At 42.8% G+C, this 70,690-nt stretch overlaps 1 protein-coding gene, 15 non-coding genes and 3 gene segments (V, D, J or C); 2 read left to right on the forward strand and 17 right to left on the reverse strand.

Moving 5' to 3' along the window:
- Window positions 1-5,697: 5,697 nt before the first annotated feature.
- On the reverse strand, window positions 5,698-6,893 carry LOC129192566 (T cell receptor alpha variable 4-like). The segment is given in 2 exon segments: window positions 5,698-6,689; window positions 6,757-6,893. Coding segments are annotated over 2 exon segments (387 nt in total).
- A 2,820-nt stretch (window positions 6,894-9,713) lies between these two features.
- Window positions 9,714-10,618, forward strand: LOC129192673 (T cell receptor alpha variable 19-like). The segment is given in 2 exon segments: window positions 9,714-9,847; window positions 9,915-10,618. Coding segments are annotated over 2 exon segments (396 nt in total).
- A 6,677-nt stretch (window positions 10,619-17,295) lies between these two features.
- On the reverse strand, window positions 17,296-26,579 carry LOC129193065 (T cell receptor alpha chain MC.7.G5-like). The gene is made up of 6 exons (XM_054797673.1): window positions 26,547-26,579; window positions 26,178-26,474; window positions 20,312-20,368; window positions 17,692-17,904; window positions 17,558-17,599; window positions 17,296-17,491 (listed from the first exon to the last, which is right to left on the reverse strand). The coding sequence occupies exons 1-6, from the start codon at window positions 26,563-26,565 to the stop codon at window positions 17,376-17,378; spliced, it is 744 nt and encodes a 247-aa protein (XP_054653648.1). The 5' UTR covers window positions 26,566-26,579; the 3' UTR covers window positions 17,296-17,375.
- A 1,531-nt stretch (window positions 26,580-28,110) lies between these two features.
- LOC129193064 (T cell receptor alpha variable 38-1-like) lies at window positions 28,111-29,464 on the reverse strand. The segment is given in 2 exon segments: window positions 28,111-29,196; window positions 29,269-29,464. Coding segments are annotated over 2 exon segments (444 nt in total).
- Window positions 29,465-59,517: 30,053 nt separating this feature from the next.
- Window positions 59,518-59,590, reverse strand: trnak-uuu (transfer RNA lysine (anticodon UUU)). Its single transcript has one exon. It is a non-coding gene; the product is annotated as a tRNA-Lys (tRNA).
- Window positions 59,591-60,537: 947 nt separating this feature from the next.
- On the reverse strand, window positions 60,538-60,609 carry trnap-cgg (transfer RNA proline (anticodon CGG)). The gene has a single exon. It is a non-coding gene; the product is annotated as a tRNA-Pro (tRNA).
- Window positions 60,610-61,769: 1,160 nt separating this feature from the next.
- trnak-uuu (transfer RNA lysine (anticodon UUU)) lies at window positions 61,770-61,842 on the reverse strand. The gene has a single exon. It is a non-coding gene; the product is annotated as a tRNA-Lys (tRNA).
- Window positions 61,843-62,568: 726 nt separating this feature from the next.
- On the reverse strand, window positions 62,569-62,640 carry trnaq-cug (transfer RNA glutamine (anticodon CUG)). The gene has a single exon. It is a non-coding gene; the product is annotated as a tRNA-Gln (tRNA).
- A 149-nt stretch (window positions 62,641-62,789) lies between these two features.
- Window positions 62,790-62,861, reverse strand: trnap-cgg (transfer RNA proline (anticodon CGG)). Its single transcript has one exon. It is a non-coding gene; the product is annotated as a tRNA-Pro (tRNA).
- A 1,160-nt stretch (window positions 62,862-64,021) lies between these two features.
- trnak-uuu (transfer RNA lysine (anticodon UUU)) lies at window positions 64,022-64,094 on the reverse strand. Its single transcript has one exon. It is a non-coding gene; the product is annotated as a tRNA-Lys (tRNA).
- A 726-nt stretch (window positions 64,095-64,820) lies between these two features.
- trnaq-cug (transfer RNA glutamine (anticodon CUG)) lies at window positions 64,821-64,892 on the reverse strand. The gene has a single exon. It is a non-coding gene; the product is annotated as a tRNA-Gln (tRNA).
- Window positions 64,893-65,041: 149 nt separating this feature from the next.
- Window positions 65,042-65,113, reverse strand: trnap-cgg (transfer RNA proline (anticodon CGG)). Its single transcript has one exon. It is a non-coding gene; the product is annotated as a tRNA-Pro (tRNA).
- Window positions 65,114-65,834: 721 nt separating this feature from the next.
- On the forward strand, window positions 65,835-65,907 carry trnaf-aaa (transfer RNA phenylalanine (anticodon AAA)). The gene has a single exon. It is a non-coding gene; the product is annotated as a tRNA-Phe (tRNA).
- Window positions 65,908-66,273: 366 nt separating this feature from the next.
- On the reverse strand, window positions 66,274-66,346 carry trnak-uuu (transfer RNA lysine (anticodon UUU)). Its single transcript has one exon. It is a non-coding gene; the product is annotated as a tRNA-Lys (tRNA).
- Window positions 66,347-67,072: 726 nt separating this feature from the next.
- Window positions 67,073-67,144, reverse strand: trnaq-cug (transfer RNA glutamine (anticodon CUG)). The gene has a single exon. It is a non-coding gene; the product is annotated as a tRNA-Gln (tRNA).
- A 149-nt stretch (window positions 67,145-67,293) lies between these two features.
- trnap-cgg (transfer RNA proline (anticodon CGG)) lies at window positions 67,294-67,365 on the reverse strand. The gene has a single exon. It is a non-coding gene; the product is annotated as a tRNA-Pro (tRNA).
- Window positions 67,366-68,523: 1,158 nt separating this feature from the next.
- On the reverse strand, window positions 68,524-68,596 carry trnak-uuu (transfer RNA lysine (anticodon UUU)). The gene has a single exon. It is a non-coding gene; the product is annotated as a tRNA-Lys (tRNA).
- A 726-nt stretch (window positions 68,597-69,322) lies between these two features.
- On the reverse strand, window positions 69,323-69,394 carry trnaq-cug (transfer RNA glutamine (anticodon CUG)). The gene has a single exon. It is a non-coding gene; the product is annotated as a tRNA-Gln (tRNA).
- Window positions 69,395-69,543: 149 nt separating this feature from the next.
- On the reverse strand, window positions 69,544-69,615 carry trnap-cgg (transfer RNA proline (anticodon CGG)). Its single transcript has one exon. It is a non-coding gene; the product is annotated as a tRNA-Pro (tRNA).
- Between the last annotated feature and the right edge of the window lie 1,075 nt (window positions 69,616-70,690).

Genomic DNA, 70,690 nt, shown 5'->3' on the forward strand with positions numbered 1-70,690 from the left:
CTTAGGATGAACAATTGTGGTGTGGATCCCTTTAATATTTATATGTTGTCGAATTGCAGCTGCAAGAGGTTCGATAAAGATAGCAAATAGTGAGGGAGAGAGTGGACACCCTTGCCTGGTACCTCTTTGTAAAGTAAATTCTGGAGAGATGTGATTGTTGGTCCGAACAGAGGCCTTCGGGGTGTTATATAGTATTTTAATCCATGTTCTAAATGAATCTCCAAAGCCAATTTTTTGTAGCGTTGCAAAGAGAAATTTCCAGTTTACTCTGTCAAATGCTTTTTCACCATCGAATGAGACAATTGTGGTTTCTAAATTATGGATGATAGAGTAATCAATCAGATTGATTAGACGGCGTATGTTGCTAGTTGAGTTTCTCCCCTTGATAAATCCTGATTGATCAGGGTGTAATACATGAGGCGTAACTTTTTCCAGCCTTATAGCTAACGCTTTGCATATTATTTTAAGATCTGCATTAATCAGTGAAATTGGACGATAACTGGAAGGTAGTGTTGGGTCCTTATCCGGTTTCAGTGGGAGACTGATTGTAGCTGAGTTCATGTTTGGAGGCAAGCATGAACTGTCTTTAATTTCCAAAACCATTCTAAGAAATATTGGAGATAGTAATGACCAGAATGTTTTATAAAACTCGGCAGGGAAACCGTCAGGTCCTGCTTTGTTATTCGGCAACCGGTGTAGAGCGTTATGGAGTTCTATTAATGAAATGGGTACATCTAAGTTTGTCACCTGTTCGTCATTTAATTTTGGTAATTCTATGGTGTTGAGAAATGTTTCGATATCTGGGAGAAATGGTTTAATCTGAGGTGTATATAGATTTTTATAAAAGCTCCTAAAGACGGAATTAATTTCCTCCGGGAGGTGAGTGATGTGACCTCCTGAGTTTCTAATGGAGGAGATAGAGCTTTTTTCTTTATTGACTTTTAGCTGGTTAGCTAAGTATTTTCCGTGTTTATTGCCATGCTTTTCCAAACGTAGTCTCTGCATTTGGAACTGAATTTTCTTGTCAGTAATTTCTTTTAAGTCTAGTTTCAGTTTCCTTAGGTTACTTAGGATATGCTCATCTTGTGAGTCAGCATGAGCTGCTTCGAGGAGTTGGATTTTTTTCTTCAACTCTGATTCTAGTAATCTCTCTTTCTTTTTCTTATATGATGAATATGAAATGTTTTTTCCGCGCATTACTGCTTTTGCTGTCTCCCACAGAATACCAGCCGAGACACCGGTTTGGTCATTGAAGTCTAAAAACATTGTCCACTCTCTTTCAAAGTATTTTAGGAAGTCTGAGTCTTTTAGTAATGATGTATTTAATCTCCAGCATCTAGTAGGAGCGCTCGTAGTTTGGTTAGTGAGAAAAAGAGAGACTGGGGCGTGGTCACTAATGGTGATAGGGTGTATGTGAATGTTTGAAATGTCTGATATGATTGAGTTGCTTGTCAAAAAGTAGTCAATACGAGAGTAGGTGTGGTGCACTGGTGAGAAATAAGTATATTCCCTGTGAGTAGGGTGATAAGAGCGCCAAGCATCACAAAGACCAAAATCATTCATGTATTTCTTCAATATCGATGTTGATTGAGACTCACGATGTCTCCCAGCTGGGCCAGACCTGTCCACTTCTGGGTTAAATACTAAGTTGAGGTCCCCTCCCAAGATCATACTTGAATCCAAATGTGCAGAGAGAGAAGAAAAGAAGGTGTGAAAGAAGGAGGGGTCGTCAACATTCGTCCGAATGTTGACGACCCCTCCATGTACATTTCTTCATGTTGGCAATGAAGAAATGTACATTATCAACAGATATGTTCATAATTATATATCTCCCTTCTGTGTCTGTAATAGTGTTGTGGAGTGTAAAATTCAGCCTCCTGTTAATTAAAATAGCTACCCCTCTCTGTTTAGAGTTGTAACTTTCTAAATATGTGTGTGGGAACTGTGGTGAGTGAAGTGTATGGACAGCTGACTTGGACATGTGAGTCTCTTGTAATAAGACAATGTCTGCTTGGGTGTTCTTCAAATGATTAAAATTTTTTTGTCTTTTTTCTATCGACCCTGACATTCCAAGTGACAAACTGTAGTGAGTTCATCCTAGACTAGCTTTAGTAATGTGTGTGTAAACAAGATCAAATGCAAAGTATGTGTACCTGGAAGTAAAATGAATGGGAGTATATACAGTACTTTTAAATGTATGCTTAATTTGTACATAGGCAAAGTGTAACATAGTAATTCTGAATGAACTAAGCCAACTAAAGTGAGGATGTGATGTGGGTTTATGCATATGTGAGATGAGCGTGCTTGTGAGTGGGGGTGATATCAATATCAATAGTAGAATATGATGTGTATGTGTAAGAAAGTGCGTGCATGTGTGTGTATTTGTGTGAATTGTGCGAATTGGGTTGGGTTGGGTTTGGACTTTGAGGGTGTATGATGTCACTGTGAAGAGATGCTGATGAAGAAGGCAGCTGGCAGACAAGAGGATATGTGACATTATGAGAAGGGGAGAAAGGGGGAAAGCATGACACAGAGGGAGGATGGGGAGAGGAAGAAAAAAGAGAAGTAAAAAAAGGAAAGAAAGGCTGTGCATACATACAGTGGGATAGAGAAAAAAAGGGGGGGTAAAGTGGGAGCAGACAGTAACATTGCAAATGCTACAAGTGTGCGCGCTGCAAGATAAAAAAAAAACTTACCTGGTTGAAATAGTTGATTAGTTGCCATATCAATACAGCCATGGTGTGACTTTTCCGGTCGCGGTAAAGTTGTCCATTGATGAAGAGTTTATCCACCGGGATGACAGCTCGGCACCCCTCGTCAATGAACTTCCTCCGAACAGGGAACAGGCGTCGGCGCCTGTCGAGGATTTCTCTGGGAAATTGATCGTTGACGCCGAAGTCCGTCCCCTTCAGCTCCTTCTGCTTAAAATGTTCGAATTTCACCACGATGGGTCTCGGACTACGGTTCTCTGGCTTCTTGGCTCCCAGGCGACGGACGCGGTGAAAAGTGATGTTTTGGATGGCGTCCGCTGGGAGTTTAAGCTGTCTCGCCATGAAGGCCCTCACCGATTCTTCAGGGTCTTCCTCGGATTTTTCGGGAATTCCAGCGAAGACAAGATTGTCCCGCATGCTCTGGGCCTGGAGGTCTAGGATCGTCTCCTTCATGGTTTTGTTCTCTTGGGCAAGATGTGAAACTCCGTCCATCCATTCCGAGAACCTTCATGTTATAGGGATTTTATGTTATACAGAAATACATGTAAATAGCCTAATCCGTTCCAAGATCTTCCAAAACTCACACCTTTGAGCCTTGAAAATATTCAAAGTCCACCAAATATGGTGGGAAAATATAAGAAAACAGCATAAACACAGTAGAGTAACAATCTAATATAAAATAAGGTAATAAATAAGATAACTGTAAATGAATAAAACTGAAAAACAAAAACAATCTTACCGTTCACAAGATGTCTTGATCAGGACCATGCAAGTGGAGGCAGGAGGAGGAGGAGCGGCAGGGGAGTCTAAAAACGACTCAAAGAGTGAAAGAGTCAGCTGGTCTCACAGACAAACGCACACGCACTACACGATAATGCTGTGTGCAAAATTTTTATTTGTATTGTATTGTATTGTACTTTATTAATCCCATAGCAGGGAAATTCACTTGTTACAGCAGCAAGCAAGATACGCAAGTAAAGAATACATAGTGACATAGTGACTACGACATGGTTCAGGTGGTGCAGGTGTTGTAAAGCCTGACAGCGGTCGGTATGAAAGACCTGCGGAACCTCTTCTTCTTACACCGTGGGTGTAACAGTCTGCTGCTTAACTTATTAATTGTTTAAGTTAGTTTAAGGGCGACTACAAGACAAAGGGAGCTTGAAGGGAGCAGCCTGTCTATCACACACAAACACTGAAGCGCTGGTTACGTCAGCCAATGAGATGAGAGCGTAGGTGGTGCCCCGATCATCAGCCAATGAGATGAGAGCATAGGCGGTGTTCCGATAATCAGCCAATGAGAGCATGAAGCGTCAGAATTTGTGGATAACTTCCTGCTTCTTTTCGATCGACAACTTTTCCCTTTTTTCTTATCCCTTACACTTGGTTTAGGGCCCATGACTACGGTCATTTTAACACAAAGAAAAGTAAAGAAATTAAGAAGAGATTTCAATGCGTGCAAACTAGTTTAAGGGCGACTATGATGAGGAAGGGAGCTCACAGACAAAAGGATGCGCTGGATAAGTCAGCCAATGAGATAAGAGCGTAGGCGGTGCCGCGATAATCAGCCAATAAAAGTGTGAAGCGTCAGAAGGCGTCGCCAGGTGTACTGTTAGTCTCTCTGTCGCTTGCACCGACTTGACGCTTTATGTTATATGGAATTCCTTACGTAATACGATACAAAAACTTGATATAAATTCTTTACGTTCAGTGGAATTTACGTAAAAGGAGGCTTACGTTGTGCGAGGTAGTACTGTACTGAAATACTCATGTCTTTACAGACGGATATTATTCCTGATGGCCAGGCTAACTTCAGTTTTGTTCCATGATCTTGCAGCATTTCTCTTTCTTTGTGTGTGATTTGGCATTAGCGGTAGTTTCCCGTTGCATGTGTTTTATGTCGTTTGTGTGTTTCTGGTTTTAGATCATTTCTGTGTGCTTGCCTCTGTCGACTATTGTATAGACATGAAAGTGTGGGAAAAATAACCACAATAAACATATTCAAAATTTACTTTGATTACTGATGAAAGAAAGAAATGTAGAATAAATGAGAGGTTTTGCTAGTTGCCATAAGTTTGTGATCAGTTTGTGTACTAAAATAATGTTATTTGGTAATAGTAGAAAGGACACGTACGACCAAATACAAATTAATGGAACGGATATTGAAAAAGTGGAAGAATATAAATTCCTTGGGGTTATAATAGATGAAAAAATGAGTTGGAAATCTCATATTAAATATATACAACAAAAGGTGGCGAGAAATATCTCTATATTGAATAAAGCAAAATATCTTCTTGATCAAAAATCACTCCACACTCTGTACTGTTCCTTAGTATGACCATATCTAACGTATTGTGTGGAGATATGGGAAATAATTACAAAAGCAATCTTCACTCACTCACTGTACTGCAAAAAAGATCTGTGAGGATAATTCATAATGCCAAGTATAGAGAACATACAAACCCTTTATTTTTAAAATCACAGATATTAAAATTCGCAGATTTAGTACACTTTCAAACCGCTAGAATAATGTATAAAGTTAATAATAACTCGTTACCCAAAAATCTAATCAAGTATTTCTCAATCAGAGAGGAGAAATATGATCTTAGAGGAAAATTAAACCTAAAACATTTATATGCGAGAACAACGCTGAAAACCCACAGCATTTCCGTGTGTGGAATTAAATTATGGAACGGATTGAGTAAAGAACTCAAACAATGTACAGAGATGAGCAAATTCAAAAAACAATACAAGCAGTTGATGTTTGCTAAATACAAGGCAGAAGAGTCCTGATTGTTCTGTCAGGTTTGTTATTTTATTTTATTTATTTATTTTTTATTTTCTATTTTATTTTATTTTATTTTATTTTTTATTTATTTAATTAAATTTCATTTTTTATTTATTTATTTCTATTTATTTATTTATTTATTTATTTTTTTATAATTTTCTTTGTTGTGTTTAAAAAAAAAAAAAAAAAAAGCTTTGTTCTTATTTATTTATTTATTTATTTAGTATTGTCATCATTATTATCATTATTATGAATGTTCTCTCTTTTTTTGGGGGGAGGGTTATCTCACCGTTATCTATTATGTGTTATCCTGACTATCACTGAAAACATGACATGGAATCCAGGAAGTGAACTACATGTACTGTACTAGATGTAGAATGGATGGGGGGTAGGATTAAATAAGCTTTGCTTCTTCCTACTCCTTTTGGACATGTGGAACTGTCAAAAAATGATTCACGAGATGTATTCCATTGTAACCTTCATGTTCAAATAAACTAAACCAAACCAAACCAAACCAAATCATTTCTAGTGTGTATGCGGTGGGAAACGCCTGCCACAGTAAAACATGTAAATATTAAGAAATGTGCCAACAAATTTCACTTTTAATAATACTTCACATCATTCACTACATTTTTTGATGGACATTGTGGTCAGCGGTGCAAAACATTTCCAGAGATTTACATACTTGGATGGTAAAAATGACAATTTATTTTAAAAAGTAAAGTCTGCTTTGGCTCTCATATTTACAACAAAAAACACATCACGTTGAAGTGGAGGTAACATGTGTATTTACTTCATGATATTAACGGTTCAGCACTCAGGCCACCTGTGACCTTTGACTTGAGGGGCCTACAGGAGTTTTTGCGCGTGTGCAGCAGAGCTGTCAGTCATTGTGGGCTGCAGGGCGCAGTAGTAGATGGCAGAGTCGTTCAGCTGCACGTCTTGGATTTCCAGAGGAGCTTGGTGGGTGCTAGCATTGATGCTGCAGCTTAACCTCTGGTCAAAGCTGCTCACTGTCTTTTCTTGACCGCTCTTGAAGCGTCTCAAGATGAACTCTGGTGCTGCCTGGCTGTTCTGTTTGAACCAGAAGATGTAGTCGTTGCCTTCGTGGTTGCAGTCCAGCATCACGGCTTCGCCCTTCAGCGCATGCATGTCCCCCACCGGCTGGTTGACTGTCTGGGTGCCACTTCCTGTCAGAGGACAACAAAGGTGGTCAGACATCATGTGACTTGACACGCTCACCTGACACGACCTTACCGAGGCTCCAGGCAGCCATCAGCACACACACCAGCGTACGCTTCATGTCTGCACTCCTGGGCTGTGTGCACGCTGACTTGGTGGCTGAGGAGGCAGGACCTAATCCCACTGTGGGAGGTGCGTCTCACAAACACACACGCACACGCACACACAAGTACACACAGTAAGAGGTGGTCAGGTACATGTTGAGCACTGTCTCCCTCTGGTGGATGCAGCCACGTGTACTGTCACAGTCACTGTGGGCCTCACAGTACAGTAGATGACAACATGGGGATGTAGTGAAGACCACCTCAGATGCACATGGAACGTCCCCATGCTTCCATCACATCTGAACTTTGCCAAGTCTTCTTCTACTTGGTAATACTCGCTGACCAGCAGCTGTGGAGGAGAACAGGACAGGTGCCGGAGAAGCTGCAGGACAGCAACAGCAGGTCTCCCTTCAAAACCACCACCTGCTCCACGGATAATGTCACCACGCCCTGACAAGGACTTGACAATAACACAAAGCATTCAACAAACTCTCCAAGATTCTTGGCTCACACCTGCCAGAATACTGAGTGCCATCACTTATGACAGAGGGAGGAGCATCATGATCAACAACACTGAGACCACCATGCATGACACCTCCTTTATATGACACCATCGAGCTCCGTCTCCCGCAATACCCAACTTCATTTCTGTGTGGAGTTTGCATGTTCTCCCCGGGTGCGCGTGGGTTTTCTCCGGGTACTCCGGCTTCCTCCCACATTCCCAAAAGCATGCAGGTGAGGTTAATTGGCGACTCTAAATTTTCCATAGGTGTGAATGTGAATGATTGTTTGTCTATATGTGCCCTGTGATTGGCTGGTGACCAGTCCAGGGTGTACCCCGCCTGTCGCCCGAAGTCAGCTGGGATAGGCTCCTGCATCCCCCCGCGACCCTAATGAGGATTAAGCGGTATAGAAAATGGATGGATGGATGGATGTTAATTGATGGTTTTGTGGGGGTGGGGTTGTCCAACAAATTTTTCTGCATGTAAAACTATGATTATTGTCAACAAAATGTGTTTTGTTGGATTTACATTATTTTCTATGGGAAAATTTGCCTTGGTTATGGCCCGTTTTGGTTTGAGTCAGACCTTCTGGAAGGGATTAATGACTTTAACCAAGGTACTGTAAAATAAAAAAATAAAAAATAAAGTTGTTTTCAGAAGAATATGCAGCAAGAGTGTTCCCTCGTTTGTCGCGGGGGATAGGTTCCTAAATAGCCCGCAACAAGTGAACTCCGCAAAGTACGCATCTTCATTTTTTTACAATGATTATTTTAAGGCTGGAAAACCCCTCATCATACACGTTATACACATTTCTCAGACAGGCAATAACATTTTCTCACGTTTCTGTCTTATTTAAACCTTCGTTTAAATTTTAATGATCAACCTACAGGTCGGACATAAGAAATTATTAAGCCACTCACAAACATCAAAGTCAAATAAATTCTGTATAACAGGGGAAGTGTATCTCACACTTTTCCCTGGCAGAGCAAATCTGTGTTGCATCTGGCACCTCTGTCTATTCTGAACACAACTTATGTGATATTACCTCAACAGCAGCTGTCCGGTTAGAGTCTGACCTTCTGGAATGAATAACGTTTGACGAACAAACGACGCTGACCAAGGTTCCACTGTACAGTGCTCCTCCGCTACATTGCGGTTCACCTTTCACGTACTCGCTGTTTTGATTTGTGTGCAATTTTAGTAACTTTTTTTTCTCTTTTGTTTCTTACAGCGTATGAACACTGTTACAGGCCTAGCCTGGCTCTTTAAGCAGAATTGCATTGCGGGAATTTGTGTGTTGTAGGGTTGCTGTGTCTCTCTCTCTCTTCTTTCTCTTCTGTCTGCACCGCCCATTGTCTTCTGCGTCCTGATTGGCTGTAGACCATTGTCAATCAGTCTCCTTCATGACGTTTTCAGTTGTGGTCATTGCTAGCAAATTAGTTAACCGAGTGAGCTGCTTTTAACTGCCAATAAACAATAGAAGCAGAAGAAGAAGCTAACCATGTGACTCTGAACACTGTATGTTTGCAATTTTTCTCCCCGAGAAAACCCACAATGTCGACAAAACTTTCTGCACCCAAAAGGCAGAAGAAAGCCGGCCATCGCACAAAAAGTTGGACTTCTAGACATGCTGAAGGAAGGCAGAAGTTAAGCGGTCGTAGGGCGGAATAAATGAATAAATTCCCTGCTTAGTATTTGACAGTGGCTTTGTGTTCTTTTGTCTTTGTCACGGCTCAGATCGTCTTGTTTTTTAACTTCTGTGTTATATTTTTTGTGTCTGAACTCTTTTTTTCCCCTCTCTATGTGTTTAGAGGTGATTTTTGTTAATAAATATCTTTTGTTACGGAACTGTTTCTCTGCATTTTGGGATCCACAACGAATTATGCCAAACCTGACAGAGGGGTTGTAAAAAAGTTGGCTACTTCGTGGATTTCATTTATTGCTGGCTATTTTGGAAACCTAGACCCCACGATAAACAAGAGAACACTGTATAGCTCATTACAAAATCTAATGCCAGATATGTAAAGCTTAGTGAGACCTTTGGAAACTTAAATTTGTGTAACAATACAAGACCTGGGCTATGGTAATGTTGATCCACCACCATGCTGTGCACTCCTGTTACCCAGAAAGACAGGACGATAGTCGGTCTGTATAGACAGCTCTATGCATGGAGTTTTTTCAGCCTTAAATCTTTCGTTCAAATTGTTAGACTGTGATAAATGACACCCTGACGGTAAGCGGGGAAAAAGCCGGGAAGAGTGAACATGCTGCTGGAGAACAGTAATGTAAGCCACTGTGCTGTGAAGACCACAGTGGCCTCCTTCTCCATTCAAGAACACTTCCTACAGTCTCCACTAGGGGGACACCTCCACAAACGACACCTTCTCACACCATGACATTTCATCACTTTGGTTTCCTTCAGACTGTGTGTGTGAGAAGCACCTCCCTCGGTGGGATTAGGTCCTGCCTCCTCAGCCACCAAGTCAGCGTGCACACAGCCCAGGAGTGCAGACATGAAGCGTACGCTGGTTTGTGTGCTGATGGCTGCCTGGAGCCTCGGTAAGGTCGTGTGAGGTGAGCGTGTCACGTCGTATGATGTCTGACCACCTTTGTTGTCTTCTGATAGGAAGTGGCGACCAGACAGTCAAGCAGCCGGGGGGGGACGTGCACGTGGTGAAGGGCAACCCAGCGACACTGGACTGCAGCTACAAAAGCGCTGGAACTAACAGCTACATCTTCTGGTACAAACAGAACAGCCAGGCAGCTCCAGAGTTTATCCTGAGGCGCTACAGCATTGGTCAGGAAAAGACTGTGAGCAGAATTGACAAGAGGTTCAGTAGCACCATCAACGTCAGTACCCAGCAAGCTCCTCTGGTGATCCAAGACGTGCAGCTGAACGACTCTGCCATCTACTACTGCGCCCTGCAGCCCACAATGACTGACAGCTCTGCTGCACACGCGCAAAAACTCCTGTAGGCCCCTCAAGTCAAAGGTCCCATGGTGGCATGGCCTCACAAATATTTATTTTTTCGCTGTGTTCAAAAGCTGGTTCGAAGTAGGTTTTCAGAGCTTTTGCTGTCCATTGCCAACGTTTTAGTTTTTTTTAATTTTTTTTATTCTCACCAGCCTCTTAAAGCTTGCTAGCCCGTTGGCTAAACCGTTAAGGTGGAGAAGGCGTAACCTCAACTAAATACACGTGTTACCTCCATTTCAACATGACGTGTTGTTTGTTGTAAATATGAGAGCCAAAGCAGACTTGAATTTTTCAAATAAATTGTCATTTTTCCATCCAAATATGCAAATCTGAAAACGTTTTGCACCACCGACCGCTATGTCCATCAAACAATGTAATGAATGAAGTTGAGTATATTAAAAGTGAAATATGTTTGCACATTTCTTAATATTTACATCTTTTTCTCTGGCAAACATATGGCAACTTGCAAAACTTCTCATTTATTCAAAATTTCTTTCTTTCCCATATTTAGAATATTTTTCTTTTGGTTATTTCTAGCATACTATCGTGTATTTATGGTGGCCGACAGGGTAAATGCACAGAAACGTCCAAACACGCCAAACACAGAAATGATATAAAACGAAAACACAGTGGGGAAAATGCTGCAAAATCACACACCGCTCCCAAAGACACCATGTGGCAGCAAGATCAACACATGTTTTGGTAGGAGTTATTTCTTGAATTCAATCGTGTTTCTCACCTTCTTTATCAAAATGCTGGCACTTGCAACTTTCTTTGGCTCCATTTTGGGTTATTGAGATGGGATTGAATTAAAAAAAAAAAGCTCATGGCAAAACAGGAAGGGCGTGTTCAAGAGGAAGGTGTTGGTCTCACTGCCACATTGTATCTTTGGCGACAACCAGGTCTTTGATGAAGGTAAAAATAACCTTAAACATTCATTTATCCATGTCATTCACCATTTATATATAAATATATGCATTTCCAATTGCTTTCTGCATGAAAAACTATATTTATAAAACGTGTTTTATGTCAGTTTTGGGTTTCTGGTACGGATTAATTGGATTTACATTATCTCTTATTCTTATTATATCTTATTGATTTGGTTAGAGTACGCTTCGGTTTGAGACGGACCTTCTGGAGGGAATTATTTAGAATTCGGAACAATTATATTTGCAACAATAACTGTTTATAGTCAGTGTGTTGCACCTAACACCTGTGTCTTTTCTGAACACAACTAACGTGACAATATAATGTTGATCCACCACCGTGCTGTGAGCTCATGTTACCCATAAAGACAGACCCATAGCGGGGCTGTCTGGACAGTTCCATGCATGGAGCTTTTTCGGCCTTAAATCTTTCTTTCACATTGTTAGACTTGGAAAATGTGACTCATATCTTATTAATATATGTGACTGTGGAATAGTAAATCATTTATGAATTATTATGTACATTTTGACATACGTAAATGGACCAGAGTTATGTAGTTATTTTTTGTTTGTAGACATAATTTATTGGCAAATGTTGCCTCTTACCTGAAAAGAATGTTTACATAACTGTTAATGTGAGCTTGTGTTTACGTTGCTTTTCTTTTTAGAACACTCCAGGAGTACATGGATTCAAGACAATTTGAAGGACAACGGGGCAAAAAGTAATTGGTAATAAAAACATATATACCGGAGGTGTCCAAACATTTTCCAGCGAAGGCCACATACTGAAAAATGAAAGGATTATTATTAGTAGTAGTATTAGTAGTAGAAGTAGTATATGTTTAATTGTTAGTATTTTTCAGTCTTTGCTCTTTTTCCTTATTTTTGCTATTTTTTTAAAACATTTGTAATCTTTCTTCATAAATAATCTTTGTAAATTTTCTTCTTGTAATATTTGGACTTAATTCCTGTCGTATTCCAACTTTTTCTCTAACTTAATTTTTCAAAAATTACAACTTTATTTTGTTTTGTTTCTAATAGTACTATGACTTTAAAAAAAAATTGCTATTTTTTCCTTAATATTTCAACTACTAAAATTACATTATTTTTTTCTCATAATATTACAGGTTTATTATCATAAAATTACGACAAATGCATACTTTTCACATCCCGTGAGTGCCTCCAGTGTGTTTGAGGGTGTATGTCCACCACATCATCAAAGCTGATAGACTGTTATGTCATGCCACTAAGACTTTTTGTATTTGTACTTTATTTATCCCACAGCGGGGAAATTCACTTGTTACAGCAGCAAGCAAGATACACAAGTAAAGAATACAGTGTAAAGAATGCATATTGACTACAACATGGTTCAGGTGGTGCAGGTGTTGTAGAGCCTGACAGCGGTCGGTTTGAAGGACCTGTGGAACCTCTCCTTCTTACACCGTGGGTGTAACAGTCTGCTGCTGAAGGAGCTGCCCAGGGAAATAACAGTGTCATGTAGCGGGTGAGAGGTGTTGTCCATGATGGATGTCAGCTTAGCCAACATCCTTCTCTCCCCCGTCAAGGACAGAGCTCGCTCTCCTGATCAGCCTATTGATCCTGCTCCTGTCCCTGTCCGTGCTGCCCCCTCTCCAGCAGCCCACACATAGAAGATGGCTGAGGCCACCAGTCATAAAAGGTCCGTAAAAGAGTCCTGCACACACCGAAGGACCTCAGTCTCCTCAGCAGGTGGAGGCGACTCTGGCCCTTCTTGTAGAGGGCGTGGGTGTTGACGGACCAGTCCAGTTTGTTGTTAAGGTGAACACCCAGGAATTTGTAGCTGTCTACCAACTCTATGTCCACTCCCTGGATGTTCACCGGTGTGGAGTGAGATGTTTTCCTCTGGAAGTTAATGATCATCTCCTTTGTCTTGCTGGTGTTGAGTTGCAGCTGGTTAAGCTCACTCCAGCTGACCAAGTCCCTGATGACCGTCCTGTATTCCAGATCATTCCCCTCTGAAACACACCCCACAATGGCTGTGTCATCGGAGAACTTCTGGATGTGACACTGTATGGAGTTGTGTGTGAAGTCTGAGGTGTAGAGGGTGAAGAGGAAAGGGGAGAGCACCGTACCCTGAGGGGCACCTGTGCTGCAGAGTACCATGTCAGACACACAGTGACGGAGCCTCACATACTGTGGTCTGTTGGTGGGGTAGTCTATATTATATATTTATTTAAGACGAAAAAACAAGACAGAGTAATCATTAACAAACTTATAAGGACAATTGAAATCCTGCATGCACTATTTCATAACTATTAAAGAAGAAGAATATCTTTAAAAGTAAGTATAGTACAGCCTGTGATAAATGCCACAGCAATATGAAAAGGAGGAAGTACTGAACAGAAATCAAGACACAGATTGAGGGCGATCCAGGTGATAAATAGATGGTTGCTGTGGATGTAACGTCACAAGAAGCTGTGTTCAGAATAGACACAGGTGCCAGGTGCAACACACCGACTTTACTGTAGACAGTTTTCAGCAACTTGAGCATCAAAGGGAATTAAGACATTTTCAGAAGAATATGCCTCTTCCTTCTCCAACCACAAGATAAAACCTGTTGCTGCAGTTGACCTTCCAACAAAGCATAAATCACATCAAGTGAATGCGGGGTATGAAATAGTGGATATTGTACAAGAAAATGCACTCAATGGTGCTACAACTGATACTAAGAGGGTATTCTGTGATCGTGGCTCAACCAAACCGGCTTTGGGTTCAAGATGCCTAAGTTCCCCAAACAAGCGCTACCGCGATGGTGGTTATCAACTTACCTTGTTAAGTCCAGTTCTCGGCTTTGTGCTCAGTGCGCGTTGACATAAAAGGGTTCATTTGACGTCATATTATTCTACTTTTCTACTATTTCTACTTTTTTACTACCTTTCTACAATTCTAAATAAAGCGATCCCTGCCGGTATATTGTACACAAGATGAGCAAGTAATTATGCATAAAATTGCATTTTATTCCTGGTGCTCGGCTCAAAAACTGAGCAAATTTAGAGTATTCTATAATCCATATCTCTTATAGAGAATTTAATCAGGGAATGCTATTCCCTGGCTATAACCACTCCCGTTGTTGTGCTGCCTTAATTATTCTTGTTCCCACGTCCACCAGGTTCTCAGTAAATGGTGATGCTATCTTACGAGTTACGTAGTGAAACAGCGGTGCTTTCATAGTCTGGACATAACCTAGTCGGAACAGGCAAGTCCAACTTTCCACTCAACACATCTCGCTAACCCACTAAACTTTCTTCGCTAATAGTCCAAACTGGCAAGCTCCTCCAGACAAAACAACAATAACAATGTCACTTCTTCTCACATTGTTCCAGCTAGTTTGAGTGATTTTACAAAACTAACCCACACCACCAGAACCCTTCCAGGCACCCACACAATCGCAATTGATTCATATCACTATCTGCTGTTTCATCTACTGAATTTGGCAAAAAGTACAGACATGAGCCTCAGCAATTGTGAGACAAAAGTTTTATGGTCTGATGAATTTTGAGACTCGATCATCTCTGTACTTTTTAGAAAATTCCAGCCTGGCCTTCCTAGTTTTCTTGCTAATGGATGGTTTGTCTCTTTGTTCTTCAGGGAGTTATGAAGTCTTGTATGAAGAGTAGATAGTGATACCTTCAATCTTGCTCTCTTCAGGTTGTTGCTGATGTCACCAACAATTGTTTTAGGCCCTTTCCTAACAGCTCTCACAATGTTTCTGTCATCACCTGCTGATGTTTTCCTTTGTCTACCTGTTCTCGATCTGTTTCTTAGTGCACCAGTGGTTTCTTTCTTTTTCAGGACATTCCAAATGGTTGGAGTGGCTAAGACCAATGTTTGAGGAATGGTTTTGGTTTTTGTGTTTTCACCTCTAAATGCAGTCTACACAGGCAAAACCTATCCTACCCAATATGAAACGGAGTGTAGACATTCAGTGCTATTAACTGATTGAAGAAGTAATGTAATAAGTCACACCTGGGGGGTCACCAACGTTTTTTCTTGCGAGAGATACTTTTATAAAATGAAAATGGCCACGAGCTATTCATTTTTGTAGAAATGATTTTCATACCTTATTTCAACCCAAACAGATCAAATATGCTTGTTTTACCAAAACATTCACAAAATGCTGGTGTCCACAACTCACATTTTATGTTTCAGAATGCTTTTCTTTCTAGTGTTCTCACATTATTAACTGAAAACCTGCATTAAAAGCAGGCCTGCGGGCGCCTCATGTGGTCGTGGGGGGCTACCTGGTGCCCGCGGGCACTGTGTTAGTGACCCCTGGTCTAAATTGTGCATGCGATCCAGATGCAGATACCTGAAAATAAAAGTGAAATTTTGCCCTTTGGTCTCTTATTCATCTTTTGATGTCAAACCCAAATGGTCTCCAGCGAAAATAATGACTTTGAAATTGTAGGTGAAAAAGTGTATTGTTAGTATGAACTTCTATCTTTGCTCCCTTTTTTCCACATTTTTGCTGTTTTTTACATTTTCCAAATATTTCAACTTTCCTCTTAAATAATCTTTGTAAATGTTCTTTTTGTAATATTATTGTCAGGTTTCTCTTATTTTGGCGAGCGGTGCTTCCTGCTTGGTGGGAGAGGCAGCCGCTTCACACCTGGTGCCCGTGCAGCTGTCGCCAATCAGTGGCAGTTCAAAGGCCTGCGTCGTCAGACTTACGGCGCTGGCTCATTGTTGCTGTTACCCTTGTTACTGCTGTACCTCGTCACATTACCGGTGCTATCACCTAGATGGGTCAACTTACCTGTGTTACTGCCTTGGATACACCTGTGATTTTTCCACAAAGCTTTCCACTCTGTCTTTTGTTCCTGTGTTTTTCCTGTGTTCCTGTGTATTTGAGTACTTGTACTATTAAAGACTCGTTATTTTTCACGCCACCGCCTCATCTCTGCATACTGGGGGTCAAGCACTCGACAACCTCGACTCGTGCCTGACAGATCGTGACAATTATGACTTTATTCTCATACTTTGACTTTGGTCCCACAATATTATCACTTTTTGCTCAACCTTATTTTCCATGAACAACGACTTCATTTTGTTTTGTTTGTTTCTGATAATATTACGACTTTTTTTAACATAACATTTTTTCTTTAATAGTTCAACTCTATACATTTTCATATTGTTATTCTTGTAAAATTACTTTTTTTCTCATTAGATAACAACTCTTTTCTTTTAATATTTTGACTTTAATTCTTGTAAAATGGCCGCCGATTCAATTTTTTCTGTTGTTTTTGTCTTATTAACTTTTATTTTTAGAATGCGCCGTGGGCTGATATTATAAATGAGGTACTTTAAAGTGAACTGGACTGTGTACCGTATATAGTATATCCAGTTTTGCCATTCTGTTTTTCATATATAACACTCATTTGTATGTCCTTTTATGTTGTGTTGTTGCCTTGTGTGATGAAGCCCATGGTGCTGCTTTGGTAGCAAGTAATGTGGATCCATTTTAAAATGACTAAACAATCAATCACATGAAATAGCAGGAGCAGAAACACGTCATGTCACAAACAAGGACACGCACAAAGAGCGCACAGGTGCACGCTGTACTGTCTTGATGTCCTCGTGTGACCTGGAAGCTTCTCTGCAGCCGCCGCTAGCAGGCCTGCACTTCCTGCCTGCGGTGACACTGCGCTCAACAAACAACACACTACTCTCAGGGAGCAGAGTCGTACACTTCCTGTCACGGAAGGAGAGGTCATGTGATTGACAATAAGTGATGAAGAGTGTTTGAGCACCTGCACACATCCTGTCCCAACCACAGCTGACATCTGTGACGCAGTGCCATGGTGACCACTTCCTGTGGAAAGAGTCACAAAGATGCTCTGTGGGCGGGAGCCAATCAGAGCACAGCTGCACATGCACGCAAACACACTGAAAGCTAAACAAGTTTTGAATCATTACTTATCACAGTGTAGTATTGTGTATTGTATTGATTATTATCACTATGAAGCATTGTATGGATCCATACCATAATAACAGATGCACAAAATGATATTAATAATCCAAAACAATGATATTTATTGATTTATTGACTATAATAAATTTAACTCAAAAAGCAACACCACATACACATACACACATACACAGCCGCTCCTTTCAGAAAGGGGAGGTGATGGTCGTGGCGCATGGAGGCCTACTGGGGTACAGCGAGCCACAGGCGCAGCGTCATGACGCCGTTGATGGCGAGCGTCTTGGCGAAGACAAGACGGAGGACGAGGACCGTGAGAGAGACCAGGTTGACCTTCTCGTCTGCCAAGGATACACACATTTAAGTCACACCGCACATGTTCCACCTCCTTCAGGTTCAATACTCACCTGGCGCCAAGGCGTCCTGACACCACCCCGGTCCACTGTCACCTGCCATGGCAAACCAGGAAGCAGATGTCACATGGTGATGGTGCTCTGTGGCGTTCATGCTGCCATCGGCCCCGCCAACACTCTTCACATACCTTTCTCACATGAGTCGCCGTGCTCAGCCGAGAGCAGTGTCACCTGATTGTACAGCGAGTCACCCAATATCCGCACAGCATGCGATCCCTGGAACGCGTCTCCTTTTCCTGCCGTCTCCATGGCGTTTTGTCTGCTGAAGCCAGTGGCGAGGCAAGCCGTCACGTTACCCTCCAATTTGTCCAATTTGTAGAACGATGGCTCCCAGTCCTCCTCTACACACACACAATAATAAAAAAGATGCTAACCACGCTATGCATGTTTACTTTGTCTACTTGGACGCACGACAATTTCAATGATTTTACCAAAGTACAAAAAAACAAGCTGAGGAGAAGAAGAAAAGAAATGACTGAGCAGCTTTCTCTTCATTGTTTTAACAGTGTCTCCATTTTGGGTCCTCCTTCACGTTCTAGCATTAAAGTAGTACTCCACTGTCCCCGTCTGGAGTCAGGTTCTGCTTCCAAAAAGTAATTTGTAGAGTCCAGAAACACACTGGCTGTGACCTCAACAAAAACCTCATGAGAACCACTTTGACATCCATGTTTGTTCCCACCAGGTTCTATGGTCACTCTGGCTCCACGTGTCCAATTTACTGAACATTAAACTTTGAATGACTATAATTTTTTTCATTCAATTGGAATTTGTTTTTTCTGTTTTGTTCTATACAGTTTTGAGTTCTGCTTCTTGCTCTAGCATGAATGTAAAGCTTACGGAGTTCCACCATCAGTCTGGTTCCGCTTCCAAAAAGTAACCTTTTGAATCTAGACACACACTGGTTGTGACCTCAAAAAGAACCCAATGAGAACCTTTGGGCCCTCACACACACAGATATTATCTGCATGACTTGTGGCTCAGGTCCTGTGCTCAGTCAGGTTCCACAAGTTTACTGAACATTAAACTCATGAACAAGTTTTTTTGAAAGAAGACACATTTTCTGCCAGTTTGGGTTCTCCTTTAAGTTCTGCCATGAAAGTAGAACTTACTGTCTTCCACAGTCAGTCTGGTTCCACTTCCAAAAAGTAATATGTTGAATCCAGACACACACTGGTTGCGACCACAGCAAGAACCTCATGAGAACCTTTGGGTCCTCACACACAGTAACTTTCTCATTTTTGTCATTCAATTTGAATTTGAAAATAAACACCTAAGTTGCTTTCTATCTTTTTTGTTTTACATTTTTAGTGAGCAGCCCCAGTTTTTGGGTTCTCCTTCATGAAAATAGAATTTACGGAAACAATTTTTTCTTCTTTCAGTTCTCCCATGAAAGTAGAATTTACGGGCCTCCCCTGTGAGTCTGGTTCCGCTTTCAAAAAGTGATCTGTTGATTCCAGACATACACAGGTTGTGACCTCAACAAGAACCTCGTGAGAACCATCCTCCTACACACATAATACCATTTCAGCCTGGTTCTGCATGTAAAGGCTAAAAATCATAAGTAAGTAAAGCTGCTAGTTTGATATCAGTCAAAAATCATTAATGAATTATAAATGCATTTTCTGCCAGTTTGGATTCTACTTTACGTTTTAGCTTGAAAGTAGTACTTACTGTCTTCCACTCTCAGTCTGGTTCCGCTTCGAAAAAGTATTCTGCTGCTTGCTCCAGACACACACTGGTGGTGACCTCACCAAGAACCTCATGAAAAGGTCCTCAAAGTCTGCATGACTTGTGATTAAGGTTCTACGCTCAGTCAGGTTTCGCATCGCCAGTTTACAGAATATTAAACCTCTGAACAACCTTTTAAACAAAACCCATTTGCTGTCAGTTTGGGTTGTACTTTATGTTCCAGCTTGAAAGTAGAACTTACTTGCTTCTACTGCCAGCCTGGTTCCGCTTCCAAAAAATAATTTGGTACTTCCTAACACACACTGTTTGTGCTCTCAACAAGAACCTCATGTAAACCTTTTGGGTCCTTACACACACAGATGTAATCTGCATGACTTGTGGGTCAGGTTCTATGCTTAGTCAAGTTCCACATGGCCAGTTTACTGAACATTAAACTCGTTAACATCTTTTACACCTTGAAACAAAAAAAATTTGCTGCCACTTTGGGTTCTTTACATTCTAGTTTGAAAGTAGAACTTACTGTCTTCCACTGTTAGTCTGGTTCCGCTTCCAAAAAGTAATCTGTTATTTATGGACACACAAGAGTTGTGACCACAACAAGAAGCTCATGAGAACCTTCAGGTCCTTATACACACCTGAATGACTTGTAATTCAGGTTCCACACTCAGTCAGGTTCCACATTGCCAGTTTAGTGAACATTAAACTCGTTAACAACTTTTAAACTTTGAAATAAAACACATTTGCTGCCAGTTTGAGTTCTACTTTTTACATTCTAGGTTGAAAGTATAACTTACTGCTGTCCACTGTCAGTCTGGTTCCACTTCCAAAAAGTAATCTCTCGAGTCCAGACACACACTGGTTGTGACCTCAACAAGAACCTCATGAGAACCATCCTCACGCACTAACAAATGCGACTGCACCCTTGTTCTGCGTGTAAAGGCTTGATTAGCATCAGTAAGTAAAACTACTAGTTTGATTTCAGTCACAATGAGACAGCAAAGATGTGGAATAATGAGCGTGAATGAAGTAAGAAGAAGAACGTAGTCCAGTAGAACTTACTGCTTTCAACCGTCAAGCTGGTCCCGCCACCAAAGTAGATCTTGTTGACTCCACCACACAACAACAAACACTATGACAAAAACAACACACAGACCTCCAACCTCATACACATGACTTAGATGTTCTTTTAAGACGCATGCGCGCACACACACACACGTACACGCACGCATCCACAGAGAGAAAAAGAAACTTAAAACTTCTTCAACTAACAGGCTTTGCTCCAGGCTCCGCCCCTTCAGCATGCGCTGCATTTCAAGCTGTCCCTTTGTGGCTTTAGTCACTCGTCCTCTAGGGCAGGGGTCCCCAACCACCAGTCCGTGGGCGGGGCCGAACTGGGCCGAGGAAACCTTTCAGGCGCGCATTGATAAAAAAATACACAAACACACAAAAAAAATACTTTTGTAAATAACTAAATATAATTTTAAGCAAATGCATATCAATTTTTGAAATATGGGCCATTATTTGTTTTTTGCGAGTGTCCTACTTTGTTTGACAGTCCTTGAACGCACCATTGTACCTGCGGTAGCCTTCTCCCAATCTGCACAGATTGTCAACGATACTGTATATTTATTGGGGTTTTTTCACTTCATATTTGCTCTCAAATGCCGATACTCTGTGGGAATACATGAATGTAAAGTCTGATGACGTTATTGAGTGCTAATGTGTATATTTGTTGTGTGCACAGCTTCAAGTTAATTCATGCTAGCACACTGCCTGTTAGCATACATCAAGCAGCGGCGCTATAATCTTCTCTCTGAAAAACAAACTCCAAGCTTATAGTGGTGGATGGTGGATCTGTATTCACTTTTTGCTTTTAATTTGATGTTGTTCCTGTCTTAGTTTTACACAATGCATACTAAACGAGATCAATTACATCGCTATATGACCCTCACCACCACCACCCCGGTCCGCAGAGATTTGCTCTAGGGGATGTGGCCTAAGTCTGGGAAGCTGGTCATTGGTTTTTGATGATCGCCTGCAGCATAAACTTTCATGTGACATACAATGAAGGTCTAGGATGCTGCTTCTTTATCACATCATGCCGTTTAACAATAAATAGTTAACGTGTGAATAATGAAGATGTACATTTATTAGGCGTAGCTAGATGTTGACACACGGCGCTAGCTGTTCAAAGTTTGGACATGTTCAAAATTTCCGACTGACAGCTTTGAATAGTGACTGGTGGTTCTCATGTTACTCTGGCTATTTTTTTTTTTTTTTTGTCATTTTCACCGTTAGAAACTTACCACTTTTTAGACTTTTATGGCTGTTATGCAGGCAGACAGCTCATACTCCTCAGGCTACGGGAATCACTGTACTGGAACTGATGGCCATTTTTATAAACTTCCCTTGCCATCCATCCCCAGATGTTCTCTATGGGATTTAAATGAGGGGAACATGCAGGATGGTCCGAAAGAGTGATGTTATTCTCCCTGAAGAAGTCCTTGGTCAAGCGAGCATTGTGAACTGCAGCGTTGTCCTGTTGAAAAACCCAGCTGTTACCACACAGACGAGGGCCCTCAGTCATGAAGCTCCAGTGTTCCACTGAATGAAACAGCACCCCAGATCATGATGGACTCTCCTCCACTGTGCCGGGTAGAAAACATCTCAGGTGGGATCTCCTTGTCATGCCAGTAACGTTTGAAGTCATCTGGACCGTCAGGTTACATTTTTTCTCATCAGAGAATAAGACTGTTTTCCACCTTTTCAATGTCCCATGTTTGATGCGCCTAGCCAAAATCTAAACGGGCAGTTTTGTGGCTTTGCAGAAGACGAGGTCTTTGAATTCGTTTTTTGTTTTTTAAACATTTTTCCCGCAGATTCCGTCTGATGGGTATTGCGCTGCCGTCGGCACCAGTAAGGGCCTTATTTGGGTTGACGACCACCCTGTGTCTTGATGGACAGCCAATCGGATCCTCCAGCTCAGCACAGGTGTAATTTTTTGGGTCTACCACTTGACTTGACTGTAATTTAATTTATGAGCCCACTCCACTGTGATTGGTCACACTCCCAAGCGCTCCAGAGGACTTCTGGACAGCTGCAGCTGTCCGATTACTTACACAAAATAAACACAGTTAGGACACTGATCAATTTTTACTTACAGCTTGCTCTTCTGACTCTTCAACACAACCAGGTAACGTTGGAAAGGTGTCGGACTTGCTGGCAGGGAATCTGAAACTCCAACGACTTCTGCCTGATGCTTGCCTGTTTAGGCACACCCGAACAAACATTTCCTGGGCGCCATTGCTCGACGTGAACACCGTGAACAGAGCAAAGCAGAGCGCAATGGAACTCATGTTAAAAAAAAACACAGTATGCAGATCCATCCAAAACAGGTTTCAGGGCTCACTTCCAAATGTGCAAACCTCATTATCTGACGTGTTGGCATCGTTTAAGATGAGAATGCATCATTGTAACAACATTTAGGTCAGAAAAACGGAAAAGCATAATAGGTCCCCTTTAAGCAGACAGTTCTGAGATGTATCTGGCCGTTGCTCATGCTGGTCTATCTGCCGTTCATGGACAAAAAAATGTGAATTTGCAGCTGTATGACACCACATGACGTAAATATTTAGAAGGAGGCAGACTGAATTGTTTAATGGTAGTAGGGGCAGGGCCTTTAAGTTGCCCCGCTGGACCAGTGGCATGTTTGTTAATGCTGCTGTATGTGTATATGTATGTGTATGTGTATGCTAACAAGCACTGTAAATAGCATCATCTATACTCTGTCCAACCCTATACAAAACTCATTTAGGTGTTTTTATATTCTGTGAAAACACAGGCATCTTTTGAGCTGTCTGTTTTGTGTTTGCTGTACTATGGATCATGCAAGTGTCCAAAATAAATATACGGTATTTAATGAGGTATGTGAGGCCACAGACCAGCCAGCAACACATACAGGTTCAGTACAGATTTCAGTCATGTGAGGGCCATAGAAGTCTTTTCAGTTCATCTGTCGGGTCAAGTAGGATACAGCACTGTGCCGGACTGAACCAACGATCTTTAGATCTTCTGTCTAACACTCTCCCAACTATACTTCCTATATATGTATCTCCCAACAAAAGATCTATATTTCTCATCAATACGTGTATTTCTGAATCTCTAATGAAAAGAAGAGGCTTTAGCAGGTCAGAGATGACCACAAATGTGTCATTGAATGAAAAATAACCTGATTTGGAACCCATTTTAAATACAGTCATTACTTGTTTAACGTAAGGGCCACTCGTTTCCAGTGAGGGTTGGACTCCGCCAGGGCTGCCCTTTTGTCACGGATTCTGTTCATTACTTTTATGGACAGACTGCGAAGACCCAGGACACATTGCAGAGACTACTTCTCTCAACTGGCTTGGGAACTGGCCCGTATGTGGGATCTGAGTGTGTCTCTTCATATACAGTAAATGAAATTGGTAACACTTTAGAATAAGGTACACAAAATTACAGTAGGTAATGAGGAACGAACCTACCCAACCCTAACCACTACTCATTAGTTCCTCATTAGTTCTTCATTAGTTCCTCTGTAAGGACTGTATTTTTGTGTACCTTATTGTAAAGTGTGGCCATTAAAATTACGTCAAAGCAGGAGTTTGCCTAATTACCAAGGGTGCTGGTAATCATGCAAGTAATGGGTGAGCCATCTCCTATTCAGGCTTTGTCATCAGACCAGAAGTGAGCGCTTGTGTACTGCTGCTGCGTAACGCCAACATAATATCTGGATATTGCGACTGCCATTTTTTTTTTTTAGCCTTATACTCCAACTTGACTCGCAGAGGTAATTCCACTCTTTCATCAGTCTAGACAAGAGACAAGAGTCTTACACGCTTGCATTCTTCTTCTATTGTTTTGGTGTGTCATGTGTCTGTGTCTGTGCGTTTCCAGCGGCACATGTAGTTTTGCGTTATATATGACATGGTTTTCACATGGCAAAAAAAACAAAAACAAGGAGCGTTCCCGTGTTGGCAGGACCTCACTGTCACTCAGTGGAGTATGGTTTTCATCTGCATGTGCTCGAATATACAAGTTTCAGTCAGAAAGCCAGATATCTGCAGGCTGCTATTTGACCCCTTTGCAAAGATAACAAATTCCTTAAATTCTGCCTTTATTTCAGGCATTTTCTTTCTTAGTCATGACATGATTTATTCCACAAAAAATTGGTGGCAGGAGTGCGATTCCGTGGCTTATTGGATCTGGACCTGTGGCGGACAGCAAGTGATGATTCTGGAATTTTATTTTTTCTGTTCTTTTTCTGTATTTGATGGTGTTTGTATGTTTTTGATTTTCGATGATTTTGGACCACCGTAAAAACATGATTATATGCTAAAAATAATCATAAGAAACAATGTAAATCTAATATGAATGTTGATAAATACATGTAGAATGAACAAGAAGTTTTGCTTGTTGCCATAAGTTTGTGATCAATGGTTTATATTTCTAATGTGATTATGGTGAAAAAACACTCCTTCACACGCCCATCAGTATAAAAGATGACTTTAACTTTTAATAATACTCCACATCATTCATTATACACTAGGTCCCCAACTTACGAACACCCAACTAGCGAACACTCATGGATACGAACACAAGCCGGCTGGTCTATCTTTTATTTTATTTTGCTTTGTAGTCGCTCAATCTGTATTTATACTGCTACTGTACATGCTTGACCAGTAGAGGGCGCTGTGACACTTCTAATGGGACCAACAGAGGAAGCCATTTGAACTAATGAGACCCACAGAGGAAGAGTTAGACGCTGGGGAGATAAAGCTAAGTGGAAAGCTAAATTATACAACCCAGACAGAGCGTGTGATTAAAGTTTCTGAAGAGTTAATAAGCCTGCTTAATTCTACACCACCCACAGAACACTACCTCTTTTAGAAGAGTCTAACGACGACGACCATTTGTCTTTTTTTTCCAATATCTCCTCCTCCAACTCCTCCACAACGACGTATGCTCGACCACTCCTCTTCAAAGGTAAATAACATTTATCATTACGTATTATTATATCACTTTTATTATTGTTTTTTTCATTAATTATCCTGGTTTAACATTACTACTGCATCCAAACTCATATTTACATACATACACATATACTGTATATGTATACACGTACATGTAAGTACCTATATCATTGGTAATAGTATCGTTTCCCCTACTTAAGAACAATTCGACATAAGAACGGTCGTCTGGAACCAATTGTGTTTGTTAGTTGGGGACTTAGTGTATTGTTTGATGGACATTGTGGTCGGTGGTACAAAATGTTTTCAGACATTTGTGTACTGAGACAGTAAAAGTGACATTTATTTTTAAAAAGCCAAGTTTGCAGTGGCTGTCATATTTACAACAAAAAACATGTCATGTCGAAATGGAGGTAGTGGGTTTGTACCATTCTTTTTGTACCAGAAGATATAGCTGGTTGCACTGGTGCCTTTGTAACTACAGTCCAGCATCACGACATTGCTCTTCACTACATGCATGTCCACTGTTGGCTGGTTGACTGTCTGGGCGCCACTTCCTGTCAGAGGACAAACAACAAAGGTTAGCCAGACATCATATGACCTCACACGACCTTACCGAGGCTCCAGGCAACCATCAGCATACACACTTGAGGTAACACCTCCTCAACTTAACGGCATGTTAATGGCTCAGCACTAACCAAGCCTCTGCAGGCTCATGAGATCAGAAAAAGAAAGGTTCCACACTCCTAATACCGTGGCAATGGACAACAAAAGCTATGACAACCAACTCCGAACCAGCTTTGAAACAGTGAAAAAAAATTATCTGTGAGGTGATGCCACCATGAGACCTCTGACTTGAGGGGAGTACAGGAGTTTTTGTGCATGTGCAGCAGAGCTGTCAGTCACTGTGGGCTTCAGGGCGCAGTAGAAGATGGCGGAGTCGTTCAGCTGCACGTCTTCGATCACCAGAGGAGCTCGCTGGGCACTGGCGTTCATGCTGCAGCTGAACCTCTTGTCAAAGCTGCTCACCGTCTTTTCCTGACCGCTCACAAAGCGGCTCAAGATGAACTCTGGTGCCGCCTGGCCATTCTTTTTGTACCAGAAGATATAGCTGGTAGCACTGGTGCCTTCGTAACTACAGTCCAGCATCACGACATTGCTCTTCACTACATGCATGTCCACTGTTGGCTGGTTGACTGTCTGGGCGCCACTTCCTGTCAGAGGACAAACAACAAAGGTTAGCCAGACATCATATGACCTGACACGCACACCTCACACAACCTTACCGAGGCTCCAGGCAACCATCAGCACACACACCAGCGTACGCTTCATGTCTGCATTCCAGGGCTGCGTGTACGCTGACTTGGTGGCTGAGGAGGCAGGGCCTAATCCCACTGAGGCAGGTGCTTTACACACACACACACACACACACACACACACACACACACACACACACACAGTCAGAGGTGGTCACAGCTTCAAGTTAATTCATGCTAGCACACTGCCTGTTAACACACACATCAAGCAGCGGCGCTATAATCTTCTCTCTGAAAAACAAACTCCAAGCTTATAGTGGTGGATGGTGGGTCTGTATTCACTTTGTGCTTTTAATTTGATGTTGTTCCTGTCTTAGTTTTACACAATACATACTAAATGAGATCAGTTACATCGCTATACGACCCCCACCACCACCACCCACCCCCATACAGTAAATGAAATTGGTAACACTTTATAATAAGCTACACAAAATTACAGTAGGTAATGAGGAACAAACCTACCCAACCCTAACCACTACTCATTAGTTCCTCATTAGTTCTTCATTAGTTCCTCTGTAAGGACTGTATTTTTGTGTACCTTATTGTAAAGTGTGGCCATTAAAATTACGTCAAAGCAGGTGTTTGCCTAATTACCAAGGGTGCTGGTAATCATGCAAGTAATGGGTGAGCCATCTCCTATTCAGGCTTTGTCATCAGACCAGAAGTGAGCGCTTGTATACTGCTGCTGCGTAACGCCAACATAATATCTGGATATTTCGACTGGCATGGCTAACAGTCAACATTCTCCAGATTTTTTTTTTTTAGCCTTATACTCCAACTTGACTCGCAGAGGTAATTCCACTCTTTCATCAGTCTAGACAAGAGACAAGAGTCTTACACGCTTGCATTCTTCTTCTATTGTTTTGGTGTGTCATGTGTCTGTGTCTGTGCGTTTCCAGCGGCACATGTAGTTGTGCGTTATATATGACATGGTTTTCACATGCCAAAAAAAACAAAAACAAGGAGCGTTCCCGTGTTGGCAGGGCCTCACTGTCACTCAGTGGAGTATGGTTTTCATCTGCATGTGCTCGAATATACAAGTTTCAGTCAGAAAGCCAGATATCTGCAGGCTGCTATTTGACCCCTTTGCAAAGATAACAATTTCCTCAAATTCTGCCTTTATTTCAGGCATTTTCTTTCTTAGTCATGACATGATTTATTCCACAAAAAATTGGTGGCAGGAGTGCGATTCCGTGGCTTATTGGATCTGGACCTGTGGCGGACAGCAAGTGATGATTCTGGAATTTTATTTTTTCTGTTCTTTTTCTGTATTTGATGGTGTTTGTATGTTTTTGATTTTCGATGATTTTGGACCACCGTAAAAACATGATTATATGCTAAAAATAATTATAAGAAACAATGTAAATCTAATATGAATGTTGATAAATACATGTAGAATGAACAAGAAGTTTTGCTTGTTGCCATAAGTTTGTGATCAATGGTTTATATTTCTAATGTGATTATGGTGAAAAAACACTCCTTCACACGCCCATCAGTATAAAAGATGACTTTAACTTTTAATAATACTCCACATCATTCATTATACACTAGGTCCCCAACTTACGAACACCCAACTAGCGAACACTCATGGATACGAACACAAGCCGACTGGTCTATCTTTTATTTTATTTTGCCTTGTAGTCGCTCAATCTGTATTTATACTGCTACTGTACATGCTTGACCAGTAGAGGGCGCTGTGACACTTCTAATGGGACCAACAGAGGAAGCCATTTGAACTAATGAGACCCACAGAGCAAGAGTTAGACGCTGGGGAGATAAAGCTAAGTGGAAAGCTAAATTATACAACCCAGACAGAGCGTGTGATTAAAGTTTCTGAAGAGTTAATAAGCCTGCTTAATTCTACACCACCCACAGAACACTACCTCTTTTAGAAGAGTCTAACGACGACGACCATTTGTCCTTTTTTTCCAATATCTCCTCCTCCAGCTCCTCCACAACAACGTATGTTCGACCACTCCTCTTCAAAGGTAAATAACATTTATCATTACGTATTATTATATCACTTTTATTATTGTTTTTTTCATTAATTATCCTGGTTTAATATTACTACTGCATCCAAACTCATATTTACATACATGCACATATACTGTATATGTATACACGTACATGTGGTAAGGTTCCACACTCCTAATACCGTGGCAATGGACAACAAAAGCTATGACAACCAACTCCGAACCAGCTTTGAAACAGTGAAAAAAAAATTATCTGTGAGGTGATGCCACCATGAGACCTCTGACTTGAGGGGAGTACAGGAGTTTTTGTGCATGTGCAGCAGAGCTGTCAGTCACTGTGGGCTTCAGGGCGCAGTAGAAGATGGCGGAGTCGTTCAGCTGCACGTCTTCGATCACCAGAGGAGCTCGCTGGGCACTGGCGTTCATGCTGCAGCTGAACCTCTTGTCAAAGCTGCTCACCGTCTTTTCCTGACTGCTCACAAAGCGGCTCAAGATGAACTCTGGTGCCGCCTGGCCATTCTTTTTGTACCAGAAGATATAGTAGTTGGCAGAACTGGTGCCTTCGTAACTACAGTCCAGCATCACGACATTGCTCTTCACTACATGCATGTCCACTGTTGGCTGGTTGACTGTCTGGGCGCCACTTCCTGTCAGAGGACAAACAACAAAGGTTAGCCAGACATCATATGACCTGACATGCACACCTCACACGACCTTACCGAGGCTCCAGGCAACCATCAGCACACACACCAGCGTACGCTTCATGTCTGCATTCCAGGGCTGCGTGTACGCTGACTTGGTGGCTGAGGAGGCAGGGCCTAATCCCACTGAGGCAGGTGCTTCACACACATACACACACACACACACACACAGTCAGAGGTGGTCATGTGCATGTTGAACAGCGCCTCCCACTGGTGGATGCAGTGTGGTTATTGTGCAGCCACGTGCACTGTCACAGTCACTGTAGGCCTTACAGCACAGTAGATGACAACATGGGGGTGCAGTGAAGACCACCTCAGGTCCAAATGAAAAGTCCATGTGTTTCTGTCACGCCTGAACTTTGTCAAGTCGTCTTCTGCTTGGGAATACTCTCTGACCAGCAGCTGTGGAGGAGAATCGCGTTTCTTTTGGTACCAGGACAGGCTGGTGTTGGCCCCGGAGAAGTTGCAGGGCAGCGTCAGAACGTCACCCTCCAAAACCACCACCTGCTCCATGGATGATGCCATCACGCCCTGACGAGAACCTGACAATAACAGAATGCATTCAACGAACACTACAAGATTCTTGGCTCACAACCTGTAGACCAGGGGTGTCAAACTCATTTTCACTTAGGGCCACATCGACATAATGGCTGTCCTCAATGGGCCAGATGTAACTTAGAAATAAAACTAAATGTAATCGAATGTAATGTAAAATAAACGTAACAACTCCTTAATGTTAAATAACTCTAAATTTATTACTTATTCAAGTGACAAACATTACAGTTGCATAGAAAAAAAATATCTTTACTTGTTGCTCTGTTACAACATAAATCATTTGAATTTGTCAGCTTATGAAACCCACACTACTCCATCAATCAATGATCAAACTATCCAAGTGAATGAAGAAAAATAACATAAAACACAAGTTATTACATTAACTTTGTTCAAAGCGTTTTTGTCAAAGTTAAAAGGGGCTTAATTACAGTAAAATCAACAATTGTGAGCTGCTAACAACATGCATGTCAGATGAAGCATTTCACAAAAAAAGGCTGCACAGTCTTGCATCCAACTCATGGTTTGACTACAATAATTTGTCTGTATACAAACATAAAACCTGCAAATACTAAATGATTGCAACAGCAGCTACACATAAATAATACGTAATCAACTAAAAATCACAAAATAAAAGTTGACTCAGTATATTGGTCAAGTTTTTAGATTAGTAACTAAGCTAAAAACTGATATGTTTTAAAGTCTGTAATTGGTCGGGACACACCTGCTCACAGACCTTCAGCATGCACTGCTTCAAAAAACGCTCCCTCTGAAAAACACTTGGAAGCGTGGGCAATTTTTTCATCCACAATAAAGCTAGATTCCACTGCCGCATTGTTTTTGGCTGTGGATTTCGTGACCACACTCTGCTGCAACCGCAGTTTGCCTTTTAATTCTTGGGCAATTTGATGCTTTTCTTGAAGGCTAGCTTTCGCGTACTTAGCTGCATGTTTAGCGTCAAAATGCCGACGCAGATTGTACTCTTTAACAACCGACACCGCTTCGTAAATACAAAAGACATACCGGTCTTTCTCCTTGAAGCACAAACAAGTACCCGCCTTCCCATCTGTCTTGATACGGTCTTGCATCCGCGTCAACTTTTCTCTCCCTGCACATTTTGGGATCATTATTTATTTGTCAATTCAACTCGTTGGCATTGATGTGGAGACACTGCCGTTTAGTGGCGGCGAGCCGTCACTTCGTATTGTAGTTGATAGGCCTTGTGGGAAATGTAGTTTTTGATCAAAGCACGCTTTTGACCTATTTAATTGCTCTCGCGGGCCACATAAAATGACGTGGCGGGCCACATTTGGCCCGCGGGCTGGAGTTTGACACCTATGCTGTAGATGTACCTGCCAGAACGCTGAGTGCAAACACGTATGCCAGGGGGAGGAACATCATGATCTACAACACTGTGACCACCACCATGACACGTCCTTTATATGACACCATGGAGCTCCGCCTCCCACAATGCCCCATTGACAAGCACACCCTTCATTTCCTTAACACACACACAAGGTGATGAAATGTCATGGGGTCAGAAGGTGACAGTTATGGAGGTGTCCCCCTAAAAAGGCTGTAGGAAGTGTCCATGAAGAGAGGCAACAGTAGTAGACTGCAGAGTGGCTGACATTAACGTTCACGCTTCTCTGCTGTTGTTCCACATTCTCCATCATGGTGCCATTTATCACACTTCCATGTTCTGGGTGGGACTTGAAGACATGCAGTGCTTGCTTGTTTGTACCAGAAGAAGTACTGGGAACTGGAAATGTAAAAATATGATGATCATGATCACGATCACCTGACCACCTTCTGACGCCAACACTTCACTGATCACCACCATCAGCTGGTCGCCGCAGACGAACGAAAGATGAGACGAACGTGTTTGAGTGTGTGTCACGAGTGACCTTTCATCTCACCGACTCATCTGCCAGAGAGATGAGCTCACGTGACTCAAACTCTGCACTTCCTGTACTTCAAAGTGTCCATTGTTAAGAAAAACACTGTTGTCACTGACTGTCAGAGGAAATGAAAGAATATTAGAAATAAGAATTGCAAAAAGGAAGGATGAGACCTACTTCAAATGATGTATCTGTCTGTTCAGCACCGTTAGGTTATATATTCATATTTTGTATTACTTTTTATTTTATGTATTTATTTTTTATTGTTTCTGAAATGTGGGCTGAGAATATAAAAAACTTGATTAGTCGTTTTTAAAATAAAGTTCTTTCCAGAAGAATACAGTGCAAATTTGTCCTAAGAGTTACGTTGACCAGGTCACATGACTGCCACTGTCATGTTCTGTGTGCTGCTCTGCTACCCTCTGCCGTTCAATGTGTCGCAGCACATCACTGAACCTGCCCAGGACTTAATTGGTCACACCTGCATCTCATTACAACCTGCCTTCTTAAGCTGCAGCCAAACTCCAGACCAGCGCCAGATTGTACTTCCTGGCCACCCGCTCCCCGCTCCCCGCTCCCCGCTCCCCGCTCCCCGCTCCCCGCTCCCCGCTCCCCGCTCCCCGCTCCCCGCTCCCCGCTCCCCGCTCCCCGCTCCCCGCTCCCCGCTCCCCGCTCCCCGCTCCCCGCTCCCCGCTCAGTCCGGCGCCTTGTTCCTTACCCTGCTTTTGGTTCAACACTTTACTACCATTACCTGCTCTTTTGCATTTTTGTATTTCCTTTTGTTTATTAAATCTTTACCTTACAAACTGCTCCTTGTCTTGCATTGGGATCCTAACCTCCCGCCGTGTCACACGGCGCTCGTGACAGTCACGTTCCAACGTACAACACTGCACCCTGCGGGCCACACGTATATGGTGGCAGAAGTGTTGCAACAGCACCTTCCACTGGCACGAGGTAGCGTGTGCAGGCTGCTCTTGGAAACAGAACTGTGAGTAATGTATTGTGGTGAGTCGCCTTTCATCATGGAATAATTTATTGTTCATACTCTTATTTAGTATTTTACGGCTAAATTTCAAATTATTTATTTTATTATTATTATTATTAGAAATTATTAGAAATGTTTGACATACAGTACAAATTGCCTGGGAGAACGTGTATATATGTCACAAACAGCAATTCCTAAACTATATAACCGAGTGAAAGAAGACGTGTTGAAGGACATCAAAAACACAACATTTTCTGTGGTCCAGCCCAAATATGACTCCCTACATTATTTTAACAATACACTACGTCACTGTTGAATGGACACTTCACTCCAAGTGTTTAAAGACCAGGTATATGCCAGAGAACCACACTGCTGGCACCCTGGGGAAAAACCTTAAGTCTGCTCTAGCAGACTGGGGACTGGATGAGGACAGACTATAGTCTATTATGTTCGTCTGTTTAATGTTTAGTATTTAAAACCTCTTGACATTGTGATTATAGTAGTAATTCAAGTTTATTGCATTTGATAAGATGTACTCGCATTATGCCATAAAAATAATGAAAAAATCAGTGTCAAGCAAGTGACTGACTGAAGCTCACACGGGTACACTAGAGTCTAGGGTACACTAGAGTCCCTTGATAGAGAGAGTTACGACAACTGAGATTACGCCGCCATGTTGGGGCCAATTCAAGCGTGCGCAGTATAACAATGCATGTAAAAAGTGGTATAAAGAATATTAAGGTATTCAGTGTAATATCCATAAAATAACTACAGTTTAGATTAAGTGCACGAAATTAGGTTCCCCGACCATACAGATCAAAATAAATCTAAATTTGGGCCAGATTATAAACAGTACAGTATAATACGATTTTTATATATTTTTTTTTCATTATTGCACTTCACATCTAACATTGCGAATTCTTTCTACAGTTTTGAAGCATTTTAAATGAAACTTAGGGTAAATGAGGACATTGACATGAAGATGTGCAAGACATGTTTTTTTTGTTTGTCGGACAAAGCGTTGCCATGGTAAATTTGCTCGAGATCATGGATTACTTTATTTGCAACCAGAGGTGATTTCCACAAGGATCATTCACATTAAACAGAATTTCACAACACCAAATACAACACATGGGACCGAACACTCTCAGTTGACCTACCTCGCACAGCTTTGAAGACGAGTTCGGCTTCCAGCCCAAATGGTTGATTTTATTCTCCCAATTTGTCCGTCTGTTGATATCTGAAGGGAATCTGTACAGCTTGAAACCCTTGTCGTGTCTATTTGTGCATCCAAATGCACAACAACCCGGCATTTTTGATGAATAAACAACAATACAGCCAAGAATACTTTTGTATTCTGTTGTATAAAGGCGAACGCAAATGCGAATTTGGCCCCAAGATGGCTCCTCTGCCCCTGCCATGCCACTGACCTGTTGCCCCCCAATTTTAATCGCACAGTAGACACTTAGGGTTTGGGGGGGGCTGGTCAGGTGGCAGCTGTCCCCCGATTTTAATTGCATCATTAGCACACATCGATCATGAGGATCTATTCCCCACATACAGAGATACCTGTACACACGTACATATGCACACTCGCAGTACATACGTACTTCCCCACATTACTCACTGAGTTAACCAGGGTGTTATTATGTTGTTGGTTTTATTACAGCGACGGTGATGTCAGCAGTATGATTATAGTTTTTTTTACAATGATATGCATTACAGTTATTGTCATTCTGTTCACTATAATAGATAATCATTTCATGACTACTATTATGTGTGACTGTTTCAATGCAGCATTGTCATTGTGGTTGTTGATATTATTTTGTCCTTTCCGTCAGGGTCTTTATAGACGTCACAGACATTTATTTGCTGATGTAGTTCTGTATGTTTCTGTTGTTCTGTTATTGTTGTCACAATTGTTGTTGCTGCTGTTGTCCTTATCTCACCACCCCCCCCCCCACCTCCCCCACCCCACCCTGTTTTCTTTTTTCTTTTCTCTTCTTCTCTGTCCCCTCCTGCTCTGGTCCGGTCGCTCCAAATTTAATAACAAGCATCTAAGTCAAATAAATCCTGTATAACAGGGGAAGTGTATATCACACTTTTCCCTGGCAGAGTAAATCTGTTGAGCACTTGAGGGCATTTAGATCTACAATTCTATCTGCCTTAAAGGCTGGACAGGACAGGGGGGAAGTAAATGGTGGCAACTGTCAGCATTTACATGTATAAATACAAAATAGACAAAATAGAAAGAACAGAAGAACTAGGGATGAGCAAGTACCCCACGAGTACCTGCATCTGTATCTGTTCACCCATCTAAATAATCTGTATCCACTGAACTCTATAGTGGAATGTGTCATGAGTGAGTGTGCTGCTCTGCTGCCACCTAATGTTTATTTTCCATCAGAGGTGGAGCAGGCACACCTGCGTTCAATTAACGCTGGATTATTTAGACCAGGCAGCAACTTCACCTAGTTGCCAGAACGTCTTCTCCTGCAAGCCTGATTCCCTAGATTACCTGTTTGTTCTGTACCCCTGTCCTAATTCTGGTCTTACATCGTGCCTACCGTGAGTAGTGGCTGTTTTGCATGTCTTTTCCTGCCATTGCAGTGGTTGCCTTGTACAGAGATTTTTGGTTACCTAGCTGTGAGTATTTTTCCCTATCTCCTTTTGACGATTGTGATTTTTTTGTTCTACACTTTTTTCCCTGCTATCCGTGTTTGCAGTGTTTTTTGTTAGTGCTTAGTTTTTCCTTAATCCCGTGACTTAAGCCGGTTATTTTGTGTTGTGTTTTTTCATGGACATTGATATTTCTGTTTAGTTGTACTTTAATAAATCCTTTTTGTTACACTGAACATTTGTGGTGCTGTCTGCTGTGGAATCCATCACCAACACTCGCCATCTCGTGACAGAATGGCCCCGATCGATTGCTGCGCGTTGATTGACCGTAGAGGCCTGACGCCACCGGAAGTATAGAAGTCGCCATGTTGTTTCACCCAAAACAACAAAGCCGACTGGGATTGACGCGTTCTGCGACATACTGTATTAATAATTTGTTTACCATCACAGTAACACTAATACAAATAATTTATAACACCAAAAAAAATGTGGTTTTTAATACAGGCGTTTCTAAGTGCGTTTTTTTGTCTGTAATATTAAATAGCAGGAATTTAAAGTTAAATAAAAATAGTTTCAAAGAAATAAATCTGTAAGCATCTTTTCATCCAAGTAGTTGTAAATTACCCCTTATTCTCCTTTTAGATTTCCACACTGCAATGCTCAACTTCTAAAGCAATGGGTAGTAAATATGAGGAGAGACAGGTGGATTCCTGCAGCCAGATCGCAACTCTGTTGTAGTCATTTCACCGAGGAGAACTTCGACAAGACCGGCCAGACTGTTAGATTGCGACAAAATGCAGTTACAACAATATTTGACTTTCCTGATCATCTTCTAAAGGTATGCATTGCATTTAACTTTGATACTACGTAGATCCTTATAACAAATACCTTGTGAACACTGAAATTGACGGTATGAGTGTGAATAATGAGTGTTGTGGATGTGTGCTGTCCTTGATGAGGTTGTTTGTTCTTCGTGGGACGCCAGATTTATAAATGTCTTGCAGTGAGGGGAGGACTGCCCCAACAATGTTCTGTGAGGTCTTGATCACCCGGTGGAGTGCCTTCCTATCTCGTGTTGTACAGTTACCGTACCAAACAGTGATGGAGGCGGTAAGAACACTTTCGATCTAAAGAAGCAACTAAGGGTTTTGGTGGACATGCCAAATTTCCTCAGTCTTCTCAGGAAGTACAGTCTCTTTTGGGACTTCTTGATAACTTGTTGGGTGTTGTGAGACCAGGTGAGGTCCTCGCTGATGTGTGTGCCAAGGAACTTGAAGGTTTTCACCCTCTCCACCTCAGTCTCATCAATAAACAGGGGTCTATACGGCTCCTTTTCCCTTGTTCTTGGGTCGATGATCATCTCTTTTGTCTTATCTGTATTGAAAACATCCACTGATGGCAAAGAGGGAAATAATCTGGCAGCGTTGTTCACTGTAGCTTTCTCAAAAGCAGCGCGTTCAGTACTACAAGCAAAATTTTCCAACTCTATATCACCAGCCCTCCCCCCCAAAAAACCTGTCAGTGACTGACGCACAAGCTATCTTGTGAAATGCACCGCATACATTATGAAAGAAATATAAGATTGCAACGTGCATACCGCAATGTATTGAGAGGGATGTAATATTTGACCACGATTATGTATAAAATGTAGTATGATAGCCATACAGGCAAAATGTTTGATGCAGCTGTGTGGGCATACCTAATGTTGTGGCCAGTCAATACACGTTACTGTTACCACTCTCCGTTTCCTGCCAAGTGAAAATTAACAAAATTCTTATATTGTTGGTAGCATGCCTGTTTTATGGTTACTTCATGGAATACGACAAAAATACATTTAAAGGAAAAAAAGCAATCATGCTCCACCAATTGAGTTGCATAAGTGACTGACGCAAACACAAACCTGCACAGCGCTGTCTTGTCAAATGCACCGTGTACTTTACAAAACAAGTTTATATAGCTGCAAACCAAAATAGAGGCGAGCTGAGGAAAATCTAATGAAGTGGAGGCAAAGCCACACGAGTCGTTTTCAACTTACCAATTGCACCGTGTATGTGAATGCGGCACCGCTCAGTTCCCATGTGGCTCCAGCCTGCACAGTGGGAGGGGAGGGGCGGTCGCTGTGTGTGACTGTCCAATCACAGTGCGTGAAGAGTGAATATATAATGAGAATTTTCTCTCAGCACGATTACGAATAATGATGTGTACTCGTTTCATGCTCGTATTCGGCAAAAATACATTATCCGTAACGGATACACGTTTTATAACAAGTGTCTGGCTCATCCCTAAGAAGAATTTAGTGGTTAGAACATTTCTCCACCTTAGATGATTTAAATGATGATGGATAGAACCAGATTGAAATTGTGGTCAGTCACATGCGATCTCCCACTTTCTGCTAAGGTAATGGCTCTTCTTTGCCTGCTATCATGCTACCTTGGCTGCACTCTTGCCAACTCCTCAGTAAGAAAAGTAGCTATTGGTTGTCCTAGACGTCGTTACATCACGCCATCAGCTAATTTGCATATTACTTGCATATGATGCTGTAGGAAAAAAAGTATAACCTCATAGGTGAGACAAAACAGTGAGTAAAAACACCTTAATTATATTTAGAACTACAAATAAACTTGATTATTCGTTTGTTAATTTAAAATTGGCAATCATTTCATCAAAATAAAATCATTTTAATATCTTATCTCAGCCAGTGCCTCTCAAAGTCTGGACAGCGTAGTAATAACATCCGGACTCTCCTCCAGCCTCCACCCTTGATCTTGCAGTAAGGCCTACTATTTACCACACAACATTCTCCCATAACACGTTCTGACACACTGACAGGTCACTGCAAATGAGGCTGGAGTGGATGACAAGTAATTTAATGACGATTAACAATCATTTACGTTTTAGATTCCGCTCTGTAATACAGGGTGAGATCGTGCCCCCGCGCATGCATGATTCATGGATGCGTAGAGCTCCACTATGATCTCAATGTGCCGCGGGAGTGTGTTCTGACCACTTGTGCCTACTTTCGGGACGGGGCAGACCTCTCAGTGAGAACAGAAATTGAAGAACAATATGCACTTTCACTTTTAAGTCTCCAAATACCAGAAAACTCTCAAACAACGCCAAAATAAGTTGTGAGATTTATCGCTAGTCGCTTTTGAGAAAATATGTTGCCAAGGTGGTTTGGAATGTCCATAGATATAGCGACAAAGTCGGCAAGTTGACAACACTGCTTGACTGCGTGTGGCACATTACTGCCACCTCATGCTCTGGAGAGGTATTGCAGATGTTACTCCGATTTAAATGCATCAGGTTGTGTTGACATAAAGCAATCTTGTAGATTTAAAGACTTAGCATTTCATGAAACTACATCATTTAAAAATGGTCAACCACTAACCATGACAGAATGTAATTGAAGGCACAATTATGACGATAAAGCAGACACCCGTGTTGATTTTTTTTAGTGTACTTTGAATTTAAATGTTTTTTGCATGATTCATTGGTCACCCTCAGATGGGTGGTCTCTCCCCTTCACTCAACACAGTGCAGTACTCCTCCAGCCGTGCCTCCTCTCTGTTTGCCCTTAAAAAGTGTTAAAAAAAAAATATATATATATATATATATATATATATATATATATACATACTGCAAAAAAAAGTTAGAGGATAATAAGTGGGTGATGTATTAGTAACAAAATGATGCCACATAATTTGATAGAAATGAAAATGATCACCCTATAGAGGGGGGAAATCCACATGAGGTCGGGCATTGTCATGGACCAGGAAGAACCCAGGTCCTGCTGCACCAGCATAGGTTCTGACAATGAGTCCAAGGATTTTATCCCAATACCTAATAGCAGTCAGGGTGCCATTATCTAACCACACTTTTGTATAGCTAGTTTAGCTTTTCCCCTGCTTGGCTTTTTTCCTGCAGCGTCGCCTTGTGTTTTGTCTTTTTGTTACTGCTTGGTCTTCGGCAGTCGACCCTGTAAGTACCCACGTTTGTTCCTGCTGCAGTTCAGCAGTGTTTTTGAGTTTTGTATTTTTCTCCTGCTCCTGCTAGTTCCCTGAAAGCAGCGCTTTCTGTATATTTTTTCTCTTGTTTTTTTCCCGTGGCAGTTTTGAGTTTTACTTTGACTTTTTGTGCGACTTTTTGTGTTCACTATTTTTGTATGAACTGTTCGTAAATACATTGTTGTTACACGGACTTCTGCTTCTCTGCGTCTTGGGGTTCTACTTCTGGCTTTCCGCCAGTTTGTGACGGAACATTCTGGCCACGATGGACCCCGCAGAGCTCGAGCATATTCGGTCTGCCTTGTCCCATCAGGGACAACTGGTGGGCAGCTATGATAAGTCGTTACGTGACATCATTGAAGCCATTACGGCTTTAGCCACTAACGTGGGTGCAGTGGAGCAGCGTCTGGAGCAAGTGCTGTCTCCTGCTAGCCCTAAAGTAACCGCCTCGCCACTTACTTGATAGCCGCCAGTCTGCCACAAACGCTGCCATTTCCTCATTTGCCTCATCGTGAGCCCAGTATTCCCCATCCACCGCGTTTTTCTGGAGAATCCGCTTCCTGCGAACAATTCCTTCACCATTGTTCTCTGGTTTTTTGACCAGCAACCTCGTACTTACGCTTCTGACCAGACCAAGGTGGCATTTGTCATGAGTCTGCTTACAGACTACCCGATCTTTTTGTCTCAGATGAGAAAGGTTTTTGATAATTGGGAGGCAGGGAACCATCCATCCATCCATCCCTGACGCTTCTCCTGTTTAGGGTCGCGAGGGCATGCTGGAGCCTATCCATGCGGGCGACAGGCGGGGTACACCCTGGACTGGTCGCCAGCCAATCGCAGGGCACATATTAACAAACAACCATTCACACTTACATTCATACATATGGGCAATTTTTAAAGTCGCCAGTTAACCTAACCTGCATGTTTTTGGAGTGTGGGAGGAAACCAGAGTACCCGGAGAAAACCCACAAACACACGGGGAGAACATGCAAACTCCGCACAGAAATTCCCAAGGGAGAATTGAACCCAGGTCTTCCCTATCTCCAGGCTGTTATTGTGTTGGCCGACATACTAACCACTAGACCACGGTACGGCGTGCAGTAATACATAGTAATAATAAGGTAATAAGTCCAGTCCTGTCCAGTCCAGTCCTTCCACGACAGGAGATATGCGATGTTACACATATCGGTATCGGTATCAGTTGATTTCGGAATCGGAAATTGAGAGTTGGATAAAATCGGCATATCAGTTATCGGCCGATTACCGATTACTGGATTGAAGACAAAGTGGGCGTTCTGTGGCTGTGTTTTCCACTGACTTTAGAGTGTTGGTGCCTGAGAGGTGTCCTTCCGGGGCATTTTTCGTAAGGCCCTTCATGCACGTATTAAGGCCGTCAGACATGACACCACCACATTAAATGAGCTCATCGTCCTGGCAATATGCGTGGATAACCGTCTACGAGAGCGAGACCAGGAGCACACCGAGGAGGATCGAGCCGTCGGGGCAATACCTGCTTCTTTGTTGAGACCGATACCGGTCGAGGACGACATGGACACTATGACCACCATCTTGTCTACCCTACCTCCGAAGGATCTCATGCAGCTGGGGGGTCGTTGCCTAATGACAGCAGAGCCGTCACACTGGTGCTGACTACACCTCTGCCTCTACTGCGTGTCTCCTGATCACTGTATCGGCCAGTGCACCATCCGGCGATCTCGCCAACCTGGATCGCCTCCCAACGTCATGATCGCGATTCAACCAATATCACTCCAGAATCAACCCCCTAACAGGGATAAATCCACTCCTGCCAAGTGTCAGTATTCCAATCTGGAGACTGTCAGGAAGGCTAGGACACACAGAAACCAGAGACTTCAGGTTTCCGGTATTATTACTGGGGGGATAGGAGTGCACACATCTCCGCACTTATAAATTCAGGGGCCGATAATAGCTTTTTCGACGCGGATTTTGTGACCAAGCATGGGTTTGCTGCTATTAAGTATTAACCTCCCTAAAGAATTCCATTCCTTAAATGGGTGCCTCTTGGTGGTGGAGTTACATCACACTAAACCTTTAACACTCCGGCTCTCAGGTAACCATCAGGAGACCATTCGGTTCTTTGTCATCCCCTCACAGTCCGCCCCTGTAGTATTGGGCGTAACACAACCCTTCAGTAGATTGGAATTACATGAGTATTAACAGTTCGGGGGGTTATTGGTATTGCAGCTGCCTTCGCTCCACGGTACCCGTTAAAGTTGCTCCTGTGGAGAACATTGACCTATCTAAAATACCGGCTGAGTATCATGATATTAAGCAGACATTTAGTAAGGATAGGGCAAAGAATAAACCGCCTCATCGCCCGTACGGTTGTGCTATCAAGTTGCTTCCAGATGCTCTGTTACCTAGTGCCAGATTTTACGTGTCGGGACCGGAGCAGCAGGCGCTCAAGGAGTATATCTCCTCTTAGCATCGGGACGTCCCCCGTCATCCCCTTTGGGAGGCAGATTCTTTCTTTTTTTTTTCTCCTCTCCTGTCTAGCCTTTAAGGCAGGGGATAAGAGGGGGACAAAAAAGACAGAGACAAGGACAACAGCAGCAACAACAATTGTGACAATAACAGAACAACAGAAACAAACAGGGCTACATCAGCAAATGTCTGTGACGATGATAAAGACCCTGACGGAAAGGACAAAATAATAAACAACCACAATGACAATACTGCATTGAAACAGTCACACATAATAGTTTTGAAATTATTAACTATGATAGTGATCAGAATGACAATAACTGTAATGCACACCATTGTAAAAACTATAATCCTATTGCCAACATCACCGTCGCCGTCTTAAAACCAACAACATAATAACACCCCGGTTAACTCAGTGAGTAATGTGGGGAAGTATGTATGTACTGTGAGTGTGCATATGTACGTGTGTACAGGTATCTCTCTATGTTTGCAAGTCTTCATATACAGTATATGAAAGAGAAACTTAGAGAATCAAAATGTCAAAATGTGATGACGTCATATAAATTTAATCATTAAAAATAATCGTCAGAAACTAACTGTCAAAATATGATTGATGACTTGACACATCTGATGATATCATTTTTGGAGGAGGGCGTGGTGAGGGGTTGGGGGAAAAGGAAGAGACGTGACTTTGTTATTTACATTAGAATGTGGCTATTATTCTAGAGGAGGGTTGATGGGCGTGGTTAAGGTGGTGAGGGGGTGTGGAAATATATGAGATGTCTTATATAACGAGGAGGGTTTCAGTCAGACTATGAGTGACTGCTGGAGAAAAAAAAAATGGCGGTGTTCAGGAAAAAGAGTCTGCATCTTGACGGGGGACGTCTGGTGGTTAGTGAGTTTAGAGGTATGGGAGTAGTTCCCTTTGTGGAACTATACAGTTATGAATATATGGAACCAGAGGTTACGCAGCTGAGAATTTATTCTACTGAATTTCAAAAACTGAAGAGCTCCATTCAAGATTTCATCGATTACATGCAGCATGTGCACGACCAAGGGGAAGTAGGACTTACGAGAATGCCGCCAAGTGTAGCGGTGAGAACGGATTCGCTACTGCGTGAAGGGGAGGGATCTTTTTTCGTCGATTGTTCGAGATCACACATCTGGCTACTGGTGAGATATGGCTCCTCTGATGGCTGACTAGTGTTAAAAGGCGGATAAATCTGAACCCCGTTTTTGACAGAGAACTGGAGGCTGATGGATTGGCCGGGAGAGGCTATGTTTCTGAATTGGAGACTGATTCCGCGTAATCACGCATGCGGGTCTCCGCCTTCTACAAAGACCTCCCAGTCCTGCTTCTCTGACCCCTCCCACCAGAACCCTCCTACCAGACCCGCCTCCCACTAGGCCCTCCATCTACAAGACACGCCTCTCAGACCCGCCTACCAGACACACCCACTCGTTTTAAAATATAAATACAGAAGAAGTGGGAATAGAGAAAGTACTTTACTTAATCATGGCTGATTTTTCCTCAGACAACGCTCTGACCTCTCTTGGTGGAAACAACGTCGGCAGCAGCAGCACCAGCTGCAGCAGCTATGAAATCCGGGATGAAGAGCTTCTCAACTGGCTGTCAAACATTTCTCAGACATCTTCAGGACACGCTGAGATGTATAGGCCACTTTTCCACGGCTATCATGAGAATGATTCGACCCTTGTCACGACATGTGAAGCGCAAGAGTACCAGACCGATCCCTACGCGTGCATGGTGAAGGGGGACATAGCGCTCACCCCTGGTCGGATCACTGGAGGATCCATAGCCAGCCCCGGTTCTCCACACAAGGTGACTAAACGAGAGGTGGCAGAAGGCTCACCGATGTATACAGTCGGTTGTTTTTCCCAATCCCTCGACAATGGACAGAGCCATGGGGAGCTACCATGCGGACCTCCAGTACTGTTCATACTGGGGGGATAATGACAGCGGGGAAGAGGCAGCGCCTGCTCCAGTCTACACTGTAGGAGCACACAACGCGGTCCTGACGCCTCCAGACTCGCCCGCGCCTCTGTCTCCGATAGCGGTGAGTGGCGGATTTCTAGACACTGTAAAGGCGTGTGTGGCTAGCGCCGTACAAGTGGTGGTGCAGGAGCAGATAAAAAAAGACTGTTACGGCTGTGAAGTCGATCACCCTTCTCAACGTCAGCATCCCTGTCTCTATCCCCCAGAACCTGGATATTTCAACACTAACTTTAAACTGTTAACAGAGAATCTGATGACATGGGAATTTCTTCCAGCTCTCAAGTATACACTGGAATTACTTGGGTTAGACATACTGGATGCTAGAGTGGAAGGAGCAGCGGAGGCTTTTCTTTACGATCTGAAGCCTGAAGAAAACATTCTGGAGAAAGTTGCTGAGATCAGGCGCGCCTACATAGAAGACGACACGGATAGGGAAGATCTGCTGCAGCGTTTCCTCGGTTTCTGGAATCCTTAATTCATCAAAATGGGAAATTATTATTTGAAACCACCCCCTAAACCAGTTGACAGTTTTCTTTTAAAACATGCAATTGCTAATCGGATCAATGATGCATCGTTATATCTGGCAAGCGGGGATGTCGATACAAAAGACTAGGAGCGTTTTGAAAGAGTGATGGCCATTGTGAGGGATAAGGGTCCTTTAGACCACTGGGAGAATCTGGTGTATCTCGGGTCAGACTTAAACAGCGATGGTTTTGAAGCAACATTACGAGGCATTATCGGAAATATTTCTATGGGTAGTCTCAACTCTAGTCTTATGCACGTCTTGTATACCTATGTAGTCGATGTAGCGGTGTGTAAACTGAAGAATGCCGATAAAGTTGATGTTGATCAGTTGCTAAATGTAATACATGCTTTACACGCTTCAATTTTGAAAAAAAAAAAAAAAAGATTTTTTGTTTTTTTGATTTAATATAAAACATGTATTGTAATCACTAACTGTGTATTCACTAATCATGTGTGGTAATCAATAAAGTTGAAGTCAAAACATTGTCGTATGATCTTTTCTGTTCACTAGTAGACATGACTTCAAAGAAGACAGAACGCATGCTGAAGAGTATATATTATGATCCTGCAAGAACTGGATCTTATAGTGGGGTTGAAAGACTTCAAAAGGCTGTAGAAGAGCAGACGGGAAAAAAAGTTAGCGGGGATGAAGTGCGAGACTGGTTGTCAGCTCAGGATGCATATACCTTACACAAAACGGCACGAAAAACTTATGCTAGAAATCGTGTTTTTGTTCCTCGTCCTTTGTATCAATTTCAAGCCGATCTATGTGATATGAGTGCTCTGTCTAAAGACAATGATCGGTTTAAATTCCTGCTTACAGTAATAGATGTATTTTCCAAGAAAGCTTATGCACGACCACTGAAAAACAAGACAGCCTTTGAAGTTGCAAAGGCTTTTGCTTCAATTTTAGCCCAGAGTGGTATTCCGGCTAAAATTCAAACGGATTCAGGGAAAGAATTTTTTAATCGACTCTTTGAAAAACTAATGAAGAAGTACAACATTCAACACTTTGCAACAGGAAGTGAACTGAAAGCATCAGTGGTGGAAAGATTTCACCGTACGTTGAAGGGAAAAATGTGGCGGTACTTCACTGCAAAAAACACTTGTAGGTATATAGACGTAATTCAAGATTTACTCGATAGCTATAACAACAGTTATCATAGTGGAATAAAAATGAAACCTGCGGAGGTAACCCCTAGCAAGACCTCGCAAGTGTTTGAAAATTTATATGGGACACTATCTCTGAGCGCAAAACCATCCGTATTTAAATTCAAAGAAGGAGACATTGTACGGATTTCAAAATACCGTGGAGTATTTGATAAAATGTATGAACAGTCATTCAGCGATGAATATTTTATAGTGAATGAACGTATCCCCAGAGTCCCTCCTGTTTATAAATTAAGGGATATAAGAGGTGAAATTCTGAATAGAACATTCTATGAACCAGAACTGCAGAAAGTGATAATTGGTTCTGACACTCTTTTCCGCATAGAAGAAATTTTAGACCGGAAAATTAAAAATGGTCAGAAGATGGTTTTAGTCCGGTGGCAAGGATGGCCTCGTCAGTTCGACTCTTGGCTAGCTGCTAAAGAGGTCGTTGAGCTCAGGAAGAAGAGAAACAAGAAAGACCAGGAAACAGCACAATGACAGGACGAGACTCTTTCTACGTGACACTACCGTCGAATGCCTGTAATGACATTTTCCCGAGCAATACCAGCTTGAACTATATGATAACATTGTCACAACCTATAGAGCTGGATGGAGCTTACGAGGTCGCTTTAGCTGAAATTATGTATTGTCATACATGGAATAATATACGTGGGGGTGAGAATGGTTATGAATTATTGGATCATTCGAAGCCAGCGAACCCTCCAATGTATATGAAAATTCCTAGGGGACATTATGACAGTATTGATCTAATACTGAGGGAGATAAATGCTTTATTTAAGTCAGTAAACATTGATCTAATTTTTCATTACAATTCTATAAACAGAAGAATTTATATATTAGGGAGTGCTAAATAATCTATCAAGTTCGAAGCGCCGCTGTCCTACATGCTGGGTTTTGAACCCGGTCAATGGATTAAAACAGAAGGAAATCCCGTGAGTAAATATCCCTGCGATATTAACGGCGGTCAATATAATTTTTTCGTCTATACCAATATTGTGGAAGCACAACATATCGGAGACTATGTTGTTCCCCTTCTAAGAATTGTTAAAAAGGAAGGATCTTACGGTGATCTGATCACTTTCTCCTACAACCGCTTACACTACGTTCCTGTCAATAAACAGCGCATACAGGATATCCAGATTGAATTAAAAACAGATTTAAATACCCCGATTCGATTCACATACGGAAAGACCATCTGCAAACTACACTTTAGACCGGTATCAAAGATTTGATCTGAATTCAACAGAATAACGCAGAATGAATTCGCAAAGATTTGTGGATTATTATGTGAATCAGGCTGGAGGCGGATCACTCAACGGATTTGTTGGTGCCCCGGTTCTTTACGGCAGGGGATTTGGTTCTATGCTGAGTAGGGCATTCAGATTCGTCTTGCCTCTTCTTAAATGTGGAGCTAATATTGCCAGGCCGCATTTGAAATTTGCTGTGAGAGGGATAGCATCTGATGTTGTTGGAGCTGTAACCAGCCATATTGCCAATCGTCGACGTGACGAAACTCAGGACGGATCGGGACTACTACAATTAGCACGTGGAAGAGGAAAAAGAGCTCTAGCAGCATTATCACACGCTATACCAAAAAAGAAACGTAAAACCTCATCGAAAATACACCGGAAAGTTAAAAGTCAACGAGGCGGAGGGGATATATTTTAACCATGTCTCTTACACATCACCTCTCGTCAGAGTGCACCAAATCAGAGCTCGACCTCTTTGCTCCTTTGATGACACAGCTATCTATAGATCAGACCAATTATGTAGAGATCCATCCTTTGAACTCTATTGCTGATCAAGAAGTGTTAGATTTCCTGATACCTGGAAACGGGAGTTTCTATCTAGATCTAAACTCAACACTACTCTATTTACGCCTCAAGATTACAAACGTCGATGGGACTAATCTCGGAAATGCTGATAACTGTGGAATAATACAGTACCCTCTAAATACTATATTTTCACAGGTAGATGTCAGTCTGAACAATGTTCTCATTAGCTCTTCGTCCACAACTCATCCTTACAGATCTATTATTGAAACCCTCCTCAACTTTTCACGACAAACATTGGAGAGTCAGTTTTCAGCAGGTCTGTCGTACAAAGACGATGGCGATGATTTAGATTCAATTGACACGACACCTGGCGGCCCCAACAAAGGTCTTATCAAGCGTACAAACTTCACTCGTGGTTCGCGACCATTCGAGTTAATTGGTCCCCTGCACAGTGACATTTTTTTTTCCGAAAGACTCCTGCTAAACAATGTGGATGTGCGATTGAAACTTGTAAAGGCTAAAAGTGCTTTTACACTGATGTCCGCTGCAGCTGACGAGTTCAATTTAAACATTCTGAGTGCTAGCATTTTTGTGAAAAAGGTGCAAGTCTCGCCGGATGTCATGCTAGGACATTCAGCCGCTTTAATGAAATCCAACGCAATTTACCCGATAAGTCGTGTTGTTGTTAAAAATTTTAGCATTCCAGCGCAGTCACGTGTATGTTCACAGGACAACTTGTATCTGGGTAGACTTCCAAAATATATAGTCGTCGGAATTGTCGACCACAGAGCATTTGTCGGAGCAAGGGAGCTGAACCCATTTAAGTTCCAACATGCAAATCTTGAATACCTATCTCTCAGTGTAAATTCACGCTTTATCCCTGCGAAACCTTACCAACCCAACTTTAATACACATCAGAGTGTTCGCGAATTTTACAATCTCTATCTGGGAACAAACAGACACCTCAGAGACGCTCCCCTGAGCATTGACCGCGAAAACTTTGAAAATGGTTACTCACTGTTTCTGTTCAATCTGTCAAGAGACGATGAAATGGACGCTGAAGCTCTCTCTCCTGCGCTACATGGAACATGCCGTTTGGATTTAAGATTCAGAATGGCGTTACCGAGAACTATGACATTGATTGTGTACGCTTGTTACGACAGTGTCATAGAGATAAACTCGAAGCGTCAGGTTCTGATCGACTACTAAAACTGGAGAAATGAACAACCATCAAATAGATTCTATCCTGAGACCGATCTTGGGCGAGACGTTTGGAGGGGTTTGGCCTAGTGATTTACTGCCAACTAAGATTGATAAACGACCGCGCTATCTCGTCGTTAACACCCATGACCAAACCCGTGAGGGTGAACACTGGGTGGGGATGATTATTGAAGCTGAACAAGACAAATCATGCTTCTTCGACAGCTATGGCCACGAACCGGATTTTATATTCTATCTTGAAAGCTTTACAACATTCCTCACTAGAAATTCTCATGAAATACGCTACAACAAACTCCAAGTACAAGATGACAACTCTGTGACTTGTGGCGCCCATGTTATTTTTTTCCTCTGTCAACGCTTTAAAGGACTCTCTTTTCAAGAAGTAATGAGGCTGTATTCTGATAATTTAAAAAAGAATGATGCTCTTGTCACCAAGTTTGTCAAGAAAAATGTTAAATGTATTTCACATGTGAAGACCGCTAAAACCTGTAATCAGAAAGCATGCTCTTTAAAACTATTTAATGAGTGTTATATCTGTTCTGAATAAATGCTCTTACTCCGATGTATAATTCCCAATAAATTTTTATTGGTAAAAAAAAAAAAAAACATACAGTCTGCATGAATTCATTTGTATCAAGTTAAATCTAACCAGTTGGAGGGGATCGGTGTAGACAATCGCCATTCAGACGCTGTAGGTGTATACAGCGGATTAACGAGATTCGGGCTGTCATAATCTCTGTCTAACGGTGATGCCGCCCCAGATTTTTTCCCCCCGCGTTTTCTCTTAATCCGTCGTATCTGAGGGCGAGGTTTACTCGTGGTATTGGAGGGTTTAAGTCGTAATTGCTCACGTGTGTGAAATTGTTTTTAAAAATGTATCCCATCCGCGAGGTACGGTCCGTCCGTGGAATGGACGGTTTGTCAGAGTTTTCATTAAATCGAAAATATGAGACCCTTTAATGAGGTTGTCCTGCACAATTATCTCGCCTGAACGGTTCCATCGTAGAAGGTCTGAATTACGAAGCTTCTGTAGAATATATGCCGCATTTTTCCGATTGCGTGATCCTATGTTGTCTAAAATCTCTTTTTCGATGTTGTCAGGACGTTCTTCCTCTTCAACCTTGACATAGTCACCTCATCTTCACCTGCTTTCTCTGTGGGTGTAGTAGGTAGTTTCAAAAGTATTTCACGACTGCGACTCTCCTCCTTTCTGAGTAAGGCCAGATATTTTTCAAGTAGATCGTTATAATGTAGTGACTTGCTGTATGCGGGTCCAGGTTGTTTTAACAGACGTTCCATTTTCTCTTCCAAAACATGCTGAGCTTTCTCGCTGATGTTTTCTGCATGCGTCTTCTTCTGGGTTAAAGTCTCTAGTTGATGGGGGGAAATCATGTACATTTTACTAAATGATACCATGACGATGGTCTGTGTCTATCTCCCACCGGTAAACAAACTGGTTAGGAGTGGGATTGCTGCTCCTAATAACGCCCCAAGGAAACCACCGGACTGTGTCAACACCTTACGCTTATGTTTTATGGCAGTTTTACGGTTAGCAAAGAGTTTGATGATTTTTTTCTGCTTTTTTAACCTACTGTACTGCTCGGAGGATAGTGGGATGTTCCCCTTCAAAACATTCAAAGCTATCTTACAGACTGCCAGGACGAGATCTTTCGATGCATGGCTTAGAAGACCCTGTCTCTCTTTTGGTTTTAGACTGAGCAGGGCTGTTAAAATGGGGAGGTTTCTTTTAATCCGCTTTGACATGGTTTAAATCACTTTTTATACTGATACACTACAGGCTACTCGTGTGGAAGTATGCCGCTTCTCAGTCGGAAATGTTCTGGACAGTCGGGTCTTAAGTCCACGATTAAATATGAGTAGGGGTCTTTAGTCGCGTCATTAAAACTCTGAAGAAAATATTCTCTTCGTCCGGGGGAACATTTGCTGAGCCAGAATTCTAATCTGCAGTTTATCATGAGGCGATTTGAAAAGGACCATATAATTAGTGTTTAAACTAATAGTTCTGCTATGTTTTCCTTGATGAAACAAGTTTTGAACTAGAAAGATTACAGATAATTTTCGATGATGTCTATACATTGTAAATGCCTTCATTAATTCATCATGATTCGCCCCAACGTCCATGCAATCATCGACAACTAAAAGACTGTGCTGATTTGATGGAAAAATATTTTCATCTGTCAAAGAGTCAGGGATTCCTTAAATAAATTTAATCTTTACATCTCTAGCCAATTCATCATACATGGGTTGGTAGGATGAATAGCTCCAGATGATTCGATCGGGAACTCTGGAAAAAGTATCCTTCATATTTTGGAGTACATGTTTCACAAAGAACGACTTCCCACTTCCACTTGCCCCTACAAGGAGAGCGGTGAATGGAAGTTTGAAACGAGGATCAAAATATACTTCTTCCATGTTACGCATCTGCTGTTTCTGTAAACTGGCAACCTAAATAACCAGAACACTGATTTTATTCACAGACATCAAGATGTAAACACAAACAAATGAAGAAGGGTTTATTGATATAGCATATGTGCATATATGATTTACTACAGATTACATCATGACTAAAAATACAGAATACATCTTCAAGAAAAACACAGAATACATGATAAATAATATAAAAAACAGAATAGAAATACAAAGCAATGATAGAAAAGTAGGGTAGAAAAGTCATCAGGTCATACCGTCATAAATCTACACAGTCCTTTTCAGAAATTGCTGCCGTTTCATCCCGGAACTAATAACCAAATGGTAATGTTTTTCCATCTGCAAGGAGTCGTCTTTTATCATGGACAACTGCGAAGTTGATTATGCGTTGTTTATTAGTGAGTTCAAAGGCTTTCATATTGCATGTAATTTTATTGTATTGTGCAGAGATTTCACGCCGATTGTCCGGCTCTCTGAGATATCCCTCTACCAGATCTGTGAGGCTGTCAAAGTTAATTTTTTTACAGTTTTCATAATTTTGTGTAATCCCTTTAGCACGTAAAGTCACCTTACCCTGTTGTGTGAGATAGGCATACGATTTGGGACCCGCAGCGCTCCAGTTGCTTATGTAGTCTCCATGATCTAATTCTGATGTCAAATCTCCGAGATAATTACCGAGTGGAGGGTTATATTGATCAGAGGGGGTGCTTGTGTAAACGATAGAATCAGTGTCACAGTACAGAACACAATCTTGGAGCAAATCTAATTGCTTATAAAGTTCAAGTCGTGCATAAGAAGTTGTGAACGCCGCTAGAAAAATATTTGCGTCGCCTGGGGGTAAGACACACCTAGAATTATGGCGCCATTGAACAAGTGCAATATCGTCATTTATGAAGTGAAACTGTGAAATGTCGTACTTGCTAGAAAAGAGAAATTCAAAAAAACGTTGCGGTGTGCTCACCAGACTGGTTGAGAGCTGGTTTGATCTTTGTGCTAGTTTTCCCCAGAGACAATTTAGCAGTAGTTTGGCAATCTGTCTTTTTGCAGGGTTGTAGACAATTTTCTCCGGATCGAGATCGATACCTTGCTTCTCTTTATAGTCACGGATGTAACCCTGTTTAGTCTGAAGAGTTTCAACTCCAGTAGGGTAGCCCGACGCCTCTTGCTTCTGTTTAAGGAAAGTGTAGATATAGTCTTTAAACAGCACATCTGATTTCTCTTCGAAGTTCCATCTTTCGTAAATTTCAGCCAGAAAATACCCCTTTCGCAGTGCCTCAATTACTTCTATCGTTACCCACACCCCTTGGAGGGCCCGTTCTTCATCATTGTGTGTACAGTCAGTAATTTGATTGTTCATGAGTGCACATAATCGACACAGTGTGAAAATTAATTTCCCTTTGTCGTTTCTTATAGGCAGTACAGGGAAAATCAGTTGACGTGGAGGGTAAACTTTAGCATGTATTAATCCAAAGTAATTTTCAATGCTGTCAAAATCCTTTGGAATTATTTTCGGATGCCCTAATGGGTAGTGAAAATGTGCATTTACAAACGGATACAACGATGTGAAATCAACGTAATTTACACGCTCACCTGGGCTGACAACATGGCGGAGACGGATAGCAGCCGTACGGCCTCCATATAAGGCTGCTCTGGGATCTAAAGGAATTGGTTCTTGAAACCTCTCTAAGAAAGATTTAACATTCGGGTCTGTTCTTTTCTGTACACTCCATTTGTGTTCCCACTTGATCACCACAGTTTGCACCTTGTAATCGTTTTGTAATCGATCCAGCCTTTTCGCAGCGTCAGAGTACACCTCGCTAAAACAAGTCTTTGACAATGGAGAAACATCACTTCCCATATACTGTAACACTTTGGACAGCCATGAAAATAACAGCCTAGAAATTCAAAGACAACTTTCCCTCCATTTAACTCTCCATATCCATCAACTGAATAACGCCCAAATTTAACTTCACCTCCGTTCAAAGCATGTCTTATTGAAATCCCCCGTGAGAAGGCCTCATACTCAAGCCACTGTATAGACGCATGTGAGAAAGCCTTGCTGTTTGTTTTGTAATTGTTAGGACAGGGAATCGCGATTGTATTGGGTTTTAAAAATTTTGTTTGAAAGACATTCAAAGCTGCTGAAGCAATGGTCACACTGTCAAAAGGATCACAGTCGGTTGTTTTTATGAATTCATTACGGAAATTGCTTGCACCCTCGGCTAAGATTTCAACATCATTTTCACAGTAAGATACTAACTCTGCATCATAGTCAAACTACTGATCTTCGACAGTCTGATACCAGTTAAGGAAATCCTCTCTTTGTTTTGGACTCATTTCGTCAGATGAGTACATCTCGGCCGGTGGATAGCTTCCTCTATAGCCATTTTTTGAAAGATCGGTAAATCTGTGTGGGAAGTAGCCTTTTTTAAGCTGTGTCTTAGATCCCAACGCCTTGGAAAAGTCTCTGAGTGGGATAGGAATAAATGAGAACGAGTCAATAAATTTAAGTTGAAAGTCATTATCCAGAATCAGGATTATTTTACTCCCTTGTGCTATCACAGACGGTGACAAACCTTGAGTTACATAAGCATTCAAGATGATATGATGATCAAAACATTTGCCAAAATGGGAAATGAAAGTTGTCTGTTTATGTTTTTTCTGTCGGAAATGGAGAAGAAATTTTAAAGCGCATGAATGCCCCTTCCAGACACGGAGCTCACCATTAAGTGACTGTGCCACTACAAGCACCGGAAGATGGGTTCCAGTGGTTTTAGAAGTCTCAAAATCAAAAAATACAATCTTTTTTTCATGTATTTCTTTTACAGATTTGATTGGTTTTGTACGCATGTAACAGACATGTTTATCTTCGCCGCTTTCAATCATAGAGTTATTAGCTGATGTCTGCTCTAACTCATTGTTACGAGACGACAATGTTGTTTTAGGTTGTTTACAAATTGTGCACATCTTGATAGCACAAGTATGCTCTTTAGGATCTCTGATAGATGTGTAGTACAATGATTTACATCTAGGACATGTTTTATTGGTCTGACACTTGCTGGCCATCTTTTTGATTTTCGGATGCCATTTTTTCTCGCGATGACGTTCGTAGCATTGTCTATTTGTACAGAATCGATTGGAATCAGCACAGTAGGTTTTTTTTAATTAGACCCTGTTTACAATCTGTGCAACAGATGTTGCAGCTTTTTTTCACAGAAATGCTTATATTGACACTGATACACAATGTTGACAATGTTTACAGAAAAACTTCACACCTAGAAATCCCTTAATATTATTTATCCCGTAAAAATGATTATTGTGTAAAAGCAGATACCGTATTGTGTCTCGTTCGGGTGTTCCTGTTTGAAATGTAACCAGGTTGTTGTTTTTTTCTCTGTCAGATGATTGGTAAAAGATAACAATTTTACACGCTAACAGCTCCTCAAATTTGACATCATTGAATGTGATCATTGTATCAGCAGTCAGACCTGCTCTGGTATGGATGTCACAGCCTGCATTTATGGCCTCCATAATCGTCAATTTGGGATTTGTCAGTAATGCCAGATTTACAGCAAAACATGTTTGATCAGGATTGGGGAGTACAAATAAATGTCGTGCTTTTTTCTTCACAATTTCGCTCACAAGACATGATTCAATTCGTCTCTTACCCCCTCCCCGCGGAGGCTTCACAAAATTGACAATTAGCTCAAGCGATCCATCGGTGAAAACAGACTCTGGACTAATCTGTCTAAAAGTTCCTGTAATTGTGACACTGTCCCCTCTCCATAACGCACGCTCATTGAGACATCGTCTCGCAAATGATCAGCACGCAGATTAACTTGGATAACGTCATTTGGTTGGACATCAGCTCTGTGAATCATGCTTGAAATCCTATCGCGAAAACCATTTGTGACATTCAAATAAAATTCACGAAAATTGGGAATTGCCGATGGTGATGGAAAGCGAAGGAAAGAGCGAATCTCAACATTATTAAATCTTTCACGGTTTGTGACATGCATGTCATCACTAGTGCTAGGTGCTGGAACATTAACAGCCGCACTATTTGTGTTGTTTATCCCCATAGATGTGGATTGACCCTCATTACTCTGATTGATGACGCTCTCTGTCTGTTCACCCTCGCCCCCAAGCCCCACCTGATGACCTCTTTCCAGAATGTTGAGTGCATCACAACACTGACTGTCTGATGGAGACCAAGGGTCATCTATTTGACTGTTGAGTGCATCACAACACTGACTGTCTGATGGAGACCACGGGTCATCTATTTGACTGTTGAGTGCATCACAACACTGACTGTCTGATGGAGACCAAGGTCCTGAGTCAACATTGCTTTGCGATACGGGCGAAGGAACGGGGGAGGAGTATCTGTACATTTGGAGTAAGGAAATTAGCTCATCAGGGGATGGAAGAAAAACTTCTCCCCCTCTTTCACGAGAATCATGCCGAGCCTGAATTGGGCTATTTTGGGGAGAAGGCTGATTAGCCCCGCCTTCGGATCTTTGACAGTTGATCTCTGAGATCAACTGGAGAAGATGCTCTCTAATTTCAGGGGAATTGTTGTGATCTGATTCTGCACTGCTATGCGGAACGGGGGAGGGGTATCTGTACATCTGGAGTAAGGAAATTAGCTCATCAGGGGATGGAAGAAAAACTTCTCCCCCTCTTTCAGGTGAATCATGCCGAGGCAGAATTGGACTGTTTCGGGGAGAACCCTGATTAGCCCCGCCTTCGGATCTTTCTCGGTTTATCTCAGAGATCAAGTGGAGGAGATGCTCTCTAATTTCAGGGGAATTGTTGTGATCTGGTTCAGCCATTTGTCTTTATCACCCAATCAAAAATTAGTCTTCAAATTGCAACTTGCGATGGACTCTTTGTGGCAGTGTTCTTTGTTCACGAGTGGCACGTCTAGCGTTAGCTGAATATGAATTGACGGAATGCCTGCGTCTAACGTTCTGTCTAAGTTGATTATATATATTCTCAATCATGCGGCGATTTAAACATGCTATATCATACATGTATCTTCTGAACACTTGTTCGACAATTAGCACAGAGGTGTTGAAATCCACTGTTTCAATTCCATCACTGTTTGAGACTATATCCCTCTGATTTAGAGCTTGCATGTCAACATATTCACTTTCACTATCTGGAAAATAATGATATCTTTCCTGGTTGTAGACTCCAGCGTCAGATGTCTCCTCCTGTCCCGTTTCTTGTCCCACATCGGACTCTGCTGTGTTTTCCTCGAATTCTGTGTCGTTTTCTCCCTCTGTCACATCCAGCGTTGAGGGCGTCAGTGGCGCAATCCCTATAACAGAGCAGACTCTGTTATTCATCAACATTTACACAGTACATACAGAGATAATTGTTGACATAAATATGAATTCATCAAAACCGACACACATTTGTTTAACTTACCGTGACTTGAATTTGGACTTGTAAACCCCACAATAAAATGCAGTGGGTTTTGGACCGGCGGTGTTAAAGTGTTTTCCACGAATCCCAAAGTGTGTCCCCCAACTGCCCTGTCTATCGTAGAGGGATCGCCCTCTGCAAATCCTGTGTCAGAGAGGATCTTGTTAGTCATCAGCATTTACACAAAACAAAGAGATAATTCCCGACATCAATCTGTATTAAACTAAACCTACACACGATTGTTTACCTTGTGCCTGGTTTTGAGGCATTATAAAGTCCACATTAAATCCCTGCATTGGGTTTTGGACCGGTGACAATAGGGCCACTGGTGGCGGTGAAGTCAGATCGATCACTGGAAATCAAACATACTCAATTTATTTTATTTTCCCCAATATATATTATATAATCAACATCCTTGCTCTCTCTCTCTCTCTCTCTCTCTCTCTCTGTCTCTCAGAGGTAGAGAGACATGCACACACACACACACACACACACACACACACGCACACAGGCACGCACGCACACACGCACGCACGCACGCACGCACACGCACCCAGAGAAACATAAACTTTAAAGAAATTTCTTTCAGCTACAGGATTTGAAAACGTACCTTCAATTGGTGAAGATGCAGCTTTCCTGTAAGTAGAAAAAAAAATTTGCCTTTCAGGCTAAACACCCTAGATAAATTATATACAATATGAAACTTACGTACATGCAACAGCCCATGTCAATGTCCGATGTCTTGTAGTCGTCTCCAAGCTCTGTGTTCAAACTCTCTGTCTTGACGTTGTTCGCTGATTTTAGCGAGTGATCTGGAAACCTACCGTCGACACTTGCCTTTTATTCCATTTTATACAATAGGGGAGGAATGTTTAAGTGCCAGATATGTTTTTTAAAGCCTCAATCACAATGTCTTTTTTTATACAAACCATGAGGCCCCCGGTATTGATTAGAGTTAGCTAAAAAAGACCCCCACAGATCAGTCCAAAGAAACCCCCATCTACTATAAAAATGGCGCGAGTATTAAAATGAACTCATGTGAACCATGGGCCCCCGCTATTGACACGGGAGCCATGAGGCCCCCGCTATTGATTATAGTTACCTAAAAAACACCCCCATCAGATATGTTTTTTAAAACCACAAGCACATTGTCTTCTCCCTTGGGAAAACGAGACACCCTATTGATATTATATATTTCACACACCCGAGACAGCGCCCCCCCATTCTTTCTTTTTGCTTGAGAGACCCCCACAGATCACGCCCAGGAAATCCCCATCTACTACAAAAATGGCGCGAGTATTAAAATGATCTCATGTGAACCACGGGGCCCAACCTAATGATCATAGTTACCTAAAAAACACCCCCATCAGATATGTTTCTTCATCGCCCCAAGCAGATCCTGTTCCCCAGGAAACATGAGACCCCCACCATTCTTTCTGCTTGAGAGACTCCATACACTAAACCCAGAATGCCCCCACATACCCCCTCCCCTTCCCTCCACAGCCAGTGAGAGGTGTCTCCCACAAAAATGGCGCGACTATTAAAACGATCTCATGTGAACCACAGGGCCCCTGCTATTGACACGGGACCCATAAGGCCCCCGCTATTGATTATAGTTAGCTAAAAAACACCCCATTCAGAGATGTTTTTTAAAACCTCAATCACATTGTCTTCCCCTTGGGAAGTCGAGGCCCACCTTATTAATAATATATACCGCACACACCCACACACTCAAGAGTCACACACCCACACATCAGCCCCCAAGAATCTCCCCCATACCCCCTCCCTTTCCGCAGCCCTCTAAGACCTGTCTACTCACAGTTTTAAAAAATGATGTCATCTGATGTGTCAAGTCATTAATCATATTTTGACAGTTAGTTTCTGACGATTATTTTTAATGATCAAATTTATATGACGTCATCACATTTTGACATTTTGTTTCTCTAAGTTTCTCTTATGAAGGTGCGCGAGTGGGTGAGCGTGAATTGTCACTGAAAATGCATAAAAGGAGAGGGGCCCCCCTCCACTGCCCAGAAAGCCCCGCCCCAAAAAGCCACCAGGCCCACAGGGACGATTGCGATTGCATTGGTAAATTGTGTCGTCGTGGTTTTGATGTTTGTTATTGTTTTTAAAGGCAAAGAGTAATTTAAGTGCAAATTCTGCAGCTTTGCGGGCACTGTGGCTGAGTCGGTCAAAGTGCCTGTCTCGTAAACAGGAGATTCTGGGTTGAATTCCCAGCAGTGCCTTTAGGCTGTTTCCATGGCTCCTTCACGGCTACTTTTGAAACATTTCAAACCATGTTTTCCTATGAGAATCCTTGTTGCGTTGAAGAAAATCCCATCATTTCTGAAGGCAATAATACCCTGATCAATTTGGACACGACCGACCTACCGACTTCCGGCTTAGTCGAGGCAGAATATGTGAGCTTGCCTTGGACTGAGAAGATGTGGATGGAGAAAGAAGCTCCTGTCCTGAAATTGCCACCTCTAAGCTCCACTTACATTTGAAGTGCCCACTTGGACAAGCCAAATGCCTTCTGGACAAAAGTTCCACAGTCAGACGAGCAGTCCCTGTTCAGGTGACCAGTGATAGGCTCTGAGATTCATCTGCGAAGACCTCCTTTTAGCCGGCAAAAGACAAGGGCAACCCGCCCAGCCTGGTTACATTTGAAGAACTGAGGCCTGACTGGAAAAGCAGAAATGCTGTGTTGCAGCTGAAATAGCTCAGTTGGGAGCGCGTTAGACTGAAGATCTAAAGGTCCCTGGTTCAATCCCGGGTTTCAGCACAGTTGAAATGTTGTTCTTGCCTTGCCAGATCATTTAAAAAGCCTTGCTGAACATGTCTCTGGTTAATGAGTGACACAGATTTCGTTCTGAAAATCCAGCGAACGTTCGGGGAGCTTACGATCCAAACACTACAATGGCACAAGCTGATGACGCCAAGGTGAGATTTGAAAGCCCAACAGTGGCTCGGTTGTTCCCACGTTTGACGAAAATCCCATTTTTTCTGGAACTGGTCTTGTGTGCTACAATGCTCAGGACAAAGGCCTTGTCAATTTGGACAATAGCTGGGCTCAGACTATTGACAATGTGTTCCAAATCAGGACCAAAGAGGCAGGCTTTGCATGTAGGTGAAGCAGCCTATCATTCACCGCCTGAACAGGGACTTGAACCCTGGACCCTCAGATTAAAAGTCTGATGCTCTACCAGCTGAGCTATCCAGGCCGCTCTTTGACATTAAAAAGTCACGTGACTGAAATTTTCTGGCATACAAGTGGCTGGATTTCTGGCTTCGCCATGGACATGCTCCCGAAATTGCCACCTATAAGACAGGCTTAGGTTGGACACTGCCCACACGGACTAGCCAAACACCTTCTGGGTAAAAGATTTTATGGTCAGATAAGACAAAGGTTGAGCCAGTCACTGACACATTCGACTTTTGATCTGAGTGTCCAGGATTCAAGCCCCTGTTCAGGTGACCAGTGATAGGCTCTGAAGTTCATTTGCCAAAGCCTCCTTTTTGCCCCCAAAACACAGGGGCACCAGGAACGGGACTGGTGCCCCTTCTTACATTTGACAGGCTGAGCCCTGACCTGGAAAAGCCGAAAACCCGTTCCACAGCTGAAATAGCTGGGAGAGCGTCAGACTGAAGATCTAAAGGTCCCAGATTTCAGTACAGTGCTGTGTACTTCTTGACTCGACAGAGGAACTGAAAAGACTTGTGTCGCCCCACACACAACCGAAGTGTCTACCTCACATGCATATATTGCCAGCTGATGTATGACATCAGCTGTCACGGACCTTACCGTCATTCTGGGAACTCATCCTGATCTTGGGAAACCACTGATATGGTATTTATAGATATGTATTTCAACTCAAATCCTCAAATAAAAAAAACCCTAATCACACACACTTAACGTAAAAGGAGGTGACCGTCCAAGACGCAGAAGTCGGTCCCACCAAGACTTGAACTTGGATTACTGGATTCAGAGTCCAGAGTGCTAACCATTACACCATGGAACCGGCGATAGCAAGTGTCTGACATTGTCTGATCCCCAAGTACACAGTGTCAGACTACGATAAAGTTGACAGCATTCCATTATTTGATCGTTTTTTAGGGAAATTACGTTAAAAGGTTATAATCAAGTCAAAAGTCAGCCTATACAGACGGAGGGCTTGTCCAGGAGTTGAACCTGGGACCTCTCGCACCCGAAGCGAGAATCATACCACTAGACCAACAAGCCCTTGGTAGCTTGAGAGAGCGGCTGTTTGTTGCTGAGCATTTCGGCCGAAACGACAGGATTCCCTTGGTACCAAAATTGACATGATGCGATTGCATTGGTAAATTGCGTCGTCGTGGTTTTGACGTTTGTTATTGTTTTTAAGGGCAAAGAGTAACTTAGGTGCAAATTCTGCAGCTTTGCGGGCGCTGTGGCTGAGTCGGTCAAAGTGCCTGTCTCGTAAACAGGAGATTCTGGGTTCAAAGCCCAGCAGTGCCTTTAGGCTGTTTCCATGGCTCCTTCACGGCTACTTTTGAAACATTTCAAACCATGTTTTTCTATGAGAATCCTTGTTGCGTTGAAGAAAATCCCATCATTTCTGAAGGCAATAATACCCTGATCAATTTGGACACGACCGACCTACCGACTTCCGGCTTAGTCGAGGCAGAATATGTGAGCTCGCCTTGGACTGAGAAGATGTGGATGGAGAAAGAAGCTCCTGTCCTGAAATTGCCACCTCTAAGCTCCACTTACATTTGAAGTGCCCACTTGGACAAGCCAAATGTCTTCTGGACAAAAGTTCCACAGTCAGACGAGCAGTCCCTGTTCAGGTGACCAGTGATAGGCTCTGAGATTCATCTGCGAAGACCTCCTTTTAGCCGGCAAAAGACAAGGGCAACCCGCCCAGCCTGGTTACATTTGAAGAACTGAGGCCTGACTGGAAAAGCGGAAATGCTGTGTTGCAGCTGAAATAGCTCAGTTGGGAGAGCGTTAGACTGAAGATCTAAAGGTCCCTGGTTCAATCCCGGGTTTCAGCACAGTTGAAATGTTGTTCTTGCCTTGCCAGATCATTTAAAAAGCCTTGCTGAACGTGTCTCTGGTTAATGAGTGACACAGATTTCGTTCTGAAAATCCAGCGAACGTTCGGGGAGCTTACGATCCAAACACTACAATGGCACAAGTTGATGACGCCAAGGTGATATTTGAAAGCCCAACAGTGGCTCGGTTGTTTCCATGTTTGACGAAAATCCCATTTTTTCTGGAACTGGTCTTGTGTGCTACAATGCTCAGGACAAAGGCCTTGTCAATTTGGACAATAGCTGGGCTCAGACTATTGACAATGTGTTCCAAATCAGGACCAAAGAGGCAGGCTTTGCATGTAGGTGAAGCAGCCTATCATTCACCGCCTGAACAGGGACTTGAACCCTGGACCCTCAGATTAAAAGTCTGATGCTCTACCAGCTGAGCTATCCAGGCCGCTCTTTGAAATTAAAAAGTCACGTGACTGAAATTTTCTGGCATACAAGTGGCTGGATTTCTGGCTTCGCCATGGACATGCTCCCGAAATTGCCACCTATAAGACAGGCTTAGGTTGGACACTGCCCACACGGACTAGCCAAACACCTTCTGGGTAAAAGATTTTATGGTCAGATAAGACAAAGGTTGAGCCAGTCACTGACACATTCGACTTTTGATCTGAGTGTCCAGGATTCAAGCCCCTGTTCAGGTGACCAGTGATAGGCTCTGAAGTTCATTTGCCAAAGCCTCCTTTTTGCCCCCAAAACACAGGGGCACCAGGAACGGGACTGGTGCCCCTTCTTACATTTGACAGGCTGAGCCCTGACCTGGAAAAGCCGAAAACCCGTTCCACAGCTGAAATAGCTGGGAGAGCGTCAGACTGAAGATCTAAAGGTCCCAGATTTCAGTACAGTGCTGTGTCCTTCTTGACTCGACAGAGGAACTGAAAAGACTTGTGTCGCCCCACACACAACCGAAGTGTCTACCTCACATGCATATATTGCCAGCTGATGTATGACATCAGCTGTCACGGACCTTACCGTCATTCTGGGAACTCATCCTGATCTTGGGAAACCACTGATATGGTATTTATAGATATGTATTTCAACTCAAATCCTCAAATAAAAAAAACCCTAATCACACACACTTAACGTAAAAGGAGGTGACCGTCCAAGACGCAGAAGTCGGTCCCACCAAGACTTGAACTTGGATCACTGGATTCAGAGTCCAGAGTGCTAACCATTACACCATGGAACCGGCGATAGCAAGTGTCTGACATTGTCTGATCCCCAAGTACACAGTGTCAGACTACGATAAAGTTGACAGCATTCCATTATTTGATCGTTTTTTAGGGAAATTACGTTAAAAGGTTATAATCAAGTCAAAAGTCAGCCTATACAGACGGAGGGCTTGTCCAGGAGTTGAACCTGGGACCTCTCGCACCCGAAGCGAGAATCATACCACTAGACCAACAAGCCCTTGGTAGCTTGAGAGAGCGGCTGTTTGTTGCTGAGCATTTCGGCCGAAACGACAGGATTCCCTTGGTACCAAAATTGACATGATGCGATTGCATTGGTAAATTGCGTCGTCGTGGTTTTGACGTTTGTTATTGTTTTTAAGGGCAAAGAGTAACTTAGGTGCAAATTCTGCAGCTTTGCGGGCGCTGTGGCTGAGTCGGTCAAAGTGCCTGTCTCGTAAACAGGAGATTCTGGGTTCAAAGCCCAGCAGTGCCTTTAGGCTGTTTCCATGGCTCCTTCACGGCTACTTTTGAAACATTTCAAACCATGTTTTTCTATGAGAATCCTTGTTGCGTTGAAGAAAATCCCATCATTTCTGAAGGCAATAATACCCTGATCAATTTGGACACGACCGACCTACCGACTTCCGGCTTAGTCGAGGCAGAATATGTGAGCTCGCCTTGGACTGAGAAGATGTGGATGGAGAAAGAAGCTCCTGTCCTGAAATTGCCACCTCTAAGCTCCACTTACATTTGAAGTGCCCACTTGGACAAGCCAAATGTCTTCTGGACAAAAGTTCCACAGTCAGACGAGCAGTCCCTGTTCAGGTGACCAGTGATAGGCTCTGAGATTCATCTGCGAAGACCTCCTTTTAGCCGGCAAAAGACAAGGGCAACCCGCCCAGCCTGGTTACATTTGAAGAACTGAGGCCTGACTGGAAAAGCGGAAATGCTGTGTTGCAGCTGAAATAGCTCAGTTGGGAGAGCGTTAGACTGAAGATCTAAAGGTCCCTGGTTCAATCCCGGGTTTCAGCACAGTTGAAATGTTGTTCTTGCCTTGCCAGATCATTTAAAAAGCCTTGCTGAACGTGTCTCTGGTTAATGAGTGACACAGATTTCGTTCTGAAAATCCAGCGAACGTTCGGGGAGCTTACGATCCAAACACTACAATGGCACAAGTTGATGACGCCAAGGTGATATTTGAAAGCCCAACAGTGGCTCGGTTGTTTCCATGTTTGACGAAAATCCCATTTTTTCTGGAACTGGTCTTGTGTGCTACAATGCTCAGGACAAAGGCCTTGTCAATTTGGACAATAGCTGGGCTCAGACTATTGACAATGTGTTCCAAATCAGGACCAAAGAGGCAGGCTTTGCATGTAGGTGAAGCAGCCTATCATTCACCGCCTGAACAGGGACTTGAACCCTGGACCCTCAGATTAAAAGTCTGATGCTCTACCAGCTGAGCTATCCAGGCCGCTCTTTGAAATTAAAAAGTCACGTGACTGAAATTTTCTGGCATACAAGTGGCTGGATTTCTGGCTTCGCCATGGACATGCTCCCGAAATTGCCACCTATAAGACAGGCTTAGGTTGGACACTGCCCACACGGACTAGCCAAACACCTTCTGGGTAAAAGATTTTATGGTCAGATAAGACAAAGGTTGAGCCAGTCACTGACACATTCGACTTTTGATCTGAGTGTCCAGGATTCAAGCCCCTGTTCAGGTGACCAGTGATAGGCTCTGAAGTTCATTTGCCAAAGCCTCCTTTTTGCCCCCAAAACACAGGGGCACCAGGAACGGGACTGGTGCCCCTTCTTACATTTGACAGGCTGAGCCCTGACCTGGAAAAGCCGAAAACCCGTTCCACAGCTGAAATAGCTGGGAGAGCGTCAGACTGAAGATCTAAAGGTCCCAGATTTCAGTACAGTGCTGTGTCCTTCTTGACTCGACAGAGGAACTGAAAAGACTTGTGTCGCCCCACACACAACCGAAGTGTCTACCTCACATGCATATATTGCCAGCTGATGTATGACATCAGCTGTCACGGACCTTACCGTCATTCTGGGAACTCATCCTGATCTTGGGAAACCACTGATATGGTATTTATAGATATGTATTTCAACTCAAATCCTCAAATAAAAAAAACCCTAATCACACACACTTAACGTAAAAGGAGGTGACCGTCCAAGACGCAGAAGTCGGTCCCACCAAGACTTGAACTTGGATCACTGGATTCAGAGTCCAGAGTGCTAACCATTACACCATGGAACCGGCGATAGCAAGTGTCTGACATTGTCTGATCCCCAAGTACACAGTGTCAGACTACGATAAAGTTGACAGCATTCCATTATTTGATCGTTTTTTAGGGAAATTACGTTAAAAGGTTATAATCAAGTCAAAAGTCAGCCTATACGGACGGAGGGCTTGTCCAGGAGTTGAACCTGGGACCTCTCGCACCCGAAGCGAGAATCATACCACTAGACCAACAAGCCCTTGGTAGCTTGAGAGAGCGGCTGTTTGTTGCTGAGCATTTCGGCCGAAACGACAGGATTCCCTTGGTACCAAAATTGACATGATGCGATTGCATTGGTAAATTGCGTCGTCGTGGTTTTGACGTTTGTTATTGTTTTTAAGGGCAAAGAGTAACTTAGGTGCAAATTCTGCAGCTTTGCGGGCGCTGTGGCTGAGTCGGTCAAAGTGCCTGTCTCGTAAACAGGAGATTCTGGGTTCAAAGCCCAGCAGTGCCTTTAGGCTGTTTCCATGGCTCCTTCACGGCTACTTTTGAAACATTTCAAACCATGTTTTTCTATGAGAATCCTTGTTGCGTTGAAGAAAATCCCATCATTTCTGAAGGCAATAATACCCTGATCAATTTGGACACGACCGACCTACCGACTTCCGGCTTAGTCGAGGCAGAATATGTGAGCTCGCCTTGGACTGAGAAGATGTGGATGGAGAAAGAAGCTCCTGTCCTGAAATTGCCACCTCTAAGCTCCACTTACATTTGAAGTGCCCACTTGGACAAGCCAAATGTCTTCTGGACAAAAGTTCCACAGTCAGACGAGCAGTCCCTGTTCAGGTGACCAGTGATAGGCTCTGAGATTCATCTGCGAAGACCTCCTTTTAGCCGGCAAAAGACAAGGGCAACCCGCCCAGCCTGGTTACATTTGAAGAACTGAGGCCTGACTGGAAAAGCGGAAATGCTGTGTTGCAGCTGAAATAGCTCAGTTGGGAGAGCGTTAGACTAAAGATCTAAAGGTCCCTGGTTCAATCCCGGGTTTCAGCACAGTTGAAATGTTGTTCTTGCCTTGCCAGATCATTTAAAAAGCCTTGCTGAACGTGTCTCTGGTTAATGAGTGACACAGATTTCGTTCTGAAAATCCAGCGAACGTTCGGGGAGCTTACGATCCAAACACTACAATGGCACAAGTTGATGACGCCAAGGTGATATTTGAAAGCCCAACAGTGGCTCGGTTGTTTCCATGTTTGACGAAAATCCCATTTTTTCTGGAACTGGTCTTGTGTGCTACAATGCTCAGGACAAAGGCCTTGTCAATTTGGACAATAGCTGGGCTCAGACTATTGACAATGTGTTCCAAATCAGGACCAAAGAGGCAGGCTTTGCATGTAGGTGAAGCAGCCTATCATTCACCGCCTGAACAGGGACTTGAACCCTGGACCCTCAGATTAAAAGTCTGATGCTCTACCAGCTGAGCTATCCAGGCCGCTCTTTGAAATTAAAAAGTCACGTGACTGAAATTTTCTGGCATACAAGTGGCTGGATTTCTGGCTTCGCCATGGACATGCTCCCGAAATTGCCACCTATAAGACAGGCTTAGGTTGGACACTGCCCACACGGACTAGCCAAACACCTTCTGGGTAAAAGATTTTATGGTCAGATAAGACAAAGGTTGAGCCAGTCACTGACACATTCGACTTTTGATCTGAGTGTCCAGGATTCAAGCCCCTGTTCAGGTGACCAGTGATAGGCTCTGAAGTTCATTTGCCAAAGCCTCCTTTTTGCCCCCAAAACACAGGGGCACCAGGAACGGGACTGGTGCCCCTTCTTACATTTGACAGGCTGAGCCCTGACCTGGAAAAGCCGAAAACCCGTTCCACAGCTGAAATAGCTGGGAGAGCGTCAGACTGAAGATCTAAAGGTCCCAGATTTCAGTACAGTGCTGTGTCCTTCTTGACTCGACAGAGGAACTGAAAAGACTTGTGTCGCCCCACACACAACCGAAGTGTCTACCTCACATGCATATATTGCCAGCTGATGTATGACATCAGCTGTCACGGACCTTACCGTCATTCTGGGAACTCATCCTGATCTTGGGAAACCACTGATATGGTATTTATAGATATGTATTTCAACTCAAATCCTCAAATAAAAAAAACCCTAATCACACACACTTAACGTAAAAGGAGGTGACCGTCCAAGACGCAGAAGTCGGTCCCACCAAGACTTGAACTTGGATCACTGGATTCAGAGTCCAGAGTGCTAACCATTACACCATGGAACCGGCGATAGCAAGTGTCTGACATTGTCTGATCCCCAAGTACACAGTGTCAGACTACGATAAAGTTGACAGCATTCCATTATTTGATCGTTTTTTAGGGAAATTACGTTAAAAGGTTATAATCAAGTCAAAAGTCAGCCTATACGGACGGAGGGCTTGTCCAGGAGTTGAACCTGGGACCTCTCGCACCCGAAGCGAGAATCATACCACTAGACCAACAAGCCCTTGGTAGCTTGAGAGAGCGGCTGTTTGTTGCTGAGCATTTCGGCCGAAACGACAGGATTCCCTTGGTACCAAAATTGACATGATGCGATTGCATTGGTAAATTGCGTCGTCGTGGTTTTGACGTTTGTTATTGTTTTTAAGGGCAAAGAGTAACTTAGGTGCAAATTCTGCAGCTTTGCGGGCGCTGTGGCTGAGTCGGTCAAAGTGCCTGTCTCGTAAACAGGAGATTCTGGGTTCAAAGCCCAGCAGTGCCTTTAGGCTGTTTCCATGGCTCCTTCACGGCTACTTTTGAAACATTTCAAACCATGTTTTTCTATGAGAATCCTTGTTGCGTTGAAGAAAATCCCATCATTTCTGAAGGCAATAATACCCTGATCAATTTGGACACGACCGACCTACCGACTTCCGGCTTAGTCGAGGCAGAATATGTGAGCTCGCCTTGGACTGAGAAGATGTGGATGGAGAAAGAAGCTCCTGTCCTGAAATTGCCACCTCTAAGCTCCACTTACATTTGAAGTGCCCACTTGGACAAGCCAAATGTCTTCTGGACAAAAGTTCCACAGTCAGACGAGCAGTCCCTGTTCAGGTGACCAGTGATAGGCTCTGAGATTCATCTGCGAAGACCTCCTTTTAGCCGGCAAAAGACAAGGGCAACCCGCCCAGCCTGGTTACATTTGAAGAACTGAGGCCTGACTGGAAAAGCGGAAATGCTGTGTTGCAGCTGAAATAGCTCAGTTGGGAGAGCGTTAGACTGAAGATCTAAAGGTCCCTGGTTCAATCCCGGGTTTCAGCACAGTTGAAATGTTGTTCTTGCCTTGCCAGATCATTTAAAAAGCCTTGCTGAACGTGTCTCTGGTTAATGAGTGACACAGATTTTGTTCTGAAAATCCAGCGAACGTTCGGGGAGCTTACGATCCAAACACTACAATGGCACAAGTTGATGACGCCAAGGTGATATTTGAAAGCCCAACAGTGGCTCGGTTGTTTCCACGTTTGACGAAAATCCCATTTTTTCTGGAACTGGTCTTGTGTGCTACAATGCTCAGGAAAGGCCTTGTCAATTTGGACAATAGCTGGGCTCAGACTATTGACAATGTGTTCCAAATCAGGACCAAAGAGGCAGGCTTTGCATGTAGGTGAAGCAGCCTATCATTCACCGCCTGAACAGGGACTTGAACCCTGGACCCTCAGATTAAAAGTCTGATGCTCTACCAGCTGAGCTATCCAGGCCGCTCTTTGACATTAAAAAGTCACGTGACTGAAATTTTCTGGCATACAAGTGGCTGGATTTCTGGCTTCGCCATGGACATGCTCCCGAAATTGCCACCTATAAGACAGGCTTAGGTTGGACACTGCCCACACGGACTAGCCAAACACCTTCTGGGTAAAAGATTTTATGGTCAGATAAGACAAAGGTTGAGCCAGTCACTGACACATTCGACTTTTGATCTGAGTGTCCAGGATTCAAGCCCCTGTTCAGGTGACCAGTGATAGGCTCTGAAGTTCATTTGCCAAAGCCTCCTTTTTGCCCCCAAAACACAGGGGCACCAGGAACGGGACTGGTGCCCCTTCTTACATTTGACAGGCTGAGCCCTGACCTGGAAAAGCCGAAAACCCGTTCCACAGCTGAAATAGCTGGGAGAGCGTCAGACTGAAGATCTAAAGGTCCCAGATTTCAGTACAGTGCTGTGTCCTTCTTGACTCGACAGAGGAACTGAAAAGACTTGTGTCGCCCCACACACAACCGAAGTGTCTACCTCACATGCATATATTGCCAGCTGATGTATGACATCAGCTGTCACGGACCTTACCGTCATTCTGGGAACTCATCCTGATCTTGGGAAACCACTGATATGGTATTTATAGATATGTATTTCAACTCAAATCCTCAAATAAAAAAAACCCTAATCACACACACTTAACGTAAAAGGAGGTGACCGTCCAAGACGCAGAAGTCGGTCCCACCAAGACTTGAACTTGGATCACTGGATTCAGAGTCCAGAGTGCTAACCATTACACCATGGAACCGGCGATAGCAAGTGTCTGACATTGTCTGATCCCCAAGTACACAGTGTCAGACTACGATAAAGTTGACAGCATTCCATTATTTGATCGTTTTTTAGGGAAATTACGTTAAAAGGTTATAATCAAGTCAAAAGTCAGCCTATACGGACGGAGGGCTTGTCCAGGAGTTGAACCTGGGACCTCTCGCACCCGAAGCGAGAATCATACCACTAGACCAACAAGCCCTTGGTAGCTTGAGAGAGCGGCTGTTTGTTGCTGAGCATTTCGGCCGAAACGACAGGATTCCCTTGGTACCAAAATTGACATGATGCGATTGCATTGGTAAATTGCGTCGTCGTGGTTTTGACGTTTGTTATTGTTTTTAAGGGCAAAGAGTAACTTAGGTGCAAATTCTGCAGCTTTGCGGGCGCTGTGGCTGAGTCGGTCAAAGTGCCTGTCTCGTAAACAGGAGATTCTGGGTTCAAAGCCCAGCAGTGCCTTTAGGCTGTTTCCATGGCTCCTTCACGGCTACTTTTGAAACATTTCAAACCATGTTTTTCTATGAGAATCCTTGTTGCGTTGAAGAAAATCCCATCATTTCTGAAGGCAATAATACCCTGATCAATTTGGACACGACCGACCTACCGACTTCCGGCTTAGTCGAGGCAGAATATGTGAGCTCGCCTTGGACTGAGAAGATGTGGATGGAGAAAGAAGCTCCTGTCCTGAAATTGCCACCTCTAAGCTCCACTTACATTTGAAGTGCCCACTTGGACAAGCCAAATGTCTTCTGGACAAAAGTTCCACAGTCAGACGAGCAGTCCCTGTTCAGGTGACCAGTGATAGGCTCTGAGATTCATCTGCGAAGACCTCCTTTTAGCCGGCAAAAGACAAGGGCAACCCGCCCAGCCTGGTTACATTTGAAGAACTGAGGCCTGACTGGAAAAGCGGAAATGCTGTGTTGCAGCTGAAATAGCTCAGTTGGGAGAGCGATAGACTGAAGATCTAAAGGTCCCTGGTTCAATCCCGGGTTTCAGCACAGTTGAAATGTTGTTCTTGCCTTGCCAGATCATTTAAAAAGCCTTGCTGAACGTGTCTCTGGTTAATGAGTGACACAGATTTCGTTCTGAAAATCCAGCGAACGTTCGGGGAGCTTACGATCCAAACACTACAATGGCACAAGTTGATGACGCCAAGGTGATATTTGAAAGCCCAACAGTGGCTCGGTTGTTTCCATGTTTGACGAAAATCCCATTTTTTCTGGAACTGGTCTTGTGTGCTACAATGCTCAGGACAAAGGCCTTGTCAATTTGGACAATA

Source organism: Dunckerocampus dactyliophorus, chromosome 13, assembly GCF_027744805.1.
Source record: "Dunckerocampus dactyliophorus isolate RoL2022-P2 chromosome 13, RoL_Ddac_1.1, whole genome shotgun sequence".
NCBI lineage: Eukaryota > Metazoa > Chordata > Actinopteri > Syngnathiformes > Syngnathidae > Dunckerocampus > Dunckerocampus dactyliophorus.

Bases quoted from the DNA above. Each gene is read 5' to 3' on its own strand.
- LOC129193065 (XM_054797673.1), bottom strand. The intron at 17,905-20,311 runs GTAAGTTCTACT...GTGTGTGTGTAG, and splicing joins CAGCTTGACGGTTGAAAGCA to AGGAGGACTGGGAGCCATCG. The intron at 17,492-17,557 runs GTGAGTATTGAA...TATCCTTGGCAG, and splicing joins TCAGGACGCCTTGGCGCCAG to ACGAGAAGGTCAACCTGGTC.